General features: G+C 37.2%; 8 protein-coding genes across 12 annotated transcripts; 7 read left to right on the top strand and 1 right to left on the bottom strand.

Annotated features, from left to right (window-relative positions):
- Nucleotides 1-3737: 3737 nt before the first annotated feature.
- Nucleotides 3738-5702, top strand: LOC108999718. Its single transcript, XM_018976624.2, has 2 exons — nt 3738-5086; nt 5214-5702. The coding sequence occupies exons 1-2, from the start codon at nt 4937-4939 to the stop codon at nt 5481-5483; spliced, it is 420 nt and encodes a 139-aa protein (XP_018832169.1). The 5' UTR covers nt 3738-4936; the 3' UTR covers nt 5484-5702.
- Nucleotides 5703-20790: 15088 nt separating this feature from the next.
- LOC108986576 (4-coumarate--CoA ligase-like 9) lies at nt 20791-25777 on the top strand. Its single transcript, XM_018959225.2, has 6 exons — nt 20791-21914; nt 23284-23476; nt 24126-24271; nt 24362-24429; nt 24567-24669; nt 25413-25777. Exons 1-6 carry the CDS (start codon nt 20877-20879, stop codon nt 25536-25538), a joined length of 1674 nt encoding a protein of 557 aa, XP_018814770.1. The 5' UTR covers nt 20791-20876; the 3' UTR covers nt 25539-25777.
- A 6192-nt stretch (nt 25778-31969) lies between these two features.
- Nucleotides 31970-33262, top strand: LOC108986567 (protein FAR1-RELATED SEQUENCE 5-like). Its single transcript, XM_018959216.1, has 2 exons — nt 31970-33009; nt 33106-33262. The coding sequence occupies exons 1-2, from the start codon at nt 31970-31972 to the stop codon at nt 33260-33262; spliced, it is 1197 nt and encodes a 398-aa protein (XP_018814761.1).
- Nucleotides 33263-35057, top strand: LOC108986568 (protein FAR-RED IMPAIRED RESPONSE 1-like). The gene is made up of 4 exons (XM_018959218.1): nt 33263-34141; nt 34223-34321; nt 34403-34465; nt 35028-35057. The coding sequence occupies exons 1-4, from the start codon at nt 33263-33265 to the stop codon at nt 35055-35057; spliced, it is 1071 nt and encodes a 356-aa protein (XP_018814763.1).
- A 7474-nt stretch (nt 35058-42531) lies between these two features.
- LOC108986580 (transcription factor GTE10-like) lies at nt 42532-47480 on the top strand. Of its 2 annotated transcripts, none has more exons than XM_018959233.2 (9): nt 42532-44772; nt 44875-44932; nt 45572-45645; nt 45749-45830; nt 45947-46027; nt 46108-46223; nt 46338-46404; nt 46533-46663; nt 46748-47480. In XM_018959233.2, the coding sequence occupies exons 1-9, from the start codon at nt 43456-43458 to the stop codon at nt 47018-47020; spliced, it is 2199 nt and encodes a 732-aa protein (XP_018814778.1). In that variant the 5' UTR covers nt 42532-43455; the 3' UTR covers nt 47021-47480. The 2 variants fall into 2 exon arrangements, with proteins under 2 accessions (XP_018814778.1, XP_018814777.1); XM_018959232.2 differs by having other exon boundaries at nt 44875-45052.
- A 592-nt stretch (nt 47481-48072) lies between these two features.
- LOC108986581 (3-oxoacyl-[acyl-carrier-protein] reductase 4) lies at nt 48073-51950 on the top strand. Of its 4 annotated transcripts, none has more exons than XM_035693706.1 (11): nt 48073-48303; nt 48428-48591; nt 49080-49133; nt 49534-49614; nt 49710-49755; nt 49839-49933; nt 50024-50056; nt 50647-50781; nt 50945-51038; nt 51435-51517; nt 51613-51950. In XM_035693706.1, the coding sequence occupies exons 1-11, from the start codon at nt 48156-48158 to the stop codon at nt 51658-51660; spliced, it is 981 nt and encodes a 326-aa protein (XP_035549599.1). In that variant the 5' UTR covers nt 48073-48155; the 3' UTR covers nt 51661-51950. The 4 variants fall into 4 exon arrangements, with proteins under 4 accessions (XP_035549599.1, XP_035549600.1, XP_018814779.1 ...); XM_035693707.1 differs by having other exon boundaries at nt 48074-48303; nt 48449-48591; XM_018959234.2 differs by having other exon boundaries at nt 48074-48303; nt 51647-51950.
- A 1931-nt stretch (nt 51951-53881) lies between these two features.
- On the bottom strand, nt 53882-60322 carry LOC108986584 (protein PLASTID TRANSCRIPTIONALLY ACTIVE 10). The gene is made up of 12 exons (XM_018959240.2): nt 59476-60322; nt 58703-58762; nt 58590-58619; nt 58005-58078; nt 57240-57321; nt 56997-57070; nt 56833-56896; nt 55891-55983; nt 55587-55763; nt 55455-55505; nt 55142-55293; nt 53882-54437 (listed from the first exon to the last, which is right to left on the bottom strand). Exons 1-12 carry the CDS (start codon nt 60223-60225, stop codon nt 53972-53974), a joined length of 2073 nt encoding a protein of 690 aa, XP_018814785.1. The 5' UTR covers nt 60226-60322; the 3' UTR covers nt 53882-53971.
- A 4109-nt stretch (nt 60323-64431) lies between these two features.
- LOC108986569 lies at nt 64432-65112 on the top strand. The gene is made up of 2 exons (XM_018959219.1): nt 64432-64657; nt 64802-65112. Exons 1-2 carry the CDS (start codon nt 64432-64434, stop codon nt 65110-65112), a joined length of 537 nt encoding a protein of 178 aa, XP_018814764.1.
- Nucleotides 65113-70412: the final 5300 nt, after the last annotated feature.

Raw genomic sequence — 70412 nt, 5'->3', positions numbered from 1 at the left:
GGGTCCCGTTGCCGCGTCACTTGGCGTAGAAAAGTCAAGACATACACGTCGTCGGCTAATCCCAGACAACTTTCTGAACAAAAAGATTTTATATACTCGCCTCGCCTAATTTAGCACGAAACGTGTCGCCTTTGAAGTACGAAGCACGCGATGTCCCATAAATCGGCGAGTACAAGACTTCTATTACTCTCAAGCGTGCCTCTAGAATCCTCAATTCGCCAAAGATAATTTCCAGGATACAAAGAGCACGACCGAAAAGCATCATGGCCCGTCTGATCTGAATCGTACGCACGCCGCTATGTTTGGATTATGACTGTCAAATATCTTCAACTGGAGAATGAGCGGCTGAGATTAAACCAATTGCGGCGCGCGGGCCTATAAGTAGGGGAGCGACTAGCCTAGCGATCTTAGGCTTTTAGTGCTTCGCATGTTTCTCTCTGTATCTGTGTCTCGCTCGCTGTGGACGTCAGCGAAGGGGTTTTGAGAAACAGAAATGCTACGGACAACCGGCTTGTGTCCTCGCCGCGACATCGCATCCGATGTGGCTAAAATGGAAACGACCTCGTTTCGCAAAAACTGAAAACAGAAGGGCTCTGGTCTCCACCCCATTTCCAATCCACAGTTTCACCATCTTCTTCTTCCTCCATCCCCACGATTACTTTTTCGAATTCAAGAAAGCCACAGCTTCCTCGACTTAGCTCTGCAATTGCTAGTTATCCAGAAGAAAAAGAACCCACAAAGAAAACTTGAGAAGGAGAGAGGGAGAGAGGGGAAAAAGCTTAGAGATATTAATTTCTTCTCCCAGAAGAAAAAGAAACAAGAGAAGGGACTTTGGTGAATGACGAGTGAGCTACAGTTACCACCAGGGTTGAGATTTCACCCCACCGACGAGGAGTTGGTAAATCATTATTTGTGTAGGAAATGCGCGTCGCTGCCTCTTGCTGTTCCTATTATTAGGGAGATTGACCTCTACAAGTTCGATCCATGGCAGCTCCCAGGTAAAATCCTTAATTTCCTACTTTCTCTTTTTACTCATTACAGAAGATCATGTGTTATTGGATTTTGATTTGCGGTCCACTTTTGCGAATTGGGGTCAGCTTAATATCACTTAAATTTGCTTTGGGTTGTTTAGTTTCTTTCTAAAACTATGGGGTTCTGGTTTCCCCCTTTTCAGTTTCTGAAATCGAGAAAACAGGGTAACCTTTCTTCTTCCTTCTGGTGAATTTCCCAATCCAACCACGGAAGAATTGTATTTAGTTTTCGGTTTGGGTAAACCGGTTTGCTGGATTTTAAAAGAATTTGCTTCGCTTTCTTCAGAAATGCCGCGAATTTCACGGATGAGTTTTAAACTTTACACCAGTTTATTCGTTTTAATTTGAGATAATATTATAAACTTTCTTCTCCAAAAAATAAAATATATATTACATATGGGTTGGAAAGGAAGTCGCTGAATCATAACTTGAATGATTGTGTATTTCTCTTTCTATTTTCATTTTTGTTTAATTTCTTTGTTTACGTTGATTTGTGTAGACATGGCTCTGTACGGTGAAAAGGAGTGGTCCTGTTCAACTGCCCAGTCCATAGTAGCACATTAAGCTAAGTTAATTCTTATTGATGAGCTTCAACTGCCCAGTTCTGCCCCTATTCAACCAGTTCTGCTCTTGAAGACAATGGGATGAGGGTCACTTGGGAGGAGACGAAGACAATGGGGAGAGGACGATGGCTTCTGTGTTTGTGTGGATGGGTGTTTCGATGGGTCAAAGACGAAGAGCTGCTGTGTTCGTGGGGATGGGATTTCGAGAACTGTTTTTATTTTATTTTTTTTTAAAATAACGCCACATCAGCTGCGATGCCGCGGCGGGGTAGCAGGCCGGTTGCCTATAGAGTTTCTCTTTGAGAAATTGAGACTAGGGTTTGGAGTCCTACTTATTTTCGACGGCTCTATCGAGAGATCCAGGTTTTGAATTGGATTCTACCAAAGCTTTTCTAGGGTTTATATCGTTTTCTCGCATTGTCTTGTACGGTTCGTACAATTTCTTGAGCTTCGATTGGTGTTTTCCTGTTGATCTAGGGTTTTGATCAACAGATAAGGTTTCTTTCGTAAGTTTCGATTGGTGTTTTCCTGTTGATCAGGAAGTTTCTTCTTAACCAGTTAAGGTTTCTTTCGTAATTCTTTCTTTTCCCTGAAATTTTCTTGATTTCCTTCGGAGATTTTGATCTCAAGATAGAGGGTTCGTAGATTACCGATAGACCAAGAAAGGGAAGTTTTCTTTGTTTGTGGTTGTTTCTGGGGTTAGTTAGGTTTAGGGGTTTACATTCGTTGGATTGGATCAGTGAATCTGTCGTGGTTAGGGATATCGCAATCGTCATTTATAATTTAATCCCTTTTGCAATGGATAATAGAAAATTTGTGGATTTTGAAATTTGTATAGCTGGAGAATAAAGAACATCATTATTTCTACAAAAATGCTACTCACAACCGCGCGGGGGAACCCTCGCGGAATCGGGTCCGACGTGGCAATTATTGGAACGGCGTCGTTACTCAGCGGCTTTTGAAAACGGCTTCGTTTAGCGCACAGACCTCGAATACAGAAGGGGTCACTTCACCTTCTTTCCCATTTCGTCCATCCCCACGAGACCCAACCCTTCGCTCTGTCTTCTTCTTCCTCTTCTCCGTGAAGCCCCATCGTCCTCCACGAAGCCCTATACTCCTCCACGAACTGGCCGTTTAGCTTAGCCGTTGCATACAAAATCTTCGCCTTCTCCACAGTCATTCTTCGTGGTCTCCTTCGAGCCCACAAACCCTTAGAAGGTTTCGAACCAGCGAAGGCGAAGACTTCCAAGTCTCCTTCTATGAAATCTTCTCCACGAAGACACAGAGCCACATCCCCTTTGTCTTCTCTGTCTTCTTTTTCGTCTTCTCCACGAACCCTCCTTCCCAGAAACCCAAATCTGAAATCCCCTTCCCCCGAAACCCTAACCCTAAATTTGTTTGGTTATCAAGCCCCGAAACCCTAACCCTAACCTTAACCCTAACCCTAATCCTAACCCTAACCTTAACCCTAAATTTTTTTGGTTATCAAGCCCCGAAACCCTAACCCTAACCCTAACCCCAACAAAATTTGTTCTAATCATCGATCGGGCCGAGTTTCAAAGTATCCTCACTACAAAAATGTCGTTAGTTTTCTCATTTTTTTGTGCTTTGCTTTTACTTTCCAAATGTTTGGAAGTCAATAATTATTTATCATACATTTTACATTTAGAACTGTAATACATACTCGTGTATTATTCAAATCACATACTCGTGTATTTATTCTTCTGTATTTAGTTCTCTTGTGTATTTAGTACTCTTGTATATTAACTCGTGTATTTAGTACTCTTATGTATTAAACTGTTACTGTTAGCCGTGTATTTACTCTTGTGTATTTAGTACTCTTGTGTATTAAATTGTTAACTCTTGCGTATTTAATACTCTTGTGTATTAAACTATTAACTCTTGTGTATTTAATACTCTTGTGTATTTAATACTCTTGTGTAGTAAACTGTTACTGTTAATGTTAGTCTTGTATTTACTCTTGTGTATTTAGTACTCTTGTGTATTAAATTGTTAACTCTTGTGTATTTAATACTCTTGTGTATTAAACTGTTAACTCTTGTGTATTTAATACTCTTGTGTATTAAACTGTTACTATTACTCTTGTGTCTTTAGTACTTGTGTATTAAATTGTTACTGTTACTCATGTATTTACTCTTGTGTATGAAACTGTTACTGTTACTGTTAGTCTTGTATTTACTTTTGTGTATTTAGTACTCTTGTGTATTAAACTGTTAACTCTTGTGTATTTAATACTCTTGTGTATCAAACTGTTAACTCTTGTGTATTTAATACTCTTGTGTATCAAACTGGGTGGATCACTCTTCTGTATTTAGTACTCTTGTGTATTAAATTGTTACTGTTACTCGTGTATTTACTCTTGTGTTTTAAACTGTTACTGTTACTGTTAGTCTTGTATTTACTCTTGTGTATTTAGTACTCTTGTGTATTAAATTGTTAACTCTTGTGTATTTAATACTCGTGTATTAAACTGTTACTGTTAATGTTAGTCTTGTATTTACTCTTGTGTATTTAGTACTCGTGTATTAAATTGTTAACTCTTGTGTATTTAATACTCTTGTGTATGCAACTGTTACTATTACTCTTCTGTATTTAGTACTCTTGTGTATTAAATTGTTACTGTTACTCGTGTATTTACTCTTGTGTTTTAAACTGTTACTGTTACTGTTAGTCTTGTATTTACTCTTGTGTATTTAGTACTCTTGTGTATTAAATTGTTAACTCTTGTGTATTTAATACTCGTGTATTAAACTGTTACTGTTAATGTTAGTCTTGTATTTACTCTTGTGTATTTAGTACTCGTGTATTAAATTGTTAACTCTTGTGTATTTAATACTCTTGTGTATGCAACTGTTACTATTACTCTTCTGTATTTAGTACTCTTGTGAATTAAATTGTTACTGTTACTCATGTATATTTGTATTTAAAAGGGTGTATGTACTGTTATTAATATACATCATCATCATTATTATTATTAATGTAATTTTGATATACACTTGGCATGATATACTGTTTTTAGAACTGAATAAGCAGGGTTTAGTTCTCAATTTCTCACTTGAGAATTATTAGACTATCAACTATTTTTAAAATGAGGCACCCTTTCAATTGTCATAGCATTCTTTAAACTTCACAGAGCATCACTAATTGGGAATCTTACTTCCACATTAAAACTGTTAAAGTGCTGGATACTGCTACTGTTACTGTTATTGTTATTGGGATGATTACTTCCATATTAAAATGTTCAAGTGTATCTGAATAATTCAACTAATTCCATCCCGACAGTTGAATTTTCTGTACTGTTGAAATTACTGCCATATTGGGATGTCATCATCAATATCTTCATCTTCTTTTGGTAAACGTGCTTTGGGCATACCATTCTGTTTTTGTGAGGAGCCAGCCACACTAAGACTGGCTCGTACTGCAAAGAATCCAGGACGACCCTTCTTAGGGTGTCCAAAGTACAACACTAAGGTAACTACATAATTTGTACATAAAACTTATTCATGTAATCATTAATAAGTTTTAGCATCTAACATCTGTTATATAATGATTAATATTAAAACATCTAACATTTGTTATATATCTTCTTAATTTGCAGGGATTACCATACTGTAGGTTTTTCAAGTGGGCAGATATTAATGAAGAGAATGGTATGGATCTTCGAGAAAGCACCAATGAATTTGTAATGAAGGAGAAAGAGCTAGAGAAGAAAATCGAGGATGTCCACAAGAGGGAGATTGAGGTTATGAAGAAGGAGTTGGTGCTTCGGGAACAAGAAGCTGAAATAAGGCGTTCACGCAAACTACTTCGGGCTTATTGGGCTTTTGCATTTCTAGTTGCATTTTTGTTGTTTGTTGGTAGTGTCTAAGTAATTCCTAGATAGTGGTAGTAGTTCCAGGAATTGTATTGGGGTTTTGGTATTTACTTTTGGACTATGTAGTTGATGTATGGATATTGAGTAGATTGTAAAACTGCTATTATGTACAGTTTGAGATTGTAAAACTGCTATTATGTACAGTTCGATCTTGAGCAGATTGTAAAACTGCTATTATGTACAGTTTCTGAGTTTGTAAAACAGTGATGTAATATATTTTGGGTTCATGTATGAGCAGTTTGTATGGATCTTGAAATAGTTTGTAAAACAGTTTGTATGGATATAACTTTGTTGTGAAGCAGTTTGTAATGGAAACTTTCTGTTTGTATGGATATTTTTCATAAGCAGTTTGTAAAACAGTTTAGGTTGGACTTGAGCAGATTGTGAAACAGATTGTGAAACAGTTTGTATTGGACAGTTTGTAAAACTGTTTTGTGTATGTACTTGTAAAACAGATTAGGTTGGACTTGAGCAGATTGTGAAACAGATTGTGAAACAGTTTGTATTGGACAGTTTGTAAAACTGTTTTGTGTATGTTTGTATATTGGTTGTTGATAAGCAGTTTGTAAAACAGAACAGAACAATTTCAGCATTTTAGCACATTGTAAAACAGTTTGTAATGAGCAGGCAGTGAACCCAAATGCAGTTTGTAAAACAGAACAGAACAATTTCTATTTCGGGCTCATTTTAAAACAGTTTGTAATGAGCAGGCAGTGAACCCAAATGCAGTATGTGAACAGTACTAGTGTAATGCAGTAAGCTGTTTCTGGGATGTAATGCATGTAAGCAGTTTGTAAAATGGGATGTAATGCAGTTTCTGAGTTTGTAAAGCAGTTTGTGAACAATATCAAATTGGTGAATTTGTAATGCAGTTTGTATTCAAGTACTAGTGTGCAGTTTGTGTTTGAGATTGGTATGGATGATGTATTCAAGTAGCGGTTTCTTAATAGCAGTTTGTATTAAAACAAAACAGTTTCAAACACAAAATGATGACACAAAATGCCATTAACTGAACTGTATTACACAGAATGTAGTTTTAAAAAGATCAATACATGATGACACTCTTACTGTAATTTAGTACACTGTTATGAACATACAACATAGATCATGGTAAATAACAAACTGCCACAGCTCTAAAAAATAACAGTTTCCAAAGCTCCATAGTAAATAACAGTTTCAAACATCTCAAAGCTCCACAAAATGTCGTCACCAAGTATTGAAACCCTACAAAACATACAATATAAATCATGTCAGTGTGCAGAAAATGTGAACTAAAAATATCAATTGTAACAACATGATAACACTATTAATAACATACTCAATGTATCAAATCATTGCATCGGTTGTGATTCACTCAACCCAAATTCTCCCGGTTGCGATCCATCTAACCCAAATTGCATCTGTAAATAGTAAACACCAACCATTGGTATGGCGTTGTGATATGGATAATACTATTAAAATTGAGACAACACAAGAGACCCGCTTACACTTTCTTGACTACCAATCACTGTTTCTCGGGCCTGTACTTGTTCAACATTGGGAGTGTCCATCTCTGAAGGGTGAAATAACCTCCTGCAAGTGTCCACGACTGCTGTATCTCCTCCATCTCGCTAATTAACAAGTCACAAATATCATTTAGCATATTTTTCATATTTGCATTGAATGGTATCTAAAATTTAAAATATTTACAATATGCACCTGTTTGCGTTTCCCCTTAACTGGTGCTCTCTTCGTCTTTGCTTTAATTTTCCTCATGCCTTTCTCCATCCTTGATGCTCTTCTTAGAGATGGGGGTCTGCCTTTTCCTCTCACAACTTTCGGACTTAGTACTTGCTTTGAACTTCCAACTGTAGTTGTATCAGCAGTCGTACAGCCAACATTCGCACCAGGGAGGGTTATCGATGGGGGTTCTTGGTTGGCACGATATAACTCAATCATTGCATACAATTTTGTAGTTGCATCCTCAGTATGCCGACTTGAACCCGCAGCATGAGTAATCATCTGATAACAGATATTCAATAGACTTGAATATCTATTAGCATCTGCCCGATGATCCCCTACGTCATAACTGCTATGGATCAATGTGTACCTCATTTTGATGTCTTTCCGCCATCGATCTAAAATGTATGTATCCGGCACAGACTTAATCCCATTACATTTGAATACGGCCAAAATGTGTCTACACAATATCCCCCTCATTTGAAACAACCCACATGAACACTTTGCAGTTGCATCTTCCTCACTAAAGTCCACATAGTGTGTAATCGGTTTTGTGAACTCTTCCACACGAACTTCATCATCTACATGATATGTCTTTATTGTACCATCATGCTTAAATAACTTTGGATCCATATCAATAATACCGGTAATTTGTTGTTGAAGTTCCCTGAATTTAGCATTCGTGTACAGATCTTGAAATTTCTTCTCAATTGGGGATCGAGATATACAGGGAATGGAGACACTAAATGAATGGAAGTCTGCAGCAGTTTCATTCTCAATTTTCTTTTTCAGAGCATTATCAAACTGGTCGACAAATTCTTTCAAATTTGTCTTCGCATGAACATAACCGTCAAAAAATGCATTCATGCTCTCGCTCCGCTGCGTAGTACTCATTCTAGCCCAAAAGACGTCCCTCAAGAATGCCGGTACCCAATGCTCACGCTCATCATATAAACTTCGTAGCCAGACATTTTCATGCAAGTTGTACGTGGTGATTAGCTGCTCCCAACATTTTTCAAACTCTTCAACACTTTGAGTGTCATACACACACTTCATCAAAGCAGTTTTCATGCCACTTTTGTACGTACTATGAGAGCCAAGCTTTTCGGGTACTTTCTTCAGTATATGCCACAAACAGAATCGATGTCGGCTTTCTGGGAATACAATGGCAATGGCATTTTTTATCGCTCTGTCTTGATCTGTGATTATGGCTCTTGGAGTTATACCGTCCATACATTTCAACCATGTCTGGAATAACCATACAAATGTCTCGGTATCCTCACTAGATATCAATCCTGCTCCCAACAAAATTGACTGGCCATGGTGGTTTACACCAACAAATGGTGCGAAGGGCATACCGTATCTATTGGTCAGATACGTAGTGTCAAATGTCACCACATCACCGAAATACTGATATGCTGCCCTACTACGGGGGTCCGCCCAGAAGACATTCTTCAATCTCCCCTCATTATCTAAGTCCATCAATGCAAAGAACCCGGGATTTTTGTACTGCATCCTTAAAAAATAATCTTGAAGCGCTCCAGCGCCACCTTTCCCAAGTCGCAGATGTCTTGCCTTGTCCATATAATTACGACAATCCTTTTCCAAAAACGGGAGATTCTCGAATCCACCGGCGCCAACGACAAGACTCCCAAAGCTCTTATTCATTCGAATCCCAGCTAGGTCATTTGTATCTAGAACTCTTTTTACAGTCTCGCTGACTTCTCTATTACAACGAAAGAACCGGGATTTCTGTGGACTGAGGCCGTGATTATGTATATTATGACATGTTGTCAACCGTACCTTTCCCTCAACTTTTAAGGCATTAATCTTTGCCTTACATTCCGTCTTTCCTGTCGGACGTGGTTTGACGACATTCAACGTTCTATTTCGGGCTTTCCCACCGCGGGCACACGCTAGGGTGACATATCTAATAGTCCCATCCTCGGCCTTTTCACTCCTTTTTGTCATTACCCCAAAGCCGTATTTCTTACCATATTGCTTATTATAGGTCAATAACTCTTCAAAAGAATTAAATTCCATCCCTGACTTTGGCTCCTCAATCGTATCACCACCATCCATTTCGACACACTCAGGTGTCCCGGCACTACCATCCTCGGTATCTCGTGAAACAAAGGTATCCTCTTTACTCTCCTCGTTAAGTCTAGAGGATGTATCAGGTTTTTCAGTTTCCTTACAATTGGGTGGATCCTCTGTATGAACTCTTGAGCTCGTTGCGGAGCTAGTAGTAATAAGAGGAATGGGAGGTCTCATCCCATATTGAAATTTGTAACCAGTATTCTGCATAAATCACAAAAATTAACACAATTAAACTTTATGATTAATAAACATATTTATTAAAAAAAAATACTACCAAAGTTGCATCACCACCTGAATGTTGATTGGATATTAGTTGCCATCTGGATATGGCATAAAGGCCGGTGACCATGCAGGCATTGGTCCAGGCCAAACGTGCATATAATTTGATAGGCTTGGAGCAGTTGTTGGAATGTCCTAACATAAAAAATAATAATGAGAGTTGCAACCAATAAACATCAATGTAAGCACATTCCAACAAATCTTTAAAATACTATCACATACCGTGCTTAGAGAATTTGAGCTACTTGGTGTTAGCCCAACTGAGTGGTCTTCTCCTTTTTCCATGCTAACAATTCTAATGAAAACCATACCTCCTGAAGAAAGAACAAGAAGAAAATCACTAAATTATGTTCATCATTCTTATGAAAATCAGTGTAAATGATCCAAACAAGTTGTTTAAAAATATTTTTTTAAACAATTATCATGTGTAATGAATTAAATTTATTAGCAAAAGAAATTGATTTGTTTAAAAACAATTGAAGAATGGACTATATCATTTGAAAACTTCATAATAATTTAACTATTAAATGGTTTTGATTGAACAACCTAGTCTCTAAACCCCAAAATCAGCTCACTAATGCATTTTGCAAAAAATTTATAAAGCATTATGCAAAAAATCGTCTATGGTAATAGACTATGATATAGATAGATGAACATCTAGCTAGCATCGTTTTGTGTTTTTTATTTTGCACACTTATGGTTTTGGACATTTACATTCAAATGAATACATCTTTGTTAGATTTTCTTGAATTAGTAATTACCATTCATGTCATGCTGGCTGTGGCAAATGTGCCATTATCTACACAAGAAGCCAACAAAAACACAGAATGCCAACCAAGAAGCCAACAAAAACAGACCCTTTGCACTACCACATTATCTACACAACAAGTAGCAAAATGAAATACTAACATCTATAAAATGCAAACAATGTGGCAAAATTAATAGAGATAACCAGTGCAAATAAATTTATTTCCTACTTCCTACACTTTTTGGCCGACCTCGAAGAACACTCTGGCTTTGGAGCCATACGCAGTTAACAACTAAAAATGCTTATTGATGTTTCTAACCACCAAAATGACAACAAAAACAGCACATACGAAGAAATGAAGTCACGAATATAGGAAGCTTGCGTTGTGGGATGTCTTACTTGAAGCTAGCAACGGAGACACGAAGCTGAATAACAGAGATGGAAGAGATCTCACAACTGTTCACGCGAACACGAACGAAGACATCTGCGGTTCTTCTAGACCCAAAAATCTACTGCTTCAAGCTCAATATTTTCTCTTCCACGATTGTTCGCAACTTTTCTGGAATTTTTTTCTGTTTCTGAAACTTAAAACATCATTTTCGTTCTCAAATGTAAATTCCCCCCTTTTCTGTCCGTCTTCGTGTTTTCTTTCCCTTTTTTTTTTTTTTTTTTTTTTAAATTAAACCGGCTGACGTGGCATAATTGCCACCTGATGGGGCCATAGAATTGTTTTGAGGTCATTTTTTAAGATAAAAGAAAACAACCCAATTGGGTGAGATGGAAATATTCGTATGTGTCTTAATTTGATACTTGAGTTGGATTTTGGCATGATGTGCAGATTTCAGAATTTGGTATTTGCTAAGATTGATCAGGGTGGCATTGCTTATTGTCACCAGTTGATATGTGCGGTTATTTGAGGTTTATCATATGGCACCTAGTGTTCCCATAGATTTCACTGGATTGAAGGAATCGAGGAAGTGTTCAGTATCACAAATGATGGGAAAGTCACGGAAATACTCTAAAGGGCATTCATCTGCTTTTGTACCGAATTACCGGCATGCTGTTGAGACGATGGGTGAATCAGAAGGGTTTGGTAGTTCTTAACAATCCCTGTATATACACACAGCGGAAATATCTACCAATTCACTCAACAATTGCTTGGCTGTTAATCATGCAATTATTTAATAATTAAAAAATAACATAAAGTAAATAAATTGCATAACACCAATATTGATATCGAAGGAAAACCCTTTAAAGAACTCTTTAAAGGTTAAACCCTACGGGGCAGCCAAACTCAGAAAAGTTAATTTTATTATTTGAAAATCAATTACAAGTAAAACTCAATTACAAAATCTTTGTCAATTGATACTCTTACTTGACCAGACAAATAACCCATTTATTTTCTATCGCAGTAGCAACCAGAACCTCTGACGATTTTCAAACATTGATTTTTCTCTTGGAACTCCAGTGGCTGAAACTCGATCGATCAATTCTCCAACATTGAGCACGATCATACTCTTTGAGAGAAACAATATGAAAATTCTCTAAGGAATTTACTCACCAAAATATGTATTTGAAAGTGCTCTAGCAAATATATGGATCCGAATTTCTACAGATCCTAACCAGTAGGATCCCTTAAATAAACAATCTGAAAGCAGTTTTAGTTTTAGTAGGACTCTGCTGACGGGGCGAGTCTGTTGTGAATATGTCTCCTGATGGAATGCTGACACCCGCAATAAATCTTCTTTGCAGTAACATATTTTAATTCAACCTCTAATACCTCCTAGATAAACTTAATATTGTTATAGATAAAGTCAATAAATAATTTAAATTCATCCAAAATTACCAACTTAATGATAGGATAAATTGTATCATTTTAGTTACCTAATCCTAGCCAAACTTTATTGTCTATAATTTCTACCCCTAGCATGACCACGACCACCAAAGTTGTTATGGCTACTAGAGTTGTTAGAGGACTACCATTGATTTTGCCTTGGTTTGGATGATTGCAAGAGGCCAGATTGATGGAGGACAATGCAAGTGGTTTGATGTTTCTCAAGGCGCTATTCACGCGCAAGTAAATGCCCATACAACTCATCAAAGGTAAAGGATCAACACGAGTAGTCACATAAGTGATGAAACGATCAGATTTTGTCCTTAAACCGGTAAGCAAATATGACCTGATTTCGTAGTCATTAAGTGGTTGGCCAAAGACAGTAAGACTATCACTGAGAGATAGAGGCTGACCCTTTTTTTAAAGTGGCAAGTTGGTAATGGGTTCAAGTGATACCGGCTTGAGACTTGGAGATGAACATACGTTCAAAAAACAACCAAAGATCACTAGAAGAGGAGCAACCAATGACATAAGACAAAACGGTTTTAGTGAGATATGAAATGAGACTGCTTAGTATAATCTGGTCTTGGTCTTGTTGACTCCATATGTGAAAGGCTAGGTTAGGAGTGATGTCGGAATCACCAGCAGCTTATGGTAGGATTTGGGATTGTTGGAGGCGAAGGTAGATTGGTGCCATCAACAAAGCCATAAACATGTTGGCCACGAAGGTAAAGAATTACTTGAGTATACCAAAAAATGTAGTTTTCACCATTTAGTTTGATGGTAATCATGTGAAAAATCTTTGTAAGAGTAGTGAGAAGAGTGTAGAGTGGTGGATGTTGGTAATTGGTTGTTGAGTCTCAGTGGAGAATGATGGATAGGAAGTATGACTTGCCATGAGGATCACAGGACATGAGTCTATTGGCTCTAGACACCAAGCTAGATAATTGAAGTAAGGCTATTGTGTAATCACTCATGCATCTATCGATTTTTGTATCTCATGATATACTCAACAAAAGTGAAGTTGGTACAGAGGATAAGTATGAGAAAGGAACTACATTTGAAGTAAGTCGGGCTACTCTGCCGCCCAGAGTATCCCGCTCAACTGTACTGCTTTTGGTTTTTAGCTTTTTTTTTTCATTTTCCTTTTCACATTTTTTAATACATTTTTATATTTAAAAAAATAAAAAAAAAATATTCCAATACACTTAAAATCATTTTCGTAATCATTAAGTTAAAAAAAAAAAAAATTGCCAATTGGTCAAATGGAGTGATACTCTTGAGAGGGTAGAATAGTTTTTTCCTTTGAAATATTGGTCATCTATTTGATTTTGATTGTTGATGGATAATGTTTGATTTGGATAAGAACTTTACATGCTGTGTTTGATATGCATAGTCTTACCATACACGACTTGGAATAAATGTTCTCAAATATTCAATTCTAAGACCGGTTATTGGTTTAAAAAAGGGTGGTTTTTTATTATTTATTTTTTTGTTTGTTTAGGTTTGCAGTAATTAGACATTAGAAAGCTGAAGTAGGAGATAGAGTAGAAATGGAGAGAGTGTGGTTTATATTAATTGTGAAACTGCTATAAGTGATTATATAAAATAAATCTATAAATAAATGTGATTTCATAAAAAATTTTAGATTTATTTTATAATAAAATTGATTTTACGATTTGACGTTCCACATCAAGCTATATCAATTTATAAATTAATTTATTTTTCTATAATTACATCGTAATTAAAGTATTTTTCATAATTTAATGATAGGTCCAAATAAACTCAAATTTTGTTTCTAGAGGAAACAACTGGCTCTCTCAAAAAAGATAGGAGATCATTTTATTTGGATAAAAATAACTAAATAAAAACTGCATGTAAAGTTGAACAGTGCTTTATCATTTTGTATTATACACTGCAAGTTTTTTTTTTTTTTTTTGAAAAGGAGCATTGAGCTCATTCATTCATTAAGCAATAGATCCGAAATACATAAGGGAGGATCTTCAATGTCTACAATAGTTTCAGATGAAAATAGAGCCTTTCTAGCTAACACATGAGCCATTCTATTGGCTTTTCTAAACTCATGCTTAACAGACCAGACCTCATAAAGAGAGAGTAGTTTTTGTGCTTCTTGTGTAACTATATCCCTTTGAGATTCATTCTTGTCCTTTATCAAAAGAGCCGACACAATCTGTTGGGAATCACCCTCTAAAACAACCTTGGCGAGCCCAAGCTGTAGACCAAACTTGCTGCCTCATACGCCCCACATGCTTCAGCTAGTGTAGGATCTGGATACAGGGGTCTGCTCATTCTCAGTGCAGCAGTCATAAGCCCTTTGTGGTCCCTAATGATAACCCCTATTCCAATTCTGCCTCTATCTTTGTCCACCGAAGCATCCCAGTTCATTTTGAACAAACCTTCAGGGGGGGGAGACCACCTTTCCTTTTGGTCTTCTTTTGGTTGAGTGCTTCTTGTGATCCTGCAGGTTTCCATCTCGATCAAGGCTTCTGAGGCTTGTCTAATCACTTCATTAGGATGTAGGAAAACTTGTTGGAAAATAAACTTGTTCCTTCTATTCCATATAAGCCTCGACACAGTAGAAAATTCTTCTAGGACCTTCATCTCAGCATCTTGACATATAAGGCTCCATAACTCTCTAAAGGTCATGAGATGAAAGGATCTCTTTTGAAGAAACCTTGAGCACTGGCCCCATACGTCCTGAGCTGTTGGGCAGTTCCATGCCATATGAAATATAGTTTCCTCTTCATTGAGACAGATTGGGCACCAAGGCTTCTCAGTAATTCTCTTTTTGTACAAGTTTCTTAAAGTGGGGAGACCATTGCTACATGCTTTCCAGAGAAAGTTCTTGGTAGCTGGTAGCACATTAAGCTTCCATAAGACCTTCCATTCCTCTGAGCTCTGCTCTCTATTAGAAGATTGACCCTGAGCTTGAGCCCGTAGTTCCTTGTGGAGATGGTATGCCCTTCGAACTGTGAATAGACCATCTGTAGCACTCCTCCATATAAGTTTATCAGGGATGTGTGATGCACTCAGAGGGATCTGAATAATGGGCTTAGCTTCCTCTTCTCCTAACACCTCTTCAATCTTAGGCAGGTTCCAAGTTTTAGTATCTAGATCAATCAAGCTGCTAACCCGAGCTTAGATATCACTATCCTGTCTTGCACTTTCCACTTTACCTGAGGCAGTCTGTGGAAGCCACTTATCCACCCATATTTTAATGCTGCAACCATTTCCCACTCTCCACATTGAGTCCTTTTCAATCAGAGACTTAGTAGCTAGAACACTCCTCCAGATGTATGAGGGTCTGTGTCCAACTTTTGCTTCCTCGAAGGTAGAGTGAGGGAAGTATTTTAGTTTTAAGACCCTAGAAACTAGGGATTGGGGATGTTGAATGATCCGCCAGGCTTGTTTAGCCAGCATGGCAAGGTTGAAACTTTCAATGTCTCTGAATCCCAAGCCCCCTCAGATTTAGTCCTTCCCATTATATTCCATGAAACCCAATGCACCTTCCTCCCATTTTCTTGTTGCCCCACCAGAAATTGTGCATAATGGAATTCATTTTTTTAATGAGTGTTCCTGGAAGCTTGAATACTCCCATGCAGTAGGTAGGAAGAGCTTGCACTACTGCCTTCAACAAGATTTCTTTGCCTGCTTGAGACAATGTTTTAACTTTAAAGTTGCCAACTCTTTTCTTCATCTTGTCAAGTATGCTATTAAAAGAACCACCTCTTGATCTGCCCATTAAAGCTGGCAGACCGAGGTATTGCTCATATGAGGTGCTAGACCTGACTCGAGCAATCTGGAGGATTAAGGATTGAGCCAGTTGAGGTGTATTTCTGCTGAAATGAATGGAGGTCTTATCTTTATTTAACCTCTGACCTGAAGCCTTCTCATATACGGATAGGATGTCTAGCAACCTGCACATCTCTAGGGCATTTGACTTGCAAAAAAGTAAACTGTCATCAGCAAAAAACAAGTGATTAATGTGAAGCTGACCCCTGGCAATTGGGATACCAGAAATATCACCTCGAGCTTCAGCTAGATTTAATAAGTTGCTTAGCACCTCTGCACAAATAATGAATAAGTATGGGGACAAGGGATCTCCCTGTCTAATCCCTCTCGAAGGGGAGAAAGGCTGTTGTGGAGAACCATTCACCAATAAAGAATAAGAAACAGTTTCAACACAGTTCATGATCATTTTTATCCACTTTTCTGGAAATCCCATCTTAGACAGCACTGCTTGGATGAAGGGTCATTCAATTCGATCGTAAGCTTTGCTCATATCGAGTTTTAGAGCCATGTGACCTATCTTTCCTTGTAGTCTGTTATTCATGGAGTGAAGTGCCTCAAAAGCCACAATAACATTATCAGAAATTAATCTACTTGGAATAAAAGCTGATTGAGTAGGGGAAATTATCTCAAGCAGTATTAATTTGAGTCTGTTTGCCATTGTTTTGGATATGATTTTGTACATAACATTGCATAAGCTTATGGGTCTAAAATAAGTAACCAATTTAGGCTCTTTTACTTTCGGTATCAACACTATATAAGTATCATTCAGATTCTGAAGACTACCTCCTGAGTTGAAAACAAAAAGTGCAGCCTCACATACCTCTTTACTTACTGATTTCCAATGTTGTTGGTAAAAGATTGTGGAAATCCATCGGGTCCCGGTGAGCTAAGGGGGGACATTTGGAATATGGCCTCTTCAACTTCCTTTTCAGTGAATCTTTTTGACAAGAGGGAGACCATATCGTTGTTGATCCTGGCCTCAACACTTCCAATGCACTCCTCAATACCTACTGGACAGGAAGTAGAAAATAAGCTTTTGTAGAAAACCTGGAATTGGGCAGCTATTTCTTCTTGAGTGCTAGCTTCCTTTCCCTCATCATCCTTTAAGAAATTAATTGTATTAGTCTTCCTCCTTTGGTTAGCACACTGATGAAAAAACTTGGAGTTTCTGTCCCCATCCTTTAGCCACTTCTGTTTTGCTCTCTGCTTCCAAGAGGTATCTTCTTCTTTCAATAATTGATCAATTTCCCCTTGGATTCTACCCAACTCCTCCCCAAAATTCCCAGTATTGGCGCTCTGCAAAGTATCTAGCTGCTTAAGTTTGCTGTTTAACCTTCTCTTTGAATTTCCAAACACCAAACTACTCCAATTCACTAGCCCCACTTTACAGTTATCTAATGAAGCCACTATCCTGTCCAACTTATTAGTGAACAACGGAGGACTCCTCCAGGACTCTGCAATCACCTCATCACAGCCCTCCCTAGCAGCCCATTTTGCCTCATACCTGAATGGTCTGGCCCTTTTAAAAGGCATAGTGTCCTTAGTGTTCCACGAGACCAGAATTAGTCTATGGTCTGAGGAATGTACAGGTTCCACCCCAACTGAGTATGCTTTCCAGACTTCAAACCAGTGTGCATTTCCAAGGGCTCTATCCAGTCTTTCTTTAGTGAATTGGACGCCTTGCCTTCTGTTACTCCAGGTAAACTTGTCCCCCTTATACCCTAAGTCACTCAACCCACAGTCATTAAGAGCTTCGCAGAATTCCTCCATCTGAACATAAGGTCTGTCAGCAGCTCCCCATTTTTCATTGGCTAGCATGATTTCATTGAAATCCCCAACACACAACCAAGCAATTGGGGACACTGGCTTTAAGGCCCTCAGAAGCCTCCAACTCTCCTTTCTACCACTTGTACACGGGGAGCCATAGAAGCCCGTTAGTAACCATTCCATTTTCACTAAGCCATCTTTTATTAAGAGTGAAATATGGTTCTGAGAATAAGTATTCAGTGAGACATTTAGAACATCTTTCCATATAAAGGCCACTCCTCCACTAAGTCCTCTGCTGTCTACCACGAAGCTACTATCAAACCCCAATCTGTTCCTTGCTTTCTCCATTGTTTCTCTCCCACACTTAGTTTCTATCAAGAATATGAGAGATGGGTTCTTACACTTCACTATCCTGTGAAGCTCTCGAACTGTCCGAGGGTTCCCAAGCCCTCGGCAGTTCCAACTTAAGCACATCATTGGTGTTGGTGGTGCTGCCTAGTAGCCACCACCAATTGATCATCATCTTGTTCCTTGTTGGTCACACTTGTCCTTAGTTTCTTGTTGTTAATCTCACTGGTCTCAGATTCACAGCTCGTTGGCAAGCTTCTTTTTATACCATGCTGATATGTAATATTTGAGGGGACTAGTTCAGCCGTGATGTAAGACTTATCTCGAGCCCTCCTCTTCCAAGTGGCTCTATTTCTGGCTTCTGCCAGCTCGTTGATCTGCTGGTCCAAGAATTTGTCTAGTGAGCTAATATGGCTGGCCAGGGAACAGACAGCAGGGATGGACACCTCGCCAGCCTCTCTATTTTGCTTTGGGAAACACAAACCTTCCTTCACTTTCTCTTCTTGAACCTGGGTCCCATCCTCTATGGGTTGCTCTACCTGGATTGGCAAAATCCCATCTACCACGACAGGAAGATCTTGAGGCACGTGGGGGGCCTTCTTTTCCATAACAGTAGGATTTTCCACCTTTATACTTTGGTCTTCCATATCTTTTTGTGATGTCCCTGTCATAGCCTTTTTATGGTCAATAGGTCTACCTCCTTGATCGTGAGTGTTTGGAAACCTCCCCGAGCTTTCTTCCTGGTTTCCATGGTGAGGAGGTTGAACCTTGTTTCCCCCAAACCGTTGCATATCAGAAGCCCCTACTCTAGGTGGGACGGCCCTAAGCCAAGGACCATATTGGTGACCTGCATCCTTGTTATCCATCCGACTAGCCCCAGGGCAAATCCTGGAATGTTTGATAGTTCCACATTCAAAACAAAAAACTGGGAGCCTTTCATATTTGAAAGGGATCCATAGCTGCATCCCTTCCAACTCTATAAACCTCCCTCTAATTAAAGGCTTTGATATATCAACCTCTACTCTGGCTCTTAATGTGCTTCTCCATCCGCATCTTGCTTCATCGGTTTCAACCTCCTCTACTTTCTCCATTCCAGAAAACAGCTTCATTCCAATCTCTCTTGTCATGCATGCCAGAGGCAAGTCGTGGGCCTGTACCCAGAAGAGCTCTCTATTGAAAGTTATCTCTTTTAATGGGACTTGCCCGTCTAGCTCTTGTAAGCAAATGAGGTTTCTGTCGAAAGACCATGGCCTCCCCTGAAGGACCTTGACTTTATCCCGTTCGTGCTGGAATTCTACAAGCATCCTGTTTTCTCCCACGTCTTTGAACTGAAACCACCCCTCAGATCTCCAAACCTTGGACATGATAGTCCTGAAAGCCTGGCGGTTTACTACTCTGTCTGCATTGATCATTATGAGTAAACATCTTTTTCCTTTTACCTTTAGTGGCTCCAGAACTTCCCTCCCCACTTTCATGGTGTCATACTCTTGTTCCGTTAGAGAGAGACCTTCCCATTTCTTCTGCAGTGCCTTATCCATAATGAACTTTCAAAGAAAAAACTCTCTGGACCGTGTCCAGAAGACTGAAACTCTTTGGAAGCCAAAGACTCTCCTCACCTCCCAGTGAGACTCCATGACGTTTTGGACATTGAACACAAGTAAGTTGCTCCAGTGGTGTACTCTGCTTGAAGTTTATACACTGCAAGTTGGATAGAGCTGCTTTGAGAATTGAAAAAGATACGAGCCTTATGATCGATATATCTATATCTATCTCCTTTAACAGTATTAAATAGTAATGAACATTATTAAATAGTGTGAACAGTATGAAATATGCTACAGTAATTAACAGTGTAAAATAGTGTTACAGTAATGTCCTACAGTGATTAACAGTGTTCGTAAACAGTACTAAACAGTAAAATAAAAGATAGAGTTTTGTTGTTAAATATTTTAAAATAATGTTATATACAGTCGTGGAATGTGCAAATGCCGTGCAGTCGCTTTGAAAAAGAGTGAGGTTTACTATTAAAAAATTAATTTATTTTTATGTGGGTCTCATATTTATTCACTTTTTTTAAAGCGACTGAACGGCGCTTGCACGTTCACGACTACAAGAATCATTTCTCATATTTTAAAGAGAGTAAAATCATATAATAATTAGAGTTTTTAATATAATTTAAATATCATAATATTCTTAATTAGCTAAAATTATTTAGATAAAATAATTTTTTACTATTATAATATTTTTAGAGTTTCAAAAATAGAAAAGACTTACTTTAATGATGAAAAAATATGACAGTAATATAGAAATAAAAAATTTTGTATTTTTTCAGTTCTCCTTGAGTCATTGAGTATTGTGGTTGAATTTTACACAATTCAGATATTTTGCTAAGAAAATTATTGTAAAAATATCCAAAATCTTTTAATTTTCATATTATTGTAACATTTTGTTATCATTGTAATGCTTGTTAAAATTTATTTTTTTGCTCTTGTGCATTAAATTATTAATTAATTAATTTTCTTTAAAAAAACATATTAATTTTACACATCATATTTTTTTTTTAGACACATTATTTTTAATTAGATAAATGCTCAATTTGCACGTTATATAACCGCTAGTATGTATACGTATGTATATAATATATATAAAGAGCTCATCGTCTAGCATGCTTGTAGTCGAATGTATTTCTTATTAGGGCAGCAGCCTGACTAGTGCTGGTTGGTGAGTATAGTGTCGGACTGATCATATCTCCAAAACTTCTGCCACCAGGTCCAGCATCTCCATGGCGGACGAAGCAACAATTTCCGGCTATCCGATCGACCCCAGCAACGGGTTCTGCCACAAAACCAAGATTTTCCACAGCCTACGGCCACGGGTCCCACTCCCGCCTCCCTCCCAGCCCCTCTCCATCGCCCGATTCTGCTTCTCTCTCCTCCAATCCTCTCCGTCTGCCATCGGTTCCACCACCGTCCTCATAGACTCCTCCACCGGCCAGCGATTGTCTCTCTCCGAATTCCTCGACCAAATTCACTCCCTTGCGGTCGCTCTCAGAACCTCAACCTCTCTCTCTAAAGGTCAAGTTGCCTTCATTCTCGCGCCTTCCTCACTCCAAGTTCCGGTTCTCTATTTCGCTCTCTTGACCTTGGGGGTCACCATCTCCCCAGCTAACCCGCTCAGTTCCGACTCGGAAATCGCACACCAGGTCCGGCTATGTAAACCGGTCATCGCCTTTGCCACCTCCTCTTCCTCTGACAAGCTTCCGGCTCTTCCTCTCGGTACTATATTCATCGACTCGCCCAAGTTTCTCTCAATGATTAGCGGAAGTCGGACTGACACTGACCAACTCGAGCTAGTCCAAGTGAGTCAGTCGGACTCGGCCGTGATTCTGTACTCCTCGGGAACCACAGGACGAGTAAAGGGCGTCATGCTTACTCACGGCAACTTAATAGCCGGGTTCTGCCATCTCCAGCGCGAGTCCGATCATAATCAAAATCAGCCATTGCCACAACCAGTGTCGATGATCACACTGCCTCTGTTCCACGTGTTCGGGTTTTTCATGCTCGTGAGGTCGGTGACAATGGCGGAGACGCTGGTGCTTATGGGGAGGTTCGATTTCGAGAGCATGTTGAGGGCCGTGGAGAAGTACCGGGTCACGTTCATGCCGGTTTCGCCACCGCTAGTGGTGGCGCTAGCCAAGTCCGACCTCGTCAACGAATACGATCTCAGCTCTCTCCAGGCTCTCGGATGCGGTGGCGCACCGCTCGGAAAGGAGGTCACCGAGCAATTCGCGGCTAAGTTTCCAAACGTGGCGATTACGCAGGTAGCCTGTTCTGTTGGTGAAAAAATTAACTAATGAGAAATAAGAAATTATATTACTAAATTTCGGCTTCTCTTTTTTTAAAAAGGAAAACACTACTTTGCCTCCCCACTTTGCCCACTTTATTTGACCGCTTGTCCTTTTTTTTTTTTTTTTTACTTAGTGATTAAGGAAGTGATTTTAAATGTATTTATATTTTTTTTATTTTTTTTAAATATATTTAAATGTATTAAAAAAATATGAAAAGAAAAAAGGGAAAAAAAAAAAAAAAAAGTTACGCTGGGCGGTACGCCAGCGGTCAACATGGGGCGGCATTGTAGCCGCACCCTTTTAAAAAATATTGATACACATAATATATTTTCATAACACATTTTATAATTATATTATAAAATAGGATATTTTTGTAAAATAATATTACTTTTATAAAAATAATCTTCATTTAACACGTTGTTGTGAAATATGTTTTGAAAAATATTATGCATAAATGATTTTCTTTAAAACAATTTTTTTCTTTTTATTTTTGTCAATTTATTATTTTTTTAAATGAAATGTTCGATTATTCTTAATTAATTAACTATTTTAAGACTCTACCTTAGTCTGATTTGGATAGTAAAGTTTTTTCAAATCATTTTATCTTAATATTCAACCACTATAAAAATAATTATTTTTTAATTTTAAATATTTAATTTTTTTCTTTAATTATTACAATTTTTTTAAATTTTAAATAAAATATAAAATATAACTCAATTTTTTAAAATTATAAAATAAAAATTATATTACAATAATATTTTAACTTTATAATATTTTTATTTAATTTTTTTCTTATATTTTTTAAAATTTTATAAAATATATTAACCCAAGTATTTTATTACCATTCACACGATTGTAATTACCCATCTTCTCATTTTATCTCACCAGAACTTAAAATTTAAAATTTAGGCTGAAATCTTTTAACTGACAAGTCTATAGATATATAAGTTTAAAAAAAAATAGAAAGAGAGAAGTCGATTGATATAGGAAAAGGAAAAGGAAAAGGAAAAGGAAAAAGCTAGGGATCCGCTGTAATTTTTATTTTTATTTAATGATTAAGAAAGTATTGTTTCATAATATTGTGAATTTTTTAAAATAAAATATTAAAAAATAATACGAAAACAAAAAAAAAACAAAAAAAAACGTAAGCTTTACCACCAAGCCAACCCATGAATTTCCATTCGTGAAACTCTATGGAAGTGAGCTTTACCACCAAGCCAACCCGATTGTTGTGTTGATTACTACAATTGAAGGTTAACAATATTTTTGTTGAACATTGTAACGATATTGTCGAAGTACTTTGTTGATTGACGAATGTTAATTCTTCTTGTTCTTTGTTTAGGGATATGGTTTGACTGAGAGTGCAGGAGGGGTAGCAAGAATGATGTTGGAGGAATCCCAACAGCATGAGCATGGTTCTGTTGGTCGCTTAGCTGAAAATATGGAAGCCAAAATAGTTGATCCTGTAACTGGAGAGGTCTTACAGCCTGGCCAGAAAGGAGAGCTGTGGTTGCGAGGGCCAACTATCATGAAAGGTCATAAACTTTGCTACCGACTTCATCGTTGACAATCCACTGCAAGCATTCTATGCCATTGGGCTAGACAACATTTTGAAATCGTCACCTGGCATTAAGATTCTCAGTGCACTAGTGAATGTATGACATGTTATGCGGTGAAACGTTTTCCCATTCATTCTATACCTGTTCATTCTTTAGGTTTTAAAATCATATGATTTGGAGGTGATATCTTGGTTACATAGACAGACATTAGTAACAGAAATACTGTTGCATTCATTATATATTGCTTCACAAGCCAATTGCTTAAAGCTTATGGCCCTTCTTACTTATCTTTGTCCTCGTTACTGAATTTGACATGTGCGTTCCTTCAAAAGAATTTGTCAATCCTTGACATAGACTGATTTATGGAAAGCGTATAAGCAAAGGCATTGTATGATGTGATTATGAATTGAACTCAGAGAAAAAGTTATTCATTTTCAAAATGCCAGATGATGTCTCGGCTTTGTCTTTCCATATATTTTGTGTTTTTCCCTTCAATCCATTCACATTAGATGATGGTTTCGATGAATCTTATCCAGCTACCGATAAGTTTAGACCTGTTTTTCAAGCTTCATAAGACCAGTATAATGCTTCTTGGTTGATGAAAAGAATCATGGTTTCTCTGCAGGTTATGTTGGGGACAACAATGCAACTGCTGAAACTTTGGATTCGGAAGGGTGGTTGAAGACTGGTGATCTCTGTTATTTCGATTCTGATGGATTTCTCTATATCGTAGACAGATTAAAGGAACTGATAAAATACAAAGGGTATCAGGTGATTGAATTGCTCTCTAACAAACAATTGTTATAGGTGTCATCTCACTCCATGTACATAGTTCATCCCTTTGTATTTAACAAATTGCAGGTCCCGCCAGCTGAGTTGGAACATTTACTCCTATCACACCCTGAAATTGTTGATGCTGCTGTGATTCCGTGAGTGTCTAGTGTTGTGATCTTTTTCCATGTTATAATAGGCTTCCTTGATTTTCACATGACAAGGTGCACTGGGATCACATTTTTTAGCACAAGTCCCATCTCTTGCGTTTAATTGCATGGCATCTATGAAGCAGGTATCCTGATGAAGAAGCAGGGCAGATTCCCATGGCATATGTGGTAAGAAAGCCCGGAAGCAATATTGGGGAGGCTCAAGTTATAGGTTTCATTGCAAAACAGGCAAGCTTCTAGATCTTTTTACATATTGAAACAATGAAATGGTCTCTTGAAGATGCAGATTTGAGAGTGTCTTGGCCTTGCAACTTATCATTCACGGCTGCATAATATTTTCTCCTATCCTACCTTGCATTGAGATAACATAACTTGGATTTTTTTTTTTTCGTGCGTTTCACAATGTAAAATTTCATTCAATTGGGTATCCGTAAATTTCATATTTCTGTGCAGGTTTTGGGTTCTTATTTGATGGTTTGATTTAGTAAATTTCATAGGTCATCTAGATAGTAATGAGAATTTATTTTAGTAAGCAAGACATTCAAAGTCTCTGTCTCTCTCAGAAGAAGGGAAAGTTAAAAAGATGTGATCCTCTTCTTTCCATATCAAAGTCTTACTCCAATGAAGTCGGATCCGGTGTTAGATCCACGGGTTTTCACACATCCCCTACTTCATATGATAAAATTATAGACATAAATCGGTACAAGAAATAATTCTTCATATGATTGACTCCTCAATCTCATAGTCCACACCCCTGGGCGAAATCTAATACCTATTCTTCTTAGGATCCTCCCTTGTATGCTTGAGGATCCGTAGAAAAGTACTTATAGGCAATAGATGTAGTTTCTCTTTTTATGCTAATCATTTAGTCTTTATATAATAAAATATAAACTGCTTTTACCACTATTATCAAGCTCAACTTGCACCTTTTTTGGTGTTCTTACTTTTAGAGGCTGCACTTCGGCTTGCAGGTCGCACCATACAAGAAGATCCGCCGTGTCTCTTTTATCAACTCTATTCCAAAATCTCCAGCGGGGAAAATTTTGAGGAGGGAGCTGGTCACTCATGCTCTCTCTCTTGGTTCCTCTAGACTATGATCAATACTCTGGACTTACAGGTGAAGGGGGCAATGCTAGGAGAAGCAAGCAACTTGCCTGATTTTTCAGGTGTATATCAGAGTGTGTTAGCGTGGTGGATCCTGGTTTTCCAAAACCATAGTCTACTCACAATTTTCCATCTTCCATATTTTGCGCTATTGTATTATATTTTTATTGCACTCTCCTTGTACTACATTCTCTCCCTATATTATAAATATGGCTCCCTACCATTTCATCCCTTTCTCTTCTTCTGCCTTTGTACTTTTGCCACCTTTCCGTGGCCTTCATCCGTCTTCTCTCCTTACAAGGTTATTCCCCAAACAGAGAAAGATAGAGCTTGAATCAAGGAAATAGGACTGTAGGGTCTGACCTAGGTGAGTTTTGGAGGTGAAACTTGTCCCACATAGGTTGACACCATTTGTTCGGATCTAGCAACCTTTCTTTGTAGCAATGTCCGCCGTGCCCACAAATACCACAAGAGCACTGCTATGCAGTAGCCTGTACACCGCACACTTTTTTTTTTTTTAGTATGTCAGGACCCATCCATGTCTCTCTCTTTGAAATCGGATTTCAATCTCTCTCCTCAATCTCTTTCACCGAACCCCATCTCTCTTTGTCATCGAACTTTCTCTCTCTTCTCTCTCTCTCTCTCCAATTTTTGGGTTTGCTTCATTTTCACCTTATTTTTTTCATCAAAGTTTCTACCTGCAAAGCACAAAAACACAGAGAATCTGGAGCCGGTTTTTGTGTCTTTATATTTAATTGATGAATCCGATTTGCCATGTTAGGGATTGGTGTAGAATTTGTGAACCGGCTAAGAGAAGATTTTCTCATACCTTAAAGCTAAGATAGAAGCTTAGGAAATCTAAGTTGAACTTATTATTTTCCAGTGTATTATTTTCCAGTGCCAGTTCAATAATATCATGCTAAAAATGTCCCTTTTTAAATTTTATGGCTTTCCTACAATCGTCCCCGCACAAGTGACTTCATACATTTTTTCCTTTTCTAATTACAGCTGAATATAGATGCTTATTCATAAACATAAATCTATATCATCAACAATGTTTAAACAGGATTGCTTATCTTGTATGTGTCCATGTAATTCTAATCATGTAAATAGTTTCTGCTCACCTGTACAGAAGGATGATTGGTGAGACAAACCCAGGTCACATATGATCAACTCAGCCTCCTTGCTCACAAAAAGGTTTGATGTCTTTCAAATCCATATGAAGCACCCAAATTCCAATTGTCATGAAGGTAGTTGACTCTTTCAAATAGTGGTAGCATCAAGCATTTAACTTCTCTTATGCTTAAAGACTGTTTCATCGTCTCTAGGAGACAGTTGAGGTCATACTCCATAACCATGAAAATACTATCTCAAGATCATCCATAACAACTTCAATACCTATAAACTTTCTACAACACTAAGCATGTTTACGCCTCTTTGGTTAGGGACATTAGGCTCTTTAATCCTATAAAAATCGTCATTCTCCTCCAATTCAATCTGGAAATAAGCTTCTTAAAACTTGCAGTATTCACAAAATGTATCTCCACAAACATGCACTCCAAAGCCTCGTGTCTTCTATTAGAATCTCCCCGCTCTCAGGATTTGACCTTCCCATGTGGGGAAAATCTTCATCAACACACAAGTCTCTTGGAGAATCACTCTCAGACACCCCACCTCGACATTGCAATATTCTGTGCTTGAGAAACCTAGCCCTCTTCCACGTTATCTTGCCCGTATTCATCATGCCCATATCGCTTTGAAGGAAACAAACGAGGCAAATCAACTTTAGAATGTTAGAATTACTCAAAACTAATCTGTCACAACATGTTTATCTGTTAAATTCTCCAATATAAAATCACATTTTCTGTGAATAGGACTGACATGGAGACAGAGGTAACTGCAGAGCTGTTTTTATTTTTTACCCCAACTCTATTCTTTGAAGGCATCCATGACTGCTTTATCGTAATTCGGGAATTCATTATATGTCAAAAAAAAAAAAAAAGGATAATGCTTAATCCATAGCTGAAAGCCTCTGAAAGCAGGTTGTCAATTTGTTTTTTTACTTAATGATTAACAAAGTGTTTTTAAATGATGTGAAAAAAAAAATTTTTAAAGATATAAAAAAATGTATAAAAAAATAAATAAATTTACCCTCTTTGGTGGCCACCGATGATGGCTCTCGACTTTGGTGGCTGCTGTCACCTAGTTTTTTTTTTTTAAATTAAAAAAAGGGATAAAATTATACGATAAAAAAACCATCTCCCAAATTTGAAACCTAAGAGCTATGCCACCTCCCCTCTGCTCGACACCCCAAGTGCTGAGCCCAACCCCCTCACCATTGAGCCTACCATCGTCACTCACCTCCATCCCTCCCGTCCCTCTCATTTGAAACCCTAAGACCTCCACTTCCATTTTTGGCAAAAATCGTGATGCAAATCTCCATTTTCAGAGTGGCCTAGTTCCCTCACGACATTTTACAATAACACTCGAGGACCTCCACTTCCATTTCCGGCAAAAATACTGGTGCAGATCGCCATTTTCGACATGGCTTGGGTTCCCTCATGATAAAAACCGAGGTTGTTATTTTGTATGCTTCTGTTGAACCCAAGATTTCAAGCTCCATGTAATTATATATCTACGTATGGATTTTGATGATAAAAAATGAATTCAAACATAAATGAGTCTTAAACTCAAGTTGTCTATACAATGGAGCCAAGCACATCAACGAATGAAATATGAGCAAGAAAGGGAACATCAAATTGTATTAAGGCTCAAAATGAATCTTTTCTCATAAAGCATCAAATTATATTTTCCACATGTGCATGATTATCATATTTCACATGTGCATGACATGATTAAAAATTTAGATTTTGAAAATTTGAAAATTGATTGATTGTCATCTCTCACATGTGCATGATAAGTTTGAAAATTTTCAAAAGTGATTGATGCTCTCTTTGACATATGCAAATGGCAGTTGCTTTTATTTAAAATTTTTGAAAAGAAAATAATGATCATTTTGTCATATGCAAAAAGTAAAAAATTTGGTTTGAAAAATTTGAAAAGTGAATGATGTTGTCTTTGACAATTGCAAAAAGAAGAAACTTTCATTTGAAAATTTTGAAAAGTGAGTGATGCTCCTTTGTGATATGTGAATCCTTCTAAATTTGAAAATGAAGTTTCATATGTCTATAAATAACTCAATTGAGATTTTCAAATTTACAACAAGAGCATACACACATCAATTGCAAGCTTTAGGACATTCATCTAATTTATTATCATTGACCATATAAAATATAAAATAATATATGTTATAAATTAATAATAAATCATACATGAATAACCATATAAAAAATTATTTGATAGCTAAGTTGCAAGCAGTATGAATAATTTATATACACAATCAAATTATTTGATATTCATTAACCATATATAAAATGTATGATATTATTAATAATTATGCATACAAAAGAATAAAGTTTGAGCTAGTAAGTAGTAACTATCCATCATTTTCTCCAGACCAATGTCGATCCAGTCTGGTTTGATAGGTCCGTTCCGACGTAATTATTTTATTATTTTTTTCATCTTTTATTATTCAAATAAATTAATAAAAAATATTTAAATTATTAAATTTAAATTAAGTGAATTATTAATGTAGATTATGTAACTAACTTATTAAATTTATGATGTTGATAGTTACTACTTACTAACTTAGACTTTACTCTTTAATATGCATAATTATTAATAATATCATACATTTTATATATGGTCAATGAATATCAAATAATTTCATTATGTACATAAATTATTCATACTTGCTTGCAACTTAGATATTAAATAATTTTATATATGATTATTCACATATGATGTATTAACTATTTATATATAATAACATAAATTATTACATGATTTATGATTAATTATTAATTAATAGCATATATTATTTTATATTTTATATAGTCAATGATAATAAATTAGATAAAAATTACATATTTGCAGTGAATATTATGCATATGAACAACACATGGAGGCCCTTTTCGTTACGTTTGATGTTGCTAGTAGATGGAATGAGGGATTAGTAAGTTTTGAAAGTAAGTAAGTTCACTTTGATGCAATTATTAATTTCAAGAGCACATTGTGAATTGAGTGAAAGTTTGATGAGTCAAAATGTAATTAACCCTATTATTTTATAATAATTTGCTCATACTAGTATATTATTGAATTTAATTAACTATATAAGTTATATATGATTAATATATAAAAAATACATATATTTTCATAAAATATGTTCAATATCAGAATAAGAGTCGGAGTCAGTACATCGTTACCTCCGACTCCAATTCTAACCTTTTTGGTTAAAAAAATTCTGATTTTGACTCCGACTCCACTTATCGGAGTCGGTGCAAAATCAAATTTTCAAATTTTTACTCAGTCCTAAATAAGAATAAGAAGCGGGGTTATTAATCCCAAAATGAAATGATGATTTGGATAAAAGTCAAATGGCGCCGTTTCATCTAATTGTTTTTATAAAATTCATAATTAAAATGACATTATTTCACTTACTTAATCAGCGTCATTTTATATACGTATAATATAAAATATATATAAATATATAATCAGTTGGTTTAACAGTTTGAATTTAGAGTAATTTTAGAGATAAATCACTATAACAATGCACACTTTGCACTCGCTGCGTGGTTGCTTCTAATTGATTGTTCCCAACACTCATTTGGAGAGATGTGTGGTCTACATGATGTCACATCATGTATACAAAATGGATGCTCTTAATAGTAACTTCTATCTATATTTATTCTTGAATTTAATTCAGATCGAAATCAAATCGGCCAGTATCGATTTCCTTATTTTTACACTGTCGGCCGACCGATTCACTACCGATTTAGCCCAGTTCTAGACTCTGGCGACGGTCCGCATTGCAACGGTTTCTGTACAGGGTAATGATACCCTTACGACGTTATACTACCACTTTACTACGCATCTGACGTGTATTTATTTTTTCTATTTTTTCTCTACAGCGCTGCCTACTTCTACGATGCCTACTTCTTTGCCCAAGTCCCTTCCATCAATACTCTTATATGTCAGAACTTCAGTTGAAATGCTTTATTCAAAATATATATATATATATATATATATATATTTTGATCTCTCTTAAAGGCTAAAGCCCCCGTGAAAACTCCTCCAAAAGACTACACATTTTCTTCTCTGCTTCCCACGTGATTTTTATTTTTATTTTTTATTTTTCTTCTGCTCTCGTCCTTTTTTCTGTCAAAAACATGAAAACAAAACTTTCAAATGGCGCCAAAAAGAGCCCCTCCTTCTCATCTCTCTCGCCCTCTCTCTCTCTCTCTCTCACAATTTCGCTCCTTGCGGCTTGAAAGACATCCATTTCTCGTCTACGGATTACCACCGTCGAGTCCACCGAGCCCATACAACGTAAAGCCCAACCCTCGAGCCCACCCTTGGAGCCCAACACGTCAAGCCCAAACGACGAGCCCAGCCCACCCCTTGAGCCCATACATGTCAAGCCCAGAAGAGATGCCCAACTCTCAAGCCCACTTCCTCGATGCACTGCCTGCGGTGAGGAGAACTGTCTAACCTCCGTCGTGCCTCCGTGTCGCACCTCCTGCGGTATGAACAAATCAATTGGCAGTTATTTGTGTAATGAAATTGTCATTGTTGCTTGTACAATCAGTTGAACATTCACAATGAATTTTTGGATGTATTTGCCACTTGTGTAAATTTAATTTAATTTAATTAGTTGAATATTTACAAGTAAATTTAATCATTTTTGTTTGTGTAATCAGTTGAATATTTACAAGTAAATTTAATTTATTATTATAATTCTCATTTTTGCTTGTGTAATTAGTTGAGTCTTTTTGCACAATCAATTACCAATTGTGTATTTGTCACCAGTACAAGTAAATGTTGTATAAGAAAATACAAGCATAATTAAAATTAAACCAAAATTAATCCAAATGTTACATTAAGTATGGGACAAAAAATACACATCTGGTTCACTTATAAGTTAAATATGACTTTTCTATGTAATTACAAGTGAAACCAAACAGAATACCCTAACTTTAATACATATCCTAATTAAATAATATGATAATTATGCTTACAAGCATATTTTTTAAGACGTATTTTATTTTTGGAAACCAAGTATATGTATTTAACTAACAAGTAAAACCAAATAGAGTTAAATAGGACTTCTTAACTTCACACAATGAACTAGATGTTTTGACCCATGATTAAAGTTAAACCAAGATTAATATAAATGATAAATTCACAACTTTAAATTTTTTTGATGTGCGTATTTTTGTTGTATGTATGCCATATTTGATGTATTATTTACTCTTTTTACATGTTTCATTGATTTTTTTTTCTTTATTTGTTATGTTATGTAGGGATGGAACAAAATGTTGAAAATAAGGATGTTGTTGAAGAGCCAAGAGCAGGAATGTCATTTTCATCAGTTGAGGAAGTAAGGGCATACTACACGAGTTATGCAAAGCAAGTTGGGTTCGGAGTGACAAAGCGAAGTTCTAAAATCGGAGATGATGGGAAAATAAGGTATTTCACCCTTGCTTGTGTCCGTCAAGGTACGTCTATGAGCACAACGTCGAATATTCTCAAACCAAGGCCGATGGAACATAACGGGTGCAAGGCAAAGATCAATGTCATATTAAGTTCCGAAGGAGAGTTTTGTTTGACCCATGTTGTCCTTGAGCACAATCATACTCTCAGTCCTGGAAAAACAAGATATATTAGATGTCATAAGAGGTTGGATGAGTCGAGCAAGAGAAGATTAGAATACAATGATATGGCTGGCATTCAATTGAGCAAGAACTACAATTATTGCGTCGCTGAGGCAGGAGGATATGAGAATCTCACATTTGGAGAAAGAGATGCACGTAATTACATACGTGAGGTGAGATTACTTCGGCTTGGGTTAGGAGGTGCCGAAGCACTACAAAACTACTTCACTCGTATGCAATCGCAAAATGATGGTTTCTTTTATGTCATGGATGTTGATAAAGAGACCAGATTGAGGAATGTGTTTTGGGCAGATGCCCGTAGTAGAGCATATGAGTCATTCGGTGATGTAATAACTTTCGACACGACGTACTTGACCAATGCATACAAAATGCCATTTGCTCCTTTTGTGGGAGTTAATCATCATGGTCAATCAATTTTATTTGGATGTGGCCTGATTTCTGCAAAGGATACGGACACATTCGTTTGGTTATTTGAATCATGGCTCAAATGCATGAATGGCCGCGCACCACAAGCCATAATAACAGACCAAGATAAAGCTATGCAAAATGCAATTGCAAAGGTGTTTCCGAAATCTCGACACCGATTTTGCTTGTGGCATATAATGAAAAAAGTTCCCAAAAAATTTGGAGCGTACAGTCAATACGATGATATTAAAAGTCAGCTGCACAGGTATTTATTTTCCTCGATTATTTCTTGAATGCGGTGTTATCTCCTTGTGGCATATTATGGGTAATTCAACAACTAATGTTTTGATTGTTCACACAGGTGTGTTTATGACACGTTGAGTCGTGATGAATTCGACAAGTGTTGGCAGCAACTTCTTGACAGTTTTGATCTGCATGATCATTCATGGCTTGAGTGGTTATATTTTGAGCGTCATCTATGGGTGCCAGCGTACATCAGGAATGACTTTTGGGCATGAATGTCATCTACTCAGAGAAGCGAGGGTATGAATGCGTTTTTTGATGATTACATAAATTCAAAGACAACTTTAAAGCAGTTTGTAGATCAATATGATAATGCACTTAGACGCAAGAATGAGAATGAACTTGCAGCTGACTTTAGTTCATTCCACACACAAATTCCGTGCATTACTTTTTATGGCATTGAGAGGCAGTTTCAAGCAGTTTATACAAATGCAAAATTTAAAGAAGTTCAAGAAGAGTTAAGAGGTTTGATTTATTGTTGTGCGTCAATGGTTCGAAGTAAAGGAGGGATTTTTACATATCATGTGGCTGATCAAGTCCAAGTTATGGACGGGTTTAGAAAAAGTACAAAATATGTTGTTGAGTTTAACGAAGAAGAGTGCGAAGCTAGCTGCACATGTCATTTGTTTGCTTTTAAGGGCATTTTGTGTATACATGCCATCCGTGTGATGACACTCCATGATAAGGAAGAGGTGCCTGCAAAATATATACTTGATAGGTGGAGGAAGGACCTGAAACGAGATTACACACTTGTCCAAAGTAGTCGCGATGATCTGAGTTATAGTCCAAATGCACACCGAATGAATAAATTGAACAAGGCTTTTTACGAGATTTCTTCAATTGCAAGCACCTCAGATGAAGGTTGTGCGAAGTTAATGACTCAATTAAGTAAGTTGAAGCTGGAGTGGGTTGAGGTCCAACCAGTATGTGATAATCATTCTACTGAGTCATTAAGGGTGACAAAGGGGCCTGAAAAATTAAAAAGTCCTGTTGCTGCTCGCAGTAAAGGTAGGCCAGTTTCTAAGAGGAAACAATCATCAGCTGAGAAGGCAGTGAATCGGTTGAAAGCAAGAAAGACTCAAAGGCTAAGTCAGGTAGTTTTTGTAGTTTGTGGTTCTAATTATATTTTGTAATATATCAACATTAACTATATGTCTTGAAATTTTTAACAAAAGAATAGGTCACGCCTAGATAGAAACGTTGTCGCAGATGTTGGCTCGCTTAGCTTGCCTGAGCATGATTTTCCTAGAGCCTCTACTGCTCAATCAGCTATGGCATTGTTCATTTCTTTTCTAATTATATAATATTGATTCTTTGAGGATATTAATTGTGGGTATCTTGTCTTCGCTTGATAGGTACAACCGTTTTTCCAACTCTTGGATGATGTTAACTCTTATGCTACTCCTACACCGATATCTGTATGTATATTAAATTAATTATTTTGAAATTAAATTTTACTCAAGACAATACAATCACTAGTGTAACAATATACTGCAGGTTTGGGATTATAGATCCATTCATTAGCACCATTTTGCAAAGAAGCTGTTAAATTGAAGTAGCCATTGGTGTATTTGTTTACAATGGAAGGTAGGTATATTAAGTTGTTTGATACCTTAATTAAGCTGAGGAGTGCCTGTATTGCTGAGTGTGTTGATGTCTATGTGTCTATTGCAAATGTATTTGTTGTTTGCCTCTGGTTAAAACCTTGTTCTGCATTATGAAAAAATATATTGTTGATGCAATCTTCCCTTGTTGAAGCTATTATTAGTTATTAGGATGATTAGAATCATTAATTATGTCAAAAAGATAACTTTTTTATTTTCCCCCGTGCATTAAGTAAATCATGAAGCTGAAATAGGGAATAGGAAAATAAATTACTTTGATTTCATCTGTTTTGTGCAATCACATCAATTATAAAGGCAAGGAATTGTAAAAATGGATTTTCAGTAACTTTACTTGTTTGTCTTGTGATATTTTCAGGATCATGGCTCGTTTTGTAACCCTAGTTGAAACCAGCGATTATAAAGAAAGAAGAGATGCAATTAATATCAGTGAAAGCTCAGCAATCTAAAATTAGTGCACTTTTTTTATTCTCTTGTAGTCGTGTGCTTATGTAGAATCTGGTTTATAAAGAAAATGGGGCTGCGCCTGATCGCACTAAGTGGGATGTTTATGTACCAAGTGAGAAATTATACAAATTTTATTTCTCACCAATGAAATCCCATAAAAGTGTTATTTATGATTTATTTGGCCAGGTCATTCCCATTGTACATTTGGTAGGATTGCGTACAAGTCAAATTGTGCACAACTTTTTACAACATTACAATGATGAATCCTTAATACATCCCACATACATATTTGGGTCAAGAAAAATGGTGATTACGTACAAGTCATATTGTGCAAACCAATCCTTGATACATAAATAAATACTGCATTCACACTACTGCCAAATATCAATCCTTGGATTAAGTCATTTGGTAAATATTGAGTCATAATATTTATTCCAATTGGATACAACATTATAAAGTAGCTTATTACAACTTTAGTCATAATATTTCATTCCAAGAATACATGAGAATTCAAGATTCTACTCTAGGTAGTCACATTTTCTTGTTTCCTCCATTGTGCATACTTTTAGCACCAATCTGGCTTTTCTTCCACTGTACAAAACATCAAACCACCTGAAAATATCACAAGACAATGTAAATTTTTTTTAATCGGTACACAAGACAATGTAAATAAACTTGGTAAGTAAAGAGACCATATCAAAGTATAGGCCTGATGATAATCTAACTTCTCAATGAGGAATTACTAATCCAGAAGCAACCTAAGCTTATAGTTCTTCATTTTTTGCTTTTCTATTAATGTAAGCTGCAGCATAAGTGACCACTCATAACTTCCCAATGATGCAAACTAGATCTTTTCCTCAAGCTCCAATCCCCTTATAACCTGCCATAGCAAAAATAGATTTAATCCCTCTATTTGTTTTGATTGCCTTCACAGTATCATCAAGATTAATAGTTCAACTCCAAGAAAACCGCCCCTCAGTTACCCTTCATCTTCTTTTCTTAGTTGTAAATATACCAACTATATTCCAACGGAACTAAAACAATCGAGTACATGAGGGTTTAAAAGTGATTTCATTTCGTGTAAGCAAGTCTAAATTTTTCAATTTGAGTGGTGCGGTGACAATACAAAAATTCAATTTATTTCATTTTGCATTACAAGAATCTGTCTACATATCAGATTATATGTCAATGGAAGGCAAATGAAAGGAAAGAACCAAAAGAAAAGCTATTAAAGGGGTGAATGACCAAGCACCTAAAGGAAAAACTTATGTGAAAGGAATCAGAGTACCTGGAAGCTTGGGAGGGGGAGCTGTGCGAGGCGACGATAGCGGCAGCGACAGCGACAGCACCCTTCTGTGACATCTCCCAAATAGCCCAAACTCGAGACAGATAGAAAGACCATAAGAGAGTTAGAAGACGGACGGGCTACTGAGGGAGAGTAAAGGAAGGAGGGAGGGAGGGAGAGAGAGAGAGAGCAGAGGAGAGAGAGTCACGGGGGGCTTTAGCCTTGAAGAGAGACCAAAAAATATATATTTTTTTTTGAATAAAGTATTTCAAAAAATAAAAAAAATAAATACACGTCAGATGCGTAGTAAAGTGGTAGTATAACGTCGTGAGGGTATCATTACCCTTCTGTACAACTCTAATTATTTTATTCATTTTCTGTTTTTTTTTTACATCATTCATTTACTGTTATCTAGTTTTATTTAAAATATTTCCTACCAACATGTACGGAAGATTCACATACTTCCTTAATGATATTTATGAATCGGCTACAAATGTGGGTCCCGTTGCTGCGTCACTTGGCGTGGAAAAGTCAAGATGATGGTAATTGCTTGTTGAGTCTAAGTGGAGAATGACGTATAGGAAATATGACTTGCAATAAGGATCACATGACGTGAGTCTATCGATTGTTTGCATCTCATGATATACTCGATAAAATTGAAGTTGTTACAGAAGATAAGTATGAGAAATGAACTACATTTGAAGAGATATGACTAAGATTATATTTGAAATATGGGTCATCTATTGGACTTTGATTGTTGATGGATAATGTTTGATTTGGATAAGAGTCATTTTATCATAGGATCCTTAACAAAAAAGAGTATAAAAATTTCAACTAATTGAATTTGTAGCATCGCCTCAAGAAATCCATTGGAAAAAAAAAAACTTTATCACCAAGAAAAGAAGAAAGAGAAGAATGGAGTAGCAACATGTAAAGTAACAATTAAAAGAAGATGAAATCGCAAGAACTTGCAATTTGAGGATGCCTTGTCCTCTCGAGTACACGATAACGTGTTCGGGCAAATAGGCATTTTAATTTTTTTCAGAGCAACATATTTATACATCCCAAATTTTAGAGCAATAAATTTAGTTTTTAAATCAGATAAAAAACTAAAATCCAAAAAACTTAAATGCTTTTGATGAAATGATAGTCCATATCATAATTGCTGAGCAAGTTGTTGATTGACGACGACGCTCCCACTCGTTTTGTCTTCTCCTCGTATTTGTCCATAAGATCCCGCAGGCGGTCATGTGTCCTCTTCTTTTCCTCCTGATCTACTTGGGTTGGTTGGCGTTCCTTTGCTTTGGGACTCCTCGTCGCTCTACTTGTCTCGATATTGACCTCCGCCTCCTTTAGATCCCGCATCCTTTCGTTTTAGGGCTTCGTTCTCCCTCTGCAAGGCTTCCATCTCCATGGTCATTCTCTACAACCTCTCATTCATCTCTGCAAACCTTCTACCCATCAAATTATTCAATTGTCTGTCATTGGAGTCACTTCCTGTTCACAAATTGTGTTAGAGTGTGTGGTAGCAGGCATCTAGATTTTGCTTCACCAGTAAGTTAATCAATATACTACATATTCCACAAAAGGCGCTAAACTATTGATACAATTTCCTGTGATTCTTACAAGACACATAAACAACGTACAACCATAATAAAAACCTCAGGAAACTCAATAGGGAATGCATCCGATGGTTAAGTCAAAAAAGAATCGGTTTCTTTAAATGAATAATTAATCATCTCTAGAATATACATGGTAGGATAATTATAAGGATTGAGGTGTTCTACCATGGCATGACTTCTTCAGGGCACGATTGTTGGTACTTAGTATGAAATGTTACCTTCCTTATCCCAATTCTGCCATTGATAGCATTATTTCGGCTTCGGTATCTTACTTGGACTTATCCTCATGGATCCTCATCTTAGAGGGATACGGTTAATTGAGTTTTCATATTAAGCATTACGTCTACCATGGCTTTATCTCTAGGCTCGTAACACTGTATAATGTGTTTTGTGTAATTTTATCCTTTAGTCGCCCTCTGTCATGTGAGTCACTCGTGATTTAACCATTGTCTGCCACTAGCCTTTCTTTGCCAATAATGTTTATTTGTGTCAAAAAATAATGACATTATTCCATTAAGTATTACAAAATGTATAGGACACACCTTCTATCCTATAATTAAGTTTTTGTTACTAACCTCTATATCTTGACTTGAATGAGATTTGCTCCATGTGTAGTTCTTTTAAGAATAATCTCTTGCACTATGACAAATTTGGAATTTATCCTATCAGTTATTAATTATGTACATCATACTTAATGAAAAACATACTAAATTTAATAAATGAACCTTTTTATTTTAAAAAATAAAATAAAATAGAAAAAATATTATTAAAATATATATTATCTTTTTTATAAAGCAAAGCTTGGCCACCATGTGGCACCAAATTTGGCAACCTTATGGTAGCCCATATTATGAAGCTAACATGGAGTGGTCGAATCCAACCACCCTCGAAGTGGTAATAGGCAAGTTGCGGTTGAACCTCACATAGTTTAGCCCCCCATAGTGTGACCTCCTTCCCTTCCTCCTTGTCTTGTTTTTCATTAATAAGATAGAACAAAATACAAAATAAATATCAAGTTTAATATAGCACAAAAAGTTATTCATAAACAAATTACACTGGAGAATTTCACTTTAGGTAAAACACAATGAATTATTAATCAGATTTACCTTAATTATTTATTTGTAGTTAAGGTTTAAAACAAAATTATCTTATATATTATAACAATTAATATCGATAATTTGAAAAAGGGAAGTATTATAAATAAATAAAAAATTATATAAAAATTAAATTTATTAATTAATTAAATTTATTTTATGATAAAAATAATTTTATAATTTAACTTCAAATATCATTATTTTTAGGGTTGAAAACCAACATGGTCGATGTGGTTTCGGTGCAAAATCGACGCCGCACCAACAAATTTTGGAGAGGCTTAGAACCGGCCGATTATGAGAGAAAAAACCGGTAGCTTTGGTCTCGCCGTGAATCGGTGTGGCTCATCGGTCTTCCGTCGGTGTCTCTGTGAAGGAAGAGGGGAGTGGAGGACTGTGCCGTCAGTGGGAAGAAGCGAACCTACAGAGGAGAAAATCAGAGGGAATAAGAAGACAAGGGAAGAATATGGTTAAGCACCAACAATGTCGGAGTCGGAGTGCCCTACCTTCGACTCTGACTCTAACTCCGACTCCAATTATCATAGCCTCAGATCCGACTACGACTTTTCGGAGCAGAGTCATATTTGGGCTTTTTTATTGGTTTTTTTTTATGCCATTTGAAATTTCAATTTGACAATCTTAGACTCTCACTAATCAAATTTGGGCTTCTAGATTCCAATTTTTTTAAAAAAATATTTTTCAATTTCAATTTTATTAAAATATAACCAAAATTGAGAAAATAAATCATTGTACAAAATATAACCAATATAACCAAAATTGAAAAAATAAACTAATATTTATTTATTAGTATTACATGTTATTATACATTGATTATTATACATTACTAGTACATGTTATTATACTTTAATTATTATATATTAGTATTACGTATTATTATAAATTTATATATTTATGTTTATACATCATACATTAGTATTAAATGTTATTATATAATTAATATTACATGTTATTATACATTAGTATTTATACATTAGTTGTTATTATACATTAGTGTTACTTGGTAGTAATAGTTAATAGTATGGTGTTTACAGATACTAAACTATTATTAGTGAATTTAGTCTATTTATATTATAGTATAAGTATATTATTTTGGGTTAATTATATTTTGCCTACTCGAACATTCACTCAATTCACAATATATTTCGAAACTAATAATTGCATCAAAATGAACTCGCTTACTTTCAAAACTTGTCAATCCCCTCATTCCGTCTACCAGCAGCGTCAAAAGTAACAGAAAGTGCCTTCACGTGCATAAAATTTACTGCAAAGATGTAATTTTTATCTAATTTATTATCATTGACCATATAAAATATAAAATAATATATACTATCAATTAACAATAAATCATAAATGAATAACCATATAAAAAATTATTTGATAGCAAAGTTGCAAGCAAGTATGAATAATCTATGTACACAATGAAATTATTTGATATTCATTATCCATATATAAAATGTATGATATTATTAATAATTATGCATACAAAAGAATAAAGTTTAAGCTAGTAAGTAGTAACTATCCATCATTTTCTCCAGAACGATGTCAGTCCAGTCTAGTCCGATAGGTCCGTTCTGGCCTAATTATTTTATTATTTTTTTCATCTTTTATTTTTCAAATAAATTAATAAAAAAATATTTAAATTACTAAATTTAAATTAAGTAAATTATTAATGTAGATTATGTAACTAACTCATTAAAAAAATATTTTACTATAATTAAATTTATGATGTTGATAGTTACTACTTACTAACTTAGACTTTACTATTTAATATGCATAATTATTAATAATATCATACATTTTATATATGGTCAATGAATATCAAATAATTTCATTGTGTACATAGATTATTCATATTTGCTTGCAACTTAGATATCAAATAATTTTATATATGATTATTCACATATGATGTATTAACTATTTATATATAATGACATAAATTATTACATGATTTATGATTAATTATTAATTAATAGTATATATTATTTTTATATTTTATATGGTCAATGACAATATATTAGATGAAAATTATATATTTACAGTGAATGTTATGCACATGAGTAGCACATGGAGGCCCTTTTCGTTACATTTGATGTTGCTAGTAGATGGAATGAGGGGTTGGTAAGTTTTGAAAATAAGTAGGTTCACTTTGATGCAATTATTAGTTTCAATGACACATTGTAAATTGAGTGAAAGTTCAATGAGTCAAAATGTAATTAACCCTATTATTTTATAATAATTTGCTCATACTAGTATATTATTAAATTTAATTAACTATATAAGTTATATATGATTAATATATAAAAAATACATATATTTTCATAAAATATGTACAATATCAGAATCAGAGTCGGAGTCGGTACATCGCTACCTTCAACTCCGACTCCGACTCCAATTCTGACCTTTTTGATTAAAAAAATTTTGACTCTGACTTCGACTCCACTTATCGGAATCGGTGCAAAATCAGATTTTTAAATTTTTGTTCAATCCTAAATAAGAAGAAGAAGCGGGGTTATTAATCTCAAGATGAAACGATGATTTGGATAAAAGTCAAATGACGCCATTTTATCTAATTTTTTTTATAAAATTCATAACTAAAATGATGTTATTTCATTTACTTAATCAACATCGTTTTTTATACATATAATATAAAATATATATATATATAAATATATAATCAGTTGGTTCAACAGTTTGGATTTAATTCAGATCGAAATCAAATCGGCCAATATTGATTTCCTTATTTTTACACCGCCGGCCGATCGATTCACTACCGATTTAGCCCAATTCCAGACTCTGGCGACGGTCCGCATCGCGACGGTTTCTGTACAACTCTAATTATTTTATTCATTTACTGTTTTTTTTTTCATCATTCATTTACCGTTATCTAGTTTTATTTAAAATATTTCCTACCAACATGTACGGAAGATTCACAGACTTTCCTTAATGATATTTATGAACCGGCTACAAATGTGGGTCCCGTTGCCGCGTCACTTGGCGTAGAAAAGTCAAGACATACACGTCGTCGGCTAATCCCAGACAACTTTCTAAACAAAAAGATTTTATATACTCGCCTCGCCTAATTTAGCACGAAACGTGTCGCCTTTGAAGTATGAAGCACGCGATGTCCCATAAATCGGCGAGTACAAGACTTCTATTACTCTCAAGCGTGCCTCTAGAATCCTCAATTCGCCAAAGATAATTTCCAGGATACAAAGAGCACGACCGAAAAGCATCAGGGCCCGTCTGATCTGAATCGTACGCACGCCGCTATGTTTGGATTATGACTTGTCAAATATCTTCAACTGGAGAATGAGCGGCTGAGATTAAACCAATTGCGGCGCGCGGGCCTATAAGTAGGGGAGCGACTAGCCTAGCAATCTTAGGCTTTTAGTGCTTCGCATGTTTCTCTCTGTATCTGTGTCTCGCTCGCTGTGGACGTCAGCGAAGGGGTTTTGAGAAATTGAGACTAGGGTTTGGAGTCCTACTTATTTTCGACGGCTCTATCGAGAGATCCAGGTTTTGAATTGGATTCTACCAAAGCTTTTCTAGGGTTTATATCGTTTTCTCGCATTGTCTTGTACGGTTCGTACAATTTCTTGAGCTTCGATTGGTGTTTTCCTGTTGATCTAGGGTTTTGATCAACAGATAAGGTTTCTTTCGTAAGTTTCGATTGGTGTTTTCCTGTTGATCAGGAAGTTTCTTCTTAACCAGTTAAGGTTTCTTTCGTAATTCTTTCTTTTCCCTGAAATTTTCTTGATTTCCTTCGGAGATTTTGATCTCAAGATAGAGGGTTCGTAGATTACCGATAGACCAAGAAAGGGAAGTTTTCTTTGTTTGTGGTTGTTTCTGGGGTTAGTTAGGTTTAGGGGTTTACATTCGTTGGATTGGATCAGTGAATCTGTCGTGGTTAGGGATATCGCAATCGTCATTTATAATTTAATCCCTTTTGCAATGGATAATAGAAAATTTGTGGATTTTGAAATTTGTATAGCTGGAGAATAAAGAACATCATTATTTCTATCAACTTTTATTCCCAAATTCTTGAGCTTTTGACATCTTTACGTGCTCAAATGCCATTGAAGAGAACTGAACAAGTGCCGCTACATGGGGCCATAGAATTGTTTTGAGGTCATTTTTTAAGATAAAAGGAAAACAACCCAATTGGGTGAGATGGAAATATTCGTATGTGTCTTAATTTGATACTTGAGTTGGATTTTGGCATGATGTGCAGATTTCAGAATTTGCTATTTGCTAAGATTGATCAGGGTGGCATTGCTTATTGTCACCAGTTGATATGTGCGGTTATTTGAGGTTTATCATATGGCACCTAGTGTTCCCATAGATTTCACTGGATTGAAGGAATCGAGGAAGTGTTCAGTATCACAAATGATGGGAAAGTCACGGAAATACTCTAAAGGGCATTCATCTGCTTTTGTACCTAATTACCGGCATGCTGTTGAGACAATGGGTGAATCAGAAGGGTTTGGTAGTTCTGGACGGGTTGACATGGAGATAATGATTTCTGAGGATTCATATGCCCCGAAGAGAAAATGCATTAGCTTGATCGCAGATGGTTGTGATAGTTTTGTGGTGCCAATGCGAGTTTTGTCATTGTCAAAGATGTCACAGTCTGAAAGGAAGGAATTAGAATTGAGGTTGAAAATGGAACTTGAACAGGTCCAGATCCTTCAGAGGAAAGTTGCTAGTTTTAGTTCAAATGTTGTGTTATCCCCCTCTAGCGATATCCGGAGCTGCAGTGATGGAAAAAAGAGGCCTCCACTTGAGAGTTTGTGGAGGTCAACTGAAGTATCTGCTCTGCATGGTAAGAAGCGAGCTCCTGCAGGGCGTAATCGATCGCGTGCGAAAAAGAGTTCATCTGGGCTCTTTGAACCAGTGAAACTGACTGCATTAGAGAACACATCAAATGCTTTGTTGATGGAAAAATGTAAGATGTTGCTGCATGGTGTTATGTTACACAAGTATGCTTGGATTTTCAATGAACCGGTTGATGTTGTCAAGTCGAACATTCCGGATTATTTCACTGTCATTAAACATCCAATGGATTTGGGCACAGTGAAGAGGAGGATAGATTCAGGTGAATATTCAAGCCCATTGGTGTTTGCTTCAGATGTACGGCTTACTTTCTCAAATGCCTTGACTTACAACCCACCTGGAAATGATGTCCATCATATGGCCAAAACACTCGGTAAATATTTTGAAGCGAGATGGAAAGCTATTGAGAAGAAGCTTTCACTGACCACTGATGAGCAATCAGTGCCATTAAGAGCTGGTGATCCTGTAGAAAGTGAAATTACTACCCAAATTCAACCTACTAAAAGGAAAAAATTCCTCACTGAGAATGACACTAGTATGAAGCTAGAGCCTGTTAGGCAGATAATGACCAGTGAAGAGAGGCTGAAACTGAGCTCAGAATTGGAGCCTTTGTTGGCAGAATTGCCTGAAAGCATTGTTGATTTCTTAAAGGAACATAGTGCAGGGCAAACCAATGAGGAGGAGATTGAGATTGATATTGATGCTCTTAGTGATGCAACCGTGCTCACATTAAGGAAGCTTTTAGATGACTATATGCTGGAGAGGCAGAAAAACCAGGAGAAAGATGAACCTTGTGAAATCGATGTACCTTCCTTTCACTAAAGCTGGTGTTTGTCTTTCTGTGTCAAATTTTCAACTAACTATATTGAATTTTATCTGATTAGTGACACACATTTGTTGTTACAGCTTCCTAATGAGTTCTCAGGCAATGATCTGGTTGATGAGGATGTGGATATCATTGGCGGTAATGATCCTCCTGTTTCAAGCTACTCTCCAGTAGAGATAAAGAAAGATGTAGCCAATAGAAACAGTAAATGCAGTAGTTCAAGTAGCTCTAGTAGTGAGTCAGGATCTTCATCCAATGGTTCGTGTCGTTGCATACTCTATATGTGTATTTTGAATTTACAATTTGTTCTTAATTTACAAAATTTGGAGAAAGGAGTGCAGTATTTCAACGTCTATGCTTATCCATTTCAGATCTGGATTCTGTGTTGAGACATGATGCAAAAATTATGTACTACTGTATTAGCCAAAGAATGCCTTACACTTTAAAAGGGTGCAAGTCATTTTTTTGGTGGTTTTAACACTAAATGCAAGGCATAAGACTTGCTGTAGCTTCCATACCATCAGCATTTCTACTGATAATAAAATATAAGTTTTCAGTTTCTCTATCCATTCAATAATCTTTCAAAATGGGCGCATGGTTCTATACAATTTACATAGCCCTTCGCATTAAATATGCTTGTGGTCGCCATAATTCTATGCTTGAATAGGTTGGTGGTTAGTGTAAAATGTCAACCCCCGCCCCGGGAAGGGGGGTGCTTTTTGTTTCAAATCTCATATATACTTGTTTTCTATTTTTCTTTTCCTTTTTAATTGACAGATTCAGAGTCAGGCAGTTCATCTAGAAGGGAATCAGATGCTGCTAAAGCCTCTGTTACCATTGTTGATTTTAAGGTATGCCCGAATATCTTGAAAAAATTAGAAAAGGAACATTATAGATGAAACTCACCCCTCTCTCTAAGTGAAGATTTTTTTTCATGTCCTTTTTCTATGGCAGGAAAACTTGGGCTCTGGAGCAACGTTGGATCAAAAGAAAAATGATCTTGGTGATTCAGAAATTGAAAATAGTGAGCTTCTAGGTGATATATGTGACCTGTGGATGTTTTTGGATTATGATGTGGTAGCTTTTGCATGCTACTGGGAATAATTAGAATTGATTGATGTGTCGAAGTTTGATGTCCTATTTCTTGTACAGATTCAATTAATGGGGTGGGGCTAGTTGAACAGAACTCCCAGTGCAAGCCAATGTCTGCTGAGGCTGATGACCATCAAGAGGGTAAGCATGAAATCACAAAGAAAACTATCTGCTGTTAGTATTGGCGCATCATCTCATTGCTTCATGCTGTAACATTATAGGGGAGAGTGCTCCATCCGAGAGTCAAGTCTCCCCCGAGAAGCTTTACCGTGCAGCTTTACTGAGGAGTCGTTTTGCTGACACCATACTTAAAGCTCGTGAAAAGGCACTTGAAAAGGTTGGCTGCACTCCTAGGATTGCTGCTTTTTATTAACATCGATGTATATATCCCAAAGTTATTGCATCTTTTACTTAATTTTGTTATTCACCATTTCATATTGGTTGGGTTCAGGGTGAAAAGCGGGATCCTGAAAGATTACGACTTGAGAGAGAGGAACTTGAAAGGCGGCAGAAAGAAGGTTCTCATTTGCACTTTGCTGAACATCAGTTTGGTGTCATCAATGTGCATGCCTGCTTGGAGTTGATTCTAATCAGTTTACCAAGCTATTCCAGTTATTGATTTTCTTTTCAATTTTGTTATTATTAGAAAAAGCTCGATTGCAAGCTGAGGCCAAGGCTGCTGAAGAGTTTCGAAGAAAGGCTGAAGCAGACGCTGCAGCTGAAGCTAAAAAGAAGAGGGAACTAGAGAGAGAAGCTGCACGCCAGGCATTGCTAAAGGTAAGGTGGACAGATCAATCTTGTGGCAGAAGCGAACTACAACCTGTTTCTAAATGTTATTGAAATGCTTCTGGCTTGTTGCAGATGGAGAAGACTGTCGATATGAATGAAAACAGCCAATTTATGGAAGATCTAGAAATGCTTACGGCTGCCCATGACGAACATCTACCAAGTTTCCCAGAAGAGAGAAGCCCAGATCATTCTCAAAATGGTTTTGGTTTTGGTAGTTTCAAACTTCAGGGTAACCCCTTGGAACAACTTGGACTGTACATGAAGGTTGACGACGAGGATGAAGAAGAACCACCCAAGAGCACTCCAGAACCATCAATCGATGTCGAGGAAGGAGAAATTGATTGATCAGTTAAAATTTCTTCATACCAAACCAGCTGAGGTACTAGACTTGAAGATGATCGATCACCCTTCGACACAGGCCATACACATGGGTCACCAAACTGCGTCCTTTTCAGGTTTCCTGGCCAATTTCCTGTTTGATGGTGCGCATCGAACCCTTGGGAAAGAGTAAAGATAGAAAATACCAGAAGCATGATCGGCAGCCATTGTTTTGGGTGGTTTATGATAAATACCTGGTTTTTGGATTGGGATGTGTTGTGAAACTCTTCAAACATATTGGGGGAATGTGCTTTTTTGTTTTTTTAGAAGAGATGTACCATATCAGCTATTCAATTTTTTTTTTGTACAAAAGAAAAAGAAAAATCCATAAATGTAGTCCTGCATTTGTTAGTTTTTTTTAGAGGGGCGTAACTGTACAATATTCAAAAGCCGAGATAAAAGGCATTCGCTCAACTCATTTGTTAGTTTTCTTGGACTTAAATTACAGTTTTTCTCATGGGAATTTAGCAGTTTTATTTTTGGGTCAATCTCTCTGTCTCTCTGTCTCTCTCACCTGTCCGACTTGAGTATAAACCATAGACATAATTAAAATCTGTATTTAATGTTTTTGTTGTAAGATTCTGTTAAAATAAAAATAGGATTCTTAATTTGTACATATTTTCAACAGCAATCGGATTGCTCCAATGATTTAAATCTAGAGGAATTATATGCAGCAACCTACACTCTCTACATACCATGCATTTAATTTTTTTTTTTTTTTTAACTCAATACATTAAGTGTGTGGAGTGTGTGATAAATAGTAGGCTGATGTAAATATTTTTCCTTAAATCTATTTTAATACTTGGAATAAAATCATAGCAAAACTGGAGATTGAATAATTTCAGTCTGAACACACCCTACATCTTATTAAAAAAAAAAAAAAATTTACCAAATATGGAGTGTGGGGCTGAATCTTGAATAACAGTTGATGTATAGTAAAATGAATAGTATCACTTATAATAAAAAGAAAAAATTATAAGCGTGCTGTATCACTGAATAACTAATGCATAGTAAAACTTTTGAGTTTAGGTTTTAGAAAATAATAGAAAAAAAAAAATTCCGGACTACTTGATCTTCGGCCCCGCTCGTTCTCAGAATCTAAATGGCCGCCGCCGCTATTGCCTTCAGCTCTACTGGAGCCCCGGCGAAGCTCTCCCAATTCTCTCGCCTCCGCCCTCCGATCTTCGCCTCACTTCGACTGCCTCGCCTCTCCTCTCATTTCGGATTCGGAACCTCCTCCTCTTCCTCCGGTAAATCATAATTTTTTTCTTTTCCATTTTTCGAATTTCCGTTTGCCTTTAGCTTTATTATTCTGGTCCATATGACTATATAACTGAAAATATGTGTGATTGTTTTGTATGTATGTTCATACGGATTGTGCGAGTTGCTGTGCAGGCTTGAGAGCTCAGGTTGCAGCAGTTGAGCAACCGAGTGTAGGTGTTGCTCAGAATGTGGAAGCTCCGGTGGTTGTTGTCACTGGGGCTTCTAGAGGCATCGGAAAGGCCATTGCCTTAAATCTCGGAAAAGCTGGTTGTAAGGTCTCTCATCTTTCTATCTCTCTCTGGGTTCAGCGACGACAATTCCTGAATCATGCATGCGTTTGCGAGTAGAGGGAGGGATGGAGGGAGGGAATTTTAGCAATTATTTTAATTGAAACTATTCTATGCAGTAATATGTGTAGATGGATATACAAATATATACATATACATATATATATATATACACACTTTGTGAGGCTGTTTCATACCAGAAAAATACAAGAATACTTCGTTTGTTGCTTTATTCTATAGATGTGATAAAAAGAAAAGAAAATTATGCTTCTAGAGAGCTTCTAGGTGTGCATGCCTCATCTCGATGTATCAAATGAGTCGGGCTTTCCGATTGTTGCTATGTGCTGCTTATACTGAAAATGCTGTAATGGGTGAAGGTGGTGAATCATGGTCATTTTCAAACTTTAGAAGAATTCTAGTCATTAGTATCATTCCCATCACCCGTGTTGACAGTAGACATGAATGCACCATTACAGGTCCTAGTAAACTATGCAAGGTCGTCAAAGGAAGCTGAAGAAGTTTCCAAGGAGGTATGTTCTTTTTTTGTTTGTTTTGCATTTTCTTCTTGTTCTTTTTGTGCGCGTGTATATAAAAGATTGCTGTGCTGTCTCCATCTTTGATTGCTCATGAGTCCCAGCCATGTATGGTCTCCATCTTTATATTTGGTGATTTTTTTTTTTTTTTAATTTTAGGGTGAACAAGAATTGAAAGTGAAAATTGGTGGGAAGAGCTAAAGTCTCTCTCCACCGTCTTGCCATTGTATTTGTATATTTAGTACAGTAATAACCTCTAACAGTGACGGTTCCTTTCGACATTCTAAAAATAACATAAATGTTGCTTATAAGTGTTGAAGAGATATGCCACAACACCGAGTGGTTATTTAGAGTGGGAAACACCCAAGAGTGTGAATGCTTATGTCTTTTTTTGTAGATTGAGGCATGTGGCGGCCAAGCTCTTACCTATGGGGGTGACGTTTCAAAAGAAGGTGACGTAGAATTGATGATTAAAACTGTAAGCAAATGTTTATTACGTTGATGGAGTTTCCTTTTTTTGTTAATTGCAATTATTGCTTGCATTCTGATGTCATTCAATTCCCATGCTTACAGGCAGTTGACGCATGGGGAACTATAGATGTCTTGATAAATAATGCAGGTTAATTTTGAATGACCTATCAAATTACTTTTTTTTTTTTTTTTTTTGCAATTTTTTTACCAACTGTTTGGCAACTCCTTTAGGAATAACTCGAGATGGGTTATTGATGAGAATGAAAAAATCACAATGGCAGGAGGTTGTTGATCTAAATCTTACTGGCGTATTTCTCTGCACACAGGTGTGTATATTCAGAAGACCAATTATTTAGCATTAGAGTATACAATATTAGTTCACAGATATTTTACCTAAGTTGCTAATAATTTTGCAGGCTGCAGCCAAAATTATGATGAAAAAGAGAAAGGTATCCATCCTTAGGCTTTCTTTTCTGACAATAGAGACAGATGATTTCAACAAATGAGTTTGCACTACATCAACCAAACTAAGAGCGCATCTGAATGATTTTTTTATAATATTATAACTGAAACCCTCACAGGGAATACCGGTAGATCAAATATCAATACATCAACTTTATGGGGGATTATGGTGAATCGGGCACTTTAGTAGGGGTGATTGAACTAGATGTTGCTGCAGGTCAACTTTCAGCTCCAATTTCTATCTTCAATTTCCACAGGCTTTCCCATATCAACATTTGATAGTTTGCTGGTGTATAGAGGCCTTTGTTCTGGAAGTGCATCTCTTGGACTTTGGATTGTGGAATTTGGAAAGTGACTCACAACTGTGAATAGGGCCAACCCTTGTATACATACACAGTACACATTCCACCCAAGGAAAAAGAATAGAGACCACTAATTTTGTCATCTCATTCATGCATCCAGACTCAGATTATTTGGCATTATTTGACATTACCAGTCTCAAGTGCAATTGAAATTATTTGTCCAGGTCTTTCATCTCTTGCTTCTACATCCTCTCAGCCTACTCTTTGTTTTGCAGGGAAGAATAATCAATATAGCATCTGTTGTTGGTCTGGTTGGCAATGCTGGACAAGCAAACTACAGTGCTGCTAAAGCCGGGGTAATTGGATTTACAAAGAGTGTTGCAAAGGAATATGCAAGCAGGAATATTAATGTAAGCATCTAGGAATATTATGTAAATGTTTGGCTAACAAGACAGACCAATATGCTTCTGGTGCTATTGACTATAAACATATTCTTTTAGTTTGTATTTTTTGTCCACAGCTTTGTGGTTCCCTTGGCCTAATGCAACTAAATAAAGCTTTCTCTCTTCATAGGTTAATGCCGTGGCTCCTGGGTTTATTGCCTCTGATATGACTGGCAAGCTTGGAGAAGACATAGAGAAGAAAATCTTGCAGACTATCCCATTAGGTGAGATCAAAAGACTACTTACTGAGCTTAGGGTATCATTGAAATTGTCTACATGACTCCAACAATTTGAGCATTTTTATGAACCTGTTATAATTGCTGAGAATAAGTAACGAGAGGTTAGAGAATTACATATTATGATTGATATTATAACTTTTTTATATGTGACAAAATAACTATGTTGTTATTCTGCTGATAAAATCTTGCAGTTAATACTCTTTAGATTTTCCCCAATCCATTGTTAGGACGTGTGCGAGTGGCTTAAATAAGATAATCAAAGCCAGATCCTCCAAGATGATCACGTCTTTTGATTTTACCATGAAATTGTTTTCAATTAAGTAACAAAATGCTTCAAATTCAATGGAGACCATGATTGTTATTTTCCTACTGTGCATGTAGGGCGGTATGGCCAACCTGAAGAAGTTGCAGGAATGGTGGAATTCTTGGCGCTTAATCCAGCTGCCAGTTACATTACTGGGCAGGTAATGTTTGGTATATGATGTTTTGTTTTTTTGTTCTTTAGCATTTTTTCTTACACGGGTAAACGGCCACCAATTTGGTATTTACATCTCTTTAGGGGTTCAAGTATGTGTACGTACTCTTGATTGCAGGTCTTCACCATTGATGGAGGAATGGTGATGTAGATGGCCTGGCCCCAAAATCTTGCCAGCTTCATCTTAGAGTTTGACAGAAAAGTAACGCCTTTAGTTAAATTTCACTCCATGTATTTAGCTTGAAGCAGTAATTGAGTTGCAGAAAATAGGAGGATTTTCTTCTGTTTTGTTTTTTTTTTTTTTTGGCCTAAGAGTAATGATATGCATACATCTTTCTTTAATCTTTTTACAACTATGTTTTAGATTGAGGATGGTTATGTATAATTTGAAATCTAAATAAAAAATACTTATTTATTTTTCATGGTACTATCACATTGATTGTAAAATATGCTGTGAAATAATTGTTTGTATATCAATGAGAAATGTTTTTTTTTTTTTTCATTTTTTTAAGAAATTTTTTGAATAATTCAATTTAAGAGGTACAAACTCATGATTAAATTCTAAATAAAAAATTAATCATGAGTTTATTTTGCTGTGTTTATTTTGCTAGCTTAGGTGAGCAGGATCAAATCTATATCTATGTCTACAATTGTGTTCATAATTCTCAAACCATTGTCCTAATAAATTTTAATTAAATGATTTTGGAGACTAAAGGTTTGGGACGATTTAATTGTTCATTGATAATTTAAGTAATTAATTACATCAAGCAGAATGATTGTGTTGGATAGACTTTTCCTTCGAATGCATGTGTTTCTGATATGATAGAGGGACACATGATAATTTCTTAAATGAGTTGAAGGAAACTTCATCCAACCAAGTTTGGAGAAAAACTGTGTCCCAGTCTGGCTGTGTTTATTCCCTTATAAACGAAGCTAATAAATATTCAACTTCAAAATCATAGAAAATAATGCAACGATGATAATTGTTATTACCCGCCAATTCCATGCAAGTTTGATTTGTTATTGTAAGTGCAGGGATTGAAAGTTGTACAACTGGCAGAGAAATAGATGTCTTCAGGTTCTGAACTTCCAAATTCTATGCTTTTATTTTTCTCAAAATTTACTGTTATATAATTGCATTTTTTTTAGACTCATTTTAGTGCTGAGATTTTTGGTTTTCTTGATTTTCCTTGAATAATAAAAAATCATAGAATTTCGCATAGAGTCATGTTGACTTTTACAGTAACCAAACTGTTGAATATGGTTTTAGAGTTCTTTGAGAGAGAGAGAGAGAGAGAGATATTTAATTACATGCTTTATATTTTGTTAAAAATTACAACACAATCACTCATCCAGTGAGTGGGAATCATCTGAAGAATCAGAAAGATTACTTGGGTACTCCTGCAATAATCTTCATTCCCCCACCTCCAATTTATGTCTTTTTACTTGTGTAATCAAGTGATTTGTAAGTGTTACTGAATTTTGAAAGAAGTTGAAAGCAAGGTTCGAAAAATTTGTTTGATCCAAGCCAATTCAAATTGAATCGGCCATAAATCAAATCGATTTTGGTTAATTTTTTGAATCGTTTAAGGACCCGTTTCAATCAATCGATTTAGGTAGATCCAGACTAATTCTAGCCGATTCAAAACTGTATTTATTTTTAAATTATCTAACAGAATATATATTTTTAATTTCTTATACAAAAATATAATAGAACTAAACATATACGAACTCCATCATTGTATTAAAAAAGAATCGCAGAAAAATTGAATAACAAAACATGTAGTTCTTTATTTGAACGAAAAAATTAAGAGATGAATGAATATTTATATTAAATTTGTGGTTGTACATAAAACATCATATTTGTCATGTGCTTATAACTTAAGTACGTGAGTACATATTTCTTATATGCTTATAACTTTATTTTCTTTATTTGAGCAAAAAAATGTCTACAATTGAGGTTAAGTTTATTGAAGCTATTTGAATTCATATCATATTTGTATTGAAACTAGTTAATGAATTTATATTTATTTACTCTTATATACTTGATATTAATTGCTTGAATTGCATTATATATGATTTTTAATATTTTTTATCAACATTAAAATAACCAATTCAAAATTGTTATAAACCGCCCGATTCAATTTATTGAATTACCCAATTTATTGAATGCAAAGGTATAGAGACATTACTAATCTCATTACTAATATGTTCATAAAGATGAACTTCTTGCTTTTTTCTTTCTTGATTTTTGGACATTGATGATATAAAATGGATCTAAAATAGTTTTTATATATGTAATAAATTTAAAACATTTTAAAAAATCAATTTAAAAAGAAAAAACCATATATGCTATTTTTAATTAAATATCTTAAACTATTTCTACGATCGCAAGCGTTTATGACTAACTTTTCACTTTAACCATGCTTTGCCACGCCACTAATTAATCCTCGAATATACCCTCATCTGAAATTATTGAAGATTCAGTCCCATTAACATGAGGTTGATTTGAAGAATTACCACTATATTCTTGTAAAATGCTGAAATCAAAATCGTCGTCGTCGTCGTCATCATCTTCATCATCATCATCATCTTCATAATCGTGACCTCCTTTTGACGCGCCATCATGAGTTTCTTCTTGAGCCAATTCCTTGGCACGGGCTTCTCTTTGCATCTGCTGCTTGATGCAGTCTTCGTATGACATCTCGTGCCAGACAGTACCCTTACCCACAATAGATTTGTTGTGGGCATCTGTCATCCGCTCTTGCCTGCTCTTCTCAGAGTTCTTGGGTTCTCCCCAGTAGTCATAACGATATAGAGGGTTTGAAGGGTCATACTTATCCTTCCCAAAGAAACTAGCATCTTTGTACCTTCCCGGCTCTTCCAATGGCAGACCAAGTGCTTGACGGCTGCAAAAAACCATTCAGCTTTCAACAAGTAGCAGAAAGAGGTACATAATAAGGATGAAGAAAGCAACCAGCCGCAGATGGGGGGCAGTGACGCCGGTGCAAATGCAAAGCAAAATATATTTTACACTAATTTGATACTTCATTGCAGGTTTTCCGGTCTTCTTGTATTAGACCAACTGGAAATTCAAACTGAGTGAACCGAAAGCATGCATCTATACCTAGTTACTATGCTTACATCAAGTGTCACAGACTCACAGGGCCAGCGTGATCTCACATAATCGTGAGGTCACTTTAATAATAAGCTTGATCTGTGTCAGTGGGAGAACAAAATTAGGATTGAAGACAACTATCTCCCTATATCAATGCTTCATTTTCATACACACGCACACACATATATACATTCATATTATATATTATAAAGTACGCCGAAGAAGAAACTAATTCCAGCTAGAGACAGTGGAAAGTCTGTATTAGCATCACTTACTTTCCTCTTGGGAAAAGTGACTGCCTTAGTTAATGCAGTCTCCAGACCATCCTATGCACAATTCACAATGTATAAAATTGGAAATCTTAAGTTACCAATGGCCAAAGTAGGAATAAATGCTTAATTTGTATGCACCATAACATGATGAAAAGACCCGGATAGCAGACAAGATTAGAGATCACTAATATTAAGTATTGATATATAACGACAATGGAAATACCAACTGATGTCTCTGATCAAAGCTTCTCTTTCCTCAAATGATCGATGCCAATGTATCAAGTCATATTCATCCATTTCAATATTTCGTCTAAGCTTGGTAATTTTGTATCCCTCTCCTCTTTCTTTTGCTTCCCTTCTTAGTTTGTTATGGAACTGTATCCACCAGAACATGAATACATAAGGATCTTTTTTAACTTTGAAGCAATTGGAAACCAAAGTAGCAGTTATATATAAAATATGTATAAGTTGAATAGGTAAAGGTAACTCAACATTTTGACCAAGAAACACGCGAAATCTTAGATGGAACAGCTAACCTCACGCTCAGCGAAGGCAGCCTCCAAGTCAAGGTCTTTTACACTTGTTTTCTGTTAAGACAAAATAAATAACAAGTACGTGAATGCAACAGAATACAAGTCAATACAATGACTCAAGAGATTAGTGCTCACCAAAATCATTTTTGGTATTAAAGATTTCTTATAATAGGCTTTAGTATAAACAACACTGTTTTCCTCATCAAAATCCTCATCATCGGATAACTCCGATAATTTTTTGTCTTTGTATTTCTCAGGATTAGCCTCCAAATCATCCATAATCATTTGCTCAGCAACATGTATCTGCCACAACTGCACAACAGAGAAAAGTTAAAGTTCATAATCATGGCCACGATGGTAATAGTAAATTGATCACACTCGGCAATAGTTAAAATCTGATGTTCTGACTTCTGAAAAGGAGTCCTAGTCAGAAACATACCTTATCAACATAAGGATGATTTGACAACAAAGGTTCCTCTTCCGGTTTGTCTCCTGGATCTTTTCTAGGAACTGGAGGTCTTCCACTATCACGCTGCAAGGCAAGCAAGCAAGATAATTTATTTTTGATCAGTCAGCAAGTGAGACAAAAATTAAAAATTATTTTTGATAGACATGAAATCTTCTGCAATTTTAAGGCAGAGTCACATATAGAAAACTGATTGCTTCAGATCCTACTAAAGTTCAACAAGATTTACGAAAGAAGAAAAAGAAAATTGTATCCACAAGTGACACTCTAGAGCACTAGAAATCTTCTTCTCTGCATTCTAAACTAACCAACAAGCCAAAATGTAAGGCTTGCCGAGAAAATAGTCTGGCCTCAAGTACACAGAAGACTAAGCTCATAGTAAATTAGGGTAAGTACTCTTAGATTCTAGTTTTCAACCATTTCTCTTGTACACTAACCAGGTACATGAGCAATGTCTATTTTCATTTTTGTAAATAACTTGATAGGAAATCAAAAAAAAAAAAAAAAAAAAAGAGAGAACACATGAATTTACGTGATGGTATACTAGAATGGTTTTTCCATAGGCTTCTGCAGAAGTTCTTTTATGAACACATCCTAGCTCAAACCTACACTCCATACCACATGTCCGTCCAACAGAAAGCCATCCCCCCAAAAATGTCCAACTGAAGACCGGAAATAAGATTTAAATTGATAAGATACATCTCTTATGATAGAGCCATTGAAGGAAATTACAACATACTCAATAAAGATATAATGAGTCTATTGTAGCCATATTAAATGTATTTTTTTTTATAAGAGGAAAATTTTATTGATATGAATTAAATAGGTAGGTACACAGGAAGTATACAAGAGAAGTGGGCATATTAAATGTTGAGAGAATATAGATAGTGACACTATAAAAGGAAAGGTACAAACCCGTAACTCATCTAGATTAGTAGCATCACGATGAAATATAGGCGGAAAGTCAAATCTGTTAAAGCTGAAAGTACAGATACAAATGTCAAGAACTGAGGAGTCACCTCCATATTTTGCTAAAATATACTTAAATTGGAGAATGGTCAAAGTTCAAGATTACATACATCAGGTGATCTATGTTTGGCTGGACAAATCGCATTTCGATGGGAAACCGAAAACGGTAAGGATCTCGTTTTGCCTGAAACAAATAATGACATGTAATAATAAAAAAGATGTCAGTTTCCATAAGCCAATAATGACTTTGATTGTTGAGACCAACTTATTAATGTAACCAGATTAATGCTCAGTGACAACCATCCCTAAAGAGGGAAAAAAGGGGGGGCAAACCTAGCAGCTGAAACACTCACCAGAATTTCAACTATGACGTGCATACCAACTTTTATGTGATGGCGAATCCAATACCAATCATTACCTTTTATGGGAACCCACCTGAAATAAATCAAGACACATAATGTACCATGAATCTTCCATGTGGTATGCTGATATACTAAAAGATAAAAAAGCCGTAGTCCATAAAATGTCAGATTAGCTACCAGCCTTACCACATAAGTGAGACAAATCAGAGCCTCCTCAATTACCACACAAATTATTACCAAGTCTAACAGACAAACAGTTACAACAACACCAGCATTGTTGCCAGTAGGGGTATAACTTCAATAGCCAAACTGCAAAAACCTAGGCAAAGCCCAAACCACATCTGAGCGCAAAAAGAACTAGTCAATAATTAGAGCTCCTTGAAATTCATTATAAGAGACAAGAACTTCTCATTCCTAAGTAGTGTGGGACCCCATTCACCACCTTACTATACTCACTCCAGGGCATTACACAAACAGCACTCAAGCGACAAGATTAATATCATTATAATTAAGCCATTGAGGTAAGACTTAATTCATCGGCTCAGTTTAAAAAATCATGTCACAAGTCCTCACTATGTATCCCTATCAGGCCAGTTAATTCATCATATTGAAGGCACTCGCCATCAGTTCTCTAATATTCCAATGTTGAAACTGATGATCCCTTTGTCTGTTTAGGATATAATTTCTTTTACAGGTATAACAGGTTCAATCAACAAACTTTGAGTAATAAATAGCAGTATAGGGAATTAAAGTTACCCATCATATACACCACCAATGTCAACGAATGCTCCTTGATAAAGGTGCAAAGTAGTCACTTTCCCTAAACAAATCTGCACATAAATTTTCCACAATTAATATCCATGACTTTTCTTTCCAGATCTCAGAATGTGTACATTCTACATCATGTTGTTTAGGAAATAACATCACCGCACGGCGTATATGTATGGGCCTGACATAAGCTTATCTGTAGAACACAGTATTCAGATACATTTTTGCTACGGATAAGAGGAGAGTAAGTAATGCACATATCATTTGACAGTTTTACAATTGATATCCTAAAACAAATAAGAGGAAATGCATCTGATATTGATAGTTCTAGTCAAATGATGTTTACAATCGTAGCCCATTTAACCGTGGCACACCAACTAATATTTATTTGCATATATAGCATAGCATGTTGCATCCAACAATGAAAAATGATTAACAAGGCATTCCAGTGTTTTAGTTTGATGGTAGATGCAGGCCTATCTAGGCATCCCTGGGATGAGACCTATGAGTACAATTTCCATAACAAGATAAATGCCATTGCTTAGAAGAAGTGGAATGAGGTAGATAACTTACTTGTCCTGGAGAATAAAATGGAAGCTCATACTGCAGAAAACAATGGAGATCAATGTCATAATTTCACCATAATCCACATGAAAATAAACAAAGAATTTGCAACTTATTTTTACCATTCCCTCTTTGTAGTCCTTGCCTCTTTTCCTCCTACCTGGATAGTAATCTTGGTCATCCTGTATAGGCAATAAGAACAGGCACATTAGTCTCCTAAATGGACCAATCAAACTTGTTAACAATGTACTAGAAAATTTTGTTGTTTCAAAGTATAAAAAGCTCATATGCAGCTACTGATAAAAAAAATCCCATATACAAATTAAAACCCCTGAATCTAGTCATATCTCTACATTTCTCCCAATTAGTTCAAATGTTATAAAGCTTTCAGTCAAATCCATAACCAAATGCTCCAAATATGTTTGACATAATTATCCTCAAATATATGCAATTCGAGAAAAATTTTCAAATTCACAAAATATATTTCGGCTAGACCATATTCATGCAAAACGGACCTATGGCAAACTCGAGACAGTTTGACCATATCAATCTCAACCAATTCATCCCTGCTTGACCTAAACTTTTGAAATTCATACCCATTTTAATCTCAAGGATGAAAATTACACCCCTCCCCCCACCCAACAAGCTTACCAAACACTTTCAACTATACTAATAATATTAATATTATTAACCCAAACGCCCAGCGGTACACCCAATTTTTCGTCACAAACCGCACTCCAATTTGATACTGTCACTCGGTCCAACATCCCTTACTACAAAGAAATCCGTAACACCATGGTCGCATTTGGTCTAAAAAATAACGCACCAATACATAAACACAACAAGAAAAATAGACAAAACGAAAGTTCCAAAGTTTTTAGTTTCTATCTCAAACCTTATAAGATTCCTCCTCCAATCTATCCTTATTCGCCTCAACCCACTCATTGTACTGCTTCAAGAACATCCTGTACCTATCCAAACACATGTCCTCAGTCTCCGTCCTCACCTCCTTCTCCAAGTCCTCCAACTCCACCCTCACAGCCTGCAGCTTATGCGCTTCCCTTATGTACTCTAGCTCCTTCCGATCGACCTCCCAACCCCGCGGCGGCCAATCCCGGGGCGGCACGAGCTGTACCACCAACGGCGCCCCCCACACCGTCTCCAGAGGCTCCGGTATATCTCCCTTGATCTCAAACTGTTTCCGATAATAATCGTCCTCGGTCAGCCCCATTGCCTCCATCTTCTTCTTTCGGTAACTAGGTTTGAGCATTTTGAACGCTTCGATGGCTTCTGGGCTTTGGAGAGGGACTTCTTCGCCTTCGTTCAAGCTTTTCCGGGCGAAATCCGCTTCAGGGGTGAGGATTTCTTCCCAGGGGGCCCAGCCGCGCTCGACCCAGTTGCGCGTTCGCGCTTCGTCTTCAGTTTCTCTGTCTTTGGGGCCAAATTTCTGGATGAAGGTCTCATCGACGGGGAACTCATCGGAGGCGAGGCAGCTGGCTGTGAAGGTGGAAGGTCTTGTGGGGTTGGAGAAGAAAATTAGCGAGTTGGGTTGGAGAGGAAGACATGTACGGTGGTGTTGCGCCTTGGAGGTAGGGTTCAGGGTTTTAGGGAAGGTAAAGAAATTCGGAACTTGGAGGATTTGCATTTGGTGGAACCGTGGAAGCGGGAGTGAGACTGGGAAAGTGGTGCTAGAGAGCCCCGAACTAGTCCGACAAGATTTTATAGAAGACAAAAAGCTCAAATGGATAAGAAAAAGGTTTTTTTTCCCCCCTAAACTTTACTAACGAAGTGGAGGGATATTCCGGGCGTCGGATCAATAAGCGCATGTGTTGGAGGCAAAGTTTTAAAAATCGTTTCGTATTGATCGGTACGGTCGGTATTTGCCGTATTGGTTACTGGGTCGGTACAGGTACTATTTGTATTTTGTACTGGTCGGTACAGGTACTACCTGTATTTTGTACCGGTCGAAATACCGGCCGATATTTCGATTTTCATTTTTTTTTTCAAATTACAAGCTCATTTTTTGACCCCTAATTCAAATTAGTCTATTTATAATTTATATATATATATATGTATTTATATATAATTTATTTATATATAGATTATTATTTTAGAATATAATTTTGAAATATATCGACTATTCCGAAATGTTATCCCGAAACGGTACCGGTACCGAAATATTTCGTTTCAGTGCCTTGACCGGTACAGCGTCCGGTACGGTATTCAAAATATTGGTTGGAGGCCTCAAGTATCATGCCTCAACAATCGGGTCTGATCTACAAGCCAAGAGATTGAATTAATAGACACGTGATGGATAATATAGAGAATAGATAACACTTCCGATGGATCAGATAATATATTCTACCAATTTATTCGAAGATTATCTAAGATAAACTCTTAAGCTTGCCGTTATTAACACTTTCATACTCCTATAAATAACACATAAAGGTAATGTATATGTCATTAATTCATATACTTATATTGTGATCACTTCTCTCTAACTTAGGTATCGGAGTTCCATTGGCTACCCCGTGCCACCATCTCATCTATTGCAGGTCATCTATATAGTTGGTAGTGTGAAATACGTCCTTAACAGTGGCGCTTTGTGGGATTTCTACAGACTTCAACATGACTTTCACATGCCAACTACCATGCGATCTTAAGCAACCCATGACCAAGAGATGAATACAACAGACATAGGAACGAGGTTGGCAGAAGCTGAAGAAAAGTTAAAAAAGGTGACGGTAGTGGTTGAGCAGCTGCAAAAGGAGAACGAAGGGCTAAAACGACAGAATGATGCTATACCACATGTCCTCAACGGACAAATAGAATGAGACGCACACAGTGTAGGAGGCATAAACACCAAGAAGTTAGAAAAGAAGAGATTACACGCCAAGCTACATAGCCTCGTAGATAAATACGAGAAGATGGCAAGAAAAAATGGGAGGATCTTCCTCCGTAGAGCAGCTACTGAATTGGACTGATCTTCCCTACAACGACGAAGTAATGGCAGTACCACTCCTGCCTAAATTCAAAGTTCCCCAGATCGATATATATGACAGATCCCGGGATCCTGTAGATCACTTGAAGAATTTTAAAGCACACATGACCCTCCATGGCTTTCCAAGAGAGGTAGCTTGTCGTGCTTTCCCATTGACATTAAAAGAATAGCACGGGGCTGGTTTGAAACTTTACGACTAGGATCTATTAACAATTTTGAAGAGTTGGCCAAGTAATTATTAACACAGTTCATGGCGAGCAGGAGACGTCGATGACCCACCGCTTATCTTCTCATCATTAAGTGATTGAACTGAATTATTGCATATTTTACACATTTCGAATCAATATATTTTATTTATTTCATTACATTATTATTGATTTTAGATGAAAAAATGGTTAAGATGAATAAATCCAAGTTGTGATTTAAATTGATTAATAGCATGATTTATACTTAATTTTATAACTTGTGATTTAATTGGACAATATTCATTCACATGCACAACATATTTTTGATATTCTATTATTCTTATTTTATTTTATTTCTAATTTCTATTATTTTATTTCTAATTTCAAATTCAAAAAACTTTCAAGTGGGCAAGACGTTGGAACAACTTAAGAACTTTCAACGAGTGTAGGACTCTTCAAATAAAAATAATTATGGGGTTTGAGAGTAATTCGGATCAGAATTCAAAATGCGTTAAGAGACAGAATGGATATACTTTAGTATTTTAATTATAACTTTCTGTTCAAATATCGGATTGATACGATTCTTAATGTGTTGGAAAGCTATCTTAAAGGGCTACAAAATTGTCTCTAATAAGGATTTCCAAATTCGAATTCCTGAAGTGCGTACGTGGCTATCAAGTTGAATCCTAAAGTTAAGCGATTTTGTGTGCGGGAATATGAAAACATTAGGATTTATTTTCTACCCTATTTAAGCATATCATTAGCACAAAATTGGAGACTTTTGCAGAGCAAGGCTGCGCATTTGAAGAACTCTTCCAGGATCCAATTGCCGCTCCAGCCGCCTCCTCCATTACCTACCACCTCTATCTCCATTTATTTAGCTTGTTCTTTTCATTCCCTACTTTTTATTTAATTTCAGTTTAAAGTTTATGGAATATTTTTGAGATATTTGGCTTAGACTTTTAGACATTTTATTTGTTGTTTATTTACTTCGTGTAATTTATTTTTCTCGCTTCTTTAAGTTTTAATTGAACAGTGATTACAATTGCTATGAATTAATTTTGAGAATTTGTGATTTGAATACAAGGATGAACCCTAGAATCTTGATTTTGGGGCTTTTCAATTTTCAGTTCGTATTTTGTTAATTACTTTCTAATCTAGTTTAATTCTTAGCTTAGTTTTATTAATCTATTAGTTCCATTGCATATTAGATTGATTAAAGTTTAATTAAGATTTAAATAATTTCGATTTTATTGTTTAATTTTCAGATTAATTAAGATTGTTCAGTTTAGTTGATTCTTTGATTGTTAATTTCAATTTGTTAGTCTTTTACATTTCAATTCGATACTCAAAAATCTAAAAATATGAATATAGTCCATGACTAGTGCCCTTTTCATTCTTGTTGCACTCTTCCATCCATTGCACATACCATCATTTTTATTTTCTCTTTGTGAATATTTTCACAATTTTAAACGAGTTTGATTTTAAGTAACTTTCCCTGAGGAGACGATCTAGGAATTTATTCCTAATTATTACGCGACATTCTCCTGAACTTGTAGCCTTTATGCTACTCATTTTTGAGTGAGTCATTAAGCGAAGGGAATATGAGAGTTTGAAAGCGTATATGACCTGATTCAACAAGGAGAAACTGACCACGAATGATCAGGATGAGAAGAACACGCTAGCCGCCCTTCTGGGAGGTATATGGCCTCAGAGTCCATTCATGATCAAGTTGGCCAGGAAAACCCCCTCGACTCTGAGGGAATTCATGGACAGGACTGACGATTATGTTAACGTGGAGGAAACGTTACAAGCCCTCTTAGAACCCAGGAAGTAAGAGGTGAAATTAGAAACCAAGAACAGTACGAGAGACAGGAAGATCGGGCCAAGTCATCAAGATGGGCGACGAGAAAGGTACCCCACCAGCGAGACCAAGGGCCTCGCCTCATCCACAACAATCTAGTGTACAAGAAAATGCAGAAACCACAAGGAAAGAAGAGTACCCATCCACAAGGGGTCAGCGCTATTGCAAATACCACCAATCGGATACTTGTTGGATAAAAGACTACTCAACCATGAAGAAAAGACTAGCCATATTGGCGAAAAGTGAGGAACTCGAGCGAATGTTGGCCAATCATGTCAAACCAATGAGAGAAGAAGGTCGGGGCGTGAGCCCCAGCAGAGCAGAAGCCCAAAAGGACATAGACAAGTAAGGGAACAGAGACATGACGCCCTCTGGCAATCTCATGACCAAGACCAAGCTCCCTTAGGAGAAATCTGCACCATAGCAGGAGGATTTGCCGGTGAGGGCGTGACGACATCCAATAGGGCTCATGCCCGTAAAGTAAGGTACCACGAGGTGTACATGGCGGATAAATCCTCCAAACACTGCAGACTGGGTTCCACGCCTACTATCTCTTTTGGAGAAAAGACTATCAATGGGGTAATCACGTCAAACCAATGAGAGAATAAGGTCGGGGCATGAGCCCAAGCGGAGTAGAACCCAAAAGGATAGAGACAAGTAAGGGAACAGAGACATGGCGCCCTCTGGCAATCTCGCGACCAAGACCAAGCTACCTTAGGAGAAATCCACACTATAGCAGGAGGATTTGCCGGTGAGGGCGTGACGACATACGCCCGTAAAGCAAGGTACCACGAGGTGTACATGGCGGATAAATCATCCAAACACCGCAGATTGGGTTCCATGCCTACTATCTCTTTTGGAGAAAAGACTGTCAAAGGGGTCCTAAACCCCCATGATGACGTCTTGGTAGTCACCTTGTTAATTGCAAACTACACGACCAAGCGGATCCTAATCGACAATGGGAGCTCAATTGACATCTTATTCTGGCATGCCTTCGCCAAAATGGGCATTAGCCCCAATAGGCTATGTCTGTCACCTACCCCCCCCCCCCCCCCCCCAAAGGGATTCTCTGGCGAAGCTGTTCAACCAATGGGCGCTATCGTACTACCAGTCACAGTCGGCCAAGGGTCACACATGGTTACAACAATGACAGACTTTTTGTTTATTAAAGCCCCGTCATCCTACAATGACATATTAGGACACCCAACTTTGAATAATTTGAAGGTTGTCACTTATACCTACCACTTAAAAATGAAGTTTCCAACGGAGACTGGCATCGGCAAGAGCCAGGGAGAGCAAATCCTAGCACGAAAATGCTATGTGCAGGAACTCAGAGCAGGAGCGCCAAACGTATGTGTCGCGGAAAATTTGGAAAGGAAGCCGCCACCCCCACCATTAATCATAGCTAGCCAAGACATGGAAGCAAGGGATGAGAACAATCTGATGCAGGCAGAGGCAAACGAGCCTCTAAAGATGAGATAGTAGCCCTACACCCAGATCAGCTGAACACCACGACATGTGTGGGAACAAGGCTCCCGAATATAGGGAGGCATTAAAACAACTACTGATCGAACACAGAGACATGTTCGCCTGGAGTCATGAAGACATGCCAGGAATTGACAATTTCATCATAGAGCATAAGTTATGTGTTGATCCAACAACAAAGAAGATACGCTGGAAAAGAAGAACCTTCAGCACAGAGAAGTGCACGACCATAGCTGAGAAGATAGATCGCCTTCCGGCTACAGGGTTTATAAGAGAAACATACTACTCGAAGTGGCTCTCCAACATGGTTTTAATCAAAAAAGCTAATGGGAAATGGAGGATGTGCATGGATTTCACAGACCTGAATAAAGTCTGCCCCAAGGACAGCTTCCCCTTGCTACGGATCAATATTATTGTTGATGCCATGGCGGAACACAAAGTGCAGAGTTTTACAAATGCATATTCAGGATACAATCAGATGTAGAGAAGACGACATTTATCACCAACATAGGTCTTTACTACTACGGAGTGATGCCATTTGGGATGAAAAACGCCAGGGCAACTTACCAAAGGCTAGTCAATCAGATGTTTAAACACCAGATTGGCAAGACTATGGAGGTATACGTCGACGATTTGTTGGTGAAAAGTAAGGAACCCGCCCAACACCTAGCAAACCTAAGAGAATCTTTCGATGTGCTTCATAAGTATAAGATGAAATTGAACCCGACGAAGTATGCTTTCGGAGTAGATTCGGGAAAAACTTTGAACTTCATCGTCTCTGAAAGAGGCATCAAGGCAAACGTTAAAAAGATTGGCGTCATCTTGAACATGAAGCCGCCTCAGAACATCAATAACGCCCAATGGTTGGCGGGTAGAGTGGCAGTCTTGAACATATTTGTGTCAAGATCCACGGACAAATTCTTCCCTTTTTTAGGGTTCTACAAAAGATACACGCATAGAACGAAGAATGCAATCGGGCTTTCCAGGAGTTAAAGAAGTATTTATCTAACCCATCTCTGTTAAAACAGCCCAATCAAGAGGACACCTTATACATATACCTGGAGGTATCCCCCCACGCTGTCTCTGCAGTCCTAGTCAAGGAAGAGGAAGCAATACAAGTGCTGGTGTATAACATGAGCCATGCATTAAAAGGCGCCGAGACCAAATACCCGCAAATGGAAATGTTGGCGTTCGCATTAGTGACAGCCGCCAGGAGATTGGGACCATATTTCCAGGCTCACTCCATGAATGTATTAACCGAACACCCCCTCGGGAGAATACTGCAAAAACCAAACAACTCAGGAAGATTGGTCGATTAGTCAGTGGAACTTAACGAATTCGACATCAATACTTGCCTATGAGCGTAGTGTAAGGAACAAGCTTTGGCAGATTTCATCGTCAAATTCACTGGGTTCCCAGTGGAAGCTGAAATTGCACCACACCGACAACCCTGGCTGGTGTTCGCTGATGGATCCACCTACCCAACAGGAGGAGGAATAGAGATCTACGTCATCGAAGAAACGGGACAAGAGCACTACTACATGGCCACACTTGCATTTAAAACCACCATTAATGAAGTCGAGTATGAAGCCCTGATAGTTGGACTATCAATCGCGAAAACACTAGGTGCCAACGAGATTGAAGCAAAGGCGAATTCCCAAATCGTGGTAACCAAGTAACGGGGTGTACGCCATGAAAGGAGAAAAGCTGAAAAAATATCTGAACTGGGTGTTGGAGATCTGCAACCAACTTGCCTATTTTAGTCTTAAGCAGATACCGAGAGAGAATAATGAAATAGCAGACAGGCTAGACAAGGCCGCCTCTGCAAGGGATGAGGTGAGTTTACCTTGGGAAGTATAGAGGAGAGTGATAGAGATCCCGACAATTGGAGTACAGGTAAACCAGGTAGGGCTTACAGGGCTAAAGTGGGCCAAGGTAATATCAGAGTACTGGGACACAGGCAAACTCCCCGAGGAGAAAAAGACAACAAAGAAGATCAAGAGGAACACAACACGGTTTGTCAGGATTGATGGAATCCTTTACAAAAAAGGATTTTGCCGCCCCTTTGTTAAGGTGCATCTCACCTGAGGAAGCACAGTACGTATTGGTGGAGAGACACGAGGTCGTCTATAGCAACCATTCTAACAGAAAGGCTTTGGCAAGGAAAACCCTTAGGGCAGACTACTACTGGCCTAATGCCCTATAAGACGCCAAACAGTTTACAAAGAAGTGCATAAAATGCCAGATCTATGGCCCCATCCCACATTGTCCCCTCGAGAAATTATTTTTTATTACCACCCCATGGTCGTTTGCTCAATGGGGATTGATCTGGTAGGTCCCTTCCTGCTAGGGAAGGGAGGGGTAAAACGTATCATCATTACTGTAGATTATTTCACAAAATGGGCAGAGTGAAGGCGGAGTCCCTTGCAACCATAACAGTAAAAGCTATCACCAAATTTCTATGGAAGAACATTGTCTACCGGTTCGGCATCAGCCACAGCATCATCTCCGACAATGGGAAGCAGTTTGATTTAGAACATTACAAAGAATGGTGCAAAGAGCTGGGAATCCAAGCCAAGTACTCGTCACCAGGACACCCACAAGCTAACGGGCAGGCGAAGGCGACAAACAAATTCTTACTCGGGATCTTAAAAAAGAAGCTTACAGACAGGAAATGAGAATGGGTGGAAGAGCTCACAGGAGTGTTGTGGGCCTATAGGACAATTGTGAAGACCCCAACAGGCAAAACACCGTTCACATTGGCTTTTGGGAGCGAAGCAATTGCCCGGTAGAAGTTGGTTTGCCTACGTACCAAACCCGCCATTTCAACCAACCTGAGAACAACAAGGCGCTCGAGGAGCACCTTGACCTCTTAGAAGAGAAAAGCGAAGAAGTTGACGTCTAAAATATCTTCAACAAAAGGAAGGTGGAGTGCTACTTCAACAAAATAGTCAAATACAGATCTTTTAAAGTAGACAACCTGGTGCTCAAAGAAATGGGAGTGACAACCTAAGATGAAGGGAAACTTGGACCACGATGGGAGGGATCATACGTAGTAGTGGCTAGCAACCGACCGAGGTCATACTGCCTTAATGACAGTCAAGGAAAGGGGTTGCAATACCCTTGGAATGCCGAGCATTTGAAGAAAATTTACACTTGATTCTTTTCTGAGATGTATTCAATTAAACAAGATCAATAAAGGCGGATAGTTTTTCAACTTGCACGACCCCCTTAATTAGCCACCAAAGTCGAGTCCAAAAACTCGTGGTGCTGCCAATGTGTGTGGAGGTCAAGACACCATACTATCATCTTTACTTAGCCACCAAAGTCGAGTTCAAAGACTCGCGGTGCAGCCAACAGGCGTGGAGGTCAAGAGTCCCCACGACCCCCTTTACTTAGCCACCAAAGACTAACGATGTAGCCAATGGGCATGGAGGTCAAGAGACCCCACGACCCCCTTACTTAGTCACCAAAGTTGAGTCCAAAGACTCGCTGTGCAGCTAATGGGTGACCCCCAACTTAGCCACCAAAGTCGAGTCCAAAAACTCAAGGTGAAGCCAGTGGGTGTGGAGGTCAATATCAATAACGCAAAATAAGGATAAACCAAGCACCAGTATTACAAAAAGAAAGCTCAAAGGGAGCCATATATCCATAATGCAAAACGAGGCTAAACCAAGAGCCAACATTATAAAATGAAAGCACAAACATAGGGTTATCACTACAGTCATCCAAAATATTGTTTGAAACAGAAAGAAAGAGAAAAATGAAAAGAAACAAAAAATCTTCATAAAGGTGGAGCCGCCGGAGGCTTTGAAGGCGAATGAGCGAACAAGAAGGCATCTGGCATGGTATTGCACCCCAAAGTGTCCACGAACTAGCATGAAACCTCATCAGGTCTTAAGGAGTCAAGGTCCAACTGCCTCAAATCAATCTGAGGATTAGCTAGCAGGTGAAATCATAAGCAGGCCACGCCAACCCATATCCATATCCAAAGGCCCAATCCCTAACACCCCTGGCAGCCGCCAGTTGTTGAATAAAACAGGCCAGCTCGCCCCTCGAAGTGGCCAACTCTGATTCCATTTCCAACAACCGCTGCTTTTGCTCCTTCACTTGTACCATGGTTTGGTTCATTTTGCCTTGCTTGGCATATACTTCTTCTATGTTCTTCTTGTAAGCAGTAAACCTGTCGTGCAGATCCTTGTAGGAACCCTCCATTTATGACAGCTAAAGGCCAAATTGCATGCAAGCTTCCTCATGCAATGCCTTCAATTCTGAAAGCTCAAGGGCAAGTTGCCTGCAAGCTTCCTCAGAAGAAGTCAACGCCTGAGTAGACCCCAAGCATCATTGCTCGGTGGCAGCGAACAACTGTTTGGAGGAGTCCAACTCTCCACTCATGTAGGATAGCTGGGAAAGACTAAAATCTCGTTCAAAGTCTGCCAATTGCAATGTGAACCTGTTACGCAGTTGAGGAATTTGGCGCGAAGTAACTCACCATGAAGCGTAGATGCTTCATCACGAAGGACCTCGAGGTCACCCTCCAGGAAGCGGATGTGCCCATCAGACTGCTCTAGGTAAGACTCCACCTCAGTTTTCTTGGCTAGCAGCCGACTTAGTTCCTTCTTAGCAAAGAACCCAAACATTCGCCTGGTACGTACCTCCGACTCCAAGTTAGCACAATCATCCACAAACCAAGCCGCCAGGTCATTCATGCCCTGCAAAGTCATTCCCAAGAAGCCTTCCTCATCAACGGTGCCTTCCGAAGGAAGAGTGAGAAACACTGTGTCAGGGATGCGATACGAAGTCCTCAGCTTTGTCAAGTCTCGGGCGATGAGTGTAGCGCCACGTGAACCCCTCAAAGAAAGGTAAAGTTTGATCGTGAGAGGATTTGGGCACAGAATGGGAGGAAACCCTTGATCAGGCTTGGTCAGAAGCTCAGTTGGAAACACGGGAAGAACCACGTTGAGTCATTGTTGTATGAACTGGAAGAAACAAGATCAAAACCGTGAAGGTTGGCGAGTGTTTCTTGAAACTTGATAAGCGAGTTAAGGAAGGAAAGAAAACGAGAAGAGGAAATGATGCAAAAAGATTAAAAAAAAAAAGGTGGAGCGGGAAAAAGAAGCAATGATGAAGGATTCTTGGGAAGGCAAAAGGGTGATAGTGTCGTCGGTTATCATTTTTTTGAATGAAAGAAAAAATAAAGCGCGGGAACAATTACGAATGACGTGGGCCACTTCTTTAACATAATGGAAAATCAAATCTTCCAAAGATCGTACCTTAGTTAGAATAGATCCTCAGCG

This window comes from Juglans regia, chromosome 9 (assembly GCF_001411555.2).
Source record: "Juglans regia cultivar Chandler chromosome 9, Walnut 2.0, whole genome shotgun sequence".
Taxonomy (NCBI): domain Eukaryota; kingdom Viridiplantae; phylum Streptophyta; class Magnoliopsida; order Fagales; family Juglandaceae; genus Juglans; species Juglans regia.
Note: the sequence above shows the minus strand (reverse complement) of the source record. Positions and strands in the feature narration are given on the sequence as shown.

Bases quoted from the DNA above. Each gene is read 5' to 3' on its own strand.
- LOC108986580 (XM_018959232.2), top strand. From the start codon at position 43,456: ATGGCACCTAGTGTTCCCATAGATTTCACTGGATTGAAGGAATCGAGG. The intron at 45,053-45,571 runs GTTCGTGTCGTT...TTTAATTGACAG, and splicing joins GTCAGGATCTTCATCCAATG to ATTCAGAGTCAGGCAGTTCA. The intron at 46,028-46,107 runs GTAAGCATGAAA...GTAACATTATAG, and splicing joins GGCTGATGACCATCAAGAGG to GGGAGAGTGCTCCATCCGAG.
- LOC108999718 (XM_018976624.2), top strand. From the start codon at position 4,937: ATGTCATCATCAATATCTTCATCTTCTTTTGGTAAACGTGCTTTGGGC. The intron at 5,087-5,213 runs GTAACTACATAA...CTTAATTTGCAG, and splicing joins GTCCAAAGTACAACACTAAG to GGATTACCATACTGTAGGTT.
- LOC108986584 (XM_018959240.2), bottom strand. From the start codon at position 60,225: ATGCAAATCCTCCAAGTTCCGAATTTCTTTACCTTCCCTAAAACCCTG. The intron at 58,620-58,702 runs GTAAAAATAAGT...TGTTTTCTGCAG, and splicing joins AGGACTACAAAGAGGGAATG to TATGAGCTTCCATTTTATTC. The intron at 56,897-56,996 runs GTATGTAATCTT...CTGTACTTTCAG, and splicing joins CCAAACATAGATCACCTGAT to CTTTAACAGATTTGACTTTC.
- LOC108986567 (XM_018959216.1), top strand. From the start codon at position 31,970: ATGGAACAAAATGTTGAAAATAAGGATGTTGTTGAAGAGCCAAGAGCA. The intron at 33,010-33,105 runs GTATTTATTTTC...TTGTTCACACAG, and splicing joins ATTAAAAGTCAGCTGCACAG to GTGTGTTTATGACACGTTGA.
- LOC108986569 (XM_018959219.1), top strand. From the start codon at position 64,432: ATGGCGGATAAATCATCCAAACACCGCAGATTGGGTTCCATGCCTACT. The intron at 64,658-64,801 runs GTCTGTCACCTA...TGTTTATTAAAG, and splicing joins CATTAGCCCCAATAGGCTAT to CCCCGTCATCCTACAATGAC.
- LOC108986581 (XM_035693706.1), top strand. From the start codon at position 48,156: ATGGCCGCCGCCGCTATTGCCTTCAGCTCTACTGGAGCCCCGGCGAAG. The intron at 48,304-48,427 runs GTAAATCATAAT...ATGTTCATACGG, and splicing joins AACCTCCTCCTCTTCCTCCG to ATTGTGCGAGTTGCTGTGCA. The intron at 51,039-51,434 runs GTGAGATCAAAA...CTGTGCATGTAG, and splicing joins CTTGCAGACTATCCCATTAG to GGCGGTATGGCCAACCTGAA.
- LOC108986576 (XM_018959225.2), top strand. From the start codon at position 20,877: ATGGCGGACGAAGCAACAATTTCCGGCTATCCGATCGACCCCAGCAAC. The intron at 24,430-24,566 runs GTGAGTGTCTAG...TCTATGAAGCAG, and splicing joins GTTGATGCTGCTGTGATTCC to GTATCCTGATGAAGAAGCAG. The intron at 24,670-25,412 runs GCAAGCTTCTAG...TTCGGCTTGCAG, and splicing joins TAGGTTTCATTGCAAAACAG to GTCGCACCATACAAGAAGAT.
- LOC108986568 (XM_018959218.1), top strand. From the start codon at position 33,263: ATGTCATCTACTCAGAGAAGCGAGGGTATGAATGCGTTTTTTGATGAT. The intron at 34,142-34,222 runs GTAGTTTTTGTA...TTTTAACAAAAG, and splicing joins AGACTCAAAGGCTAAGTCAG to AATAGGTCACGCCTAGATAG. The intron at 34,322-34,402 runs GCATTGTTCATT...TTCGCTTGATAG, and splicing joins CTACTGCTCAATCAGCTATG to GTACAACCGTTTTTCCAACT.